Source organism: Ixodes scapularis, unplaced genomic scaffold, assembly GCF_016920785.2.
Source record: "Ixodes scapularis isolate PalLabHiFi unplaced genomic scaffold, ASM1692078v2 PGA_scaffold39__5_contigs__length_11793443, whole genome shotgun sequence".
Lineage (NCBI taxonomy): Eukaryota > Metazoa > Arthropoda > Arachnida > Ixodida > Ixodidae > Ixodes > Ixodes scapularis.
This window is the reverse complement of record NW_024609867.1, coordinates 2,391,447-2,463,535: the sequence shown is the minus strand read 5'-3', so window position 1 is coordinate 2,463,535 and position 72,089 is coordinate 2,391,447. Positions and strand designations below refer to the sequence as shown.

At 45.1% G+C, this 72,089-nt stretch overlaps 1 protein-coding gene across 1 annotated transcript; it reads left to right on the top strand.

The window, feature by feature from the left end:
• Positions 1 to 17,830: 17,830 nt before the first annotated feature.
• On the top strand, positions 17,831 to 71,546 carry LOC8042312 (juvenile hormone acid O-methyltransferase-like). The gene is made up of 5 exons (XM_040212166.1): positions 17,831 to 17,911; positions 18,363 to 18,534; positions 33,261 to 33,838; positions 38,623 to 38,779; positions 71,380 to 71,546. The coding sequence occupies exons 1-5, from the start codon at positions 17,831 to 17,833 to the stop codon at positions 71,544 to 71,546; spliced, it is 1,155 nt and encodes a 384-aa protein (XP_040068100.1).
• Positions 71,547 to 72,089: the final 543 nt, after the last annotated feature.

Sequence of the window (72,089 nt, the reverse complement as noted above, 5' to 3'; positions counted from 1 at the left end):
TATCCAGTTCGAAACGACCAGGGGCGGGCAGGAGGCTGAGGCTCAGAAACACCTTCAAGCGACCTAGCAAACTACTTCCCCACCCCTTGCCTGCTGGTAGTAATCCGATCGAACGCCGCCCGAGTGACGCTGGCATATAGTAAGTTGAGTTTGTAATTGTCCTGGAGGTTGTTTTTCCGGGACGGAGGAAACACTTCGCAAAAAGCAAGAAGCCGACACAACTCGAGGTCGAGGAGCGTTCTATACATGCAAGTGGCTTTGGAAGAAGAAAAACGGGGGGGGAGGGGGGGGGCGGCGGCTGCAGCCCCCCTTTCTCCCTTCCAGATACTTCGGAGTGTTACAGGAAAACAATTCGGGGAAAGAAAGAGATTGTGGTCGAGGTTATTTTAATGTGAAATTATTTATGCATATTTATTGCTACTGTCGCTCTTCACTGCATAAAAGGTCGCGTAGATGGTCATTGTCGGAAACTCGTCGTCAGAAGGCACTACTTGTCACATGCTTAGTGGTTCGGAAACTCAAAGCTATGTCCTTTCAACCTAAATGCCTGTGCAATTATTAAAAAAATGAATAAACATAACAATAAATGCGGGGATAAATTGCTAAATAAAAACATATCAAGAATTGGCTGGATGTGTTGTATTCTTGCATATTCAGAGGCTCAGAACCCCGAAACAAGTTTCCCCTACCAAAATGTGTACAGGCTATAAGTTCAGCACGTTTAATGACGTGCTGAACTGAACAATATTAGAAATCTTCTGTCATGAGTTTATTTATTCCTTAATGTGAAAAACAATAAATATATTATTTTGAATTCTACAGATGGAAATAATATGTACTGTCTCTGGTGTTAATTTAAATGCGACACCTCAAACAGCTTAGACGAAAAGAAATACCAAGTTCAGGGCATAATTGGCCGTAGATATATGTTTGGACATTTCTTCGGAACTCATTTTGAATAACAATAATCACATCGTAAGACGACACTCACCTAGGCTATACAAAGACCATTCTTAAAAAGTTTAACATCTCTACACTAATGAGCGTCGGCTATAGCGCGCTTCAAATATGGCACAAACGACAATCGTCAAAAAACCCCTTCCTCCCTCGCCCCTTCGGGAATTTATTTCTTTAAACCTAAGCATGGCAGAACGGTAAGGAACGGAGCGCCGCATGTAAAAATTTGAGAAAAAAATTTACAAATGTACCTCACTACTTGAATTCAAATGAAACCTTCCGCCGGTCTTTCGAAGTTCGACAAACGTCAAACTTTTACCCTAAAAGTTCGAAGTTCGTCGAACTTTTTACTTTTCAGGAATCGAAAGTTCGAACTTTTCGAATTTTCTTGAAACATAAGTCGGAAGTTCGAAAATTGTCGAATTCCTTAGCGTAGGAAGTTCGAAAGATCAAAAAGCTTTGAACTCTTTAGTGCAAGAAGATCGGAAGTTCGAAAACCATCGTCTTTTTTGGTTTATCAAGTTCAAAAGTTCGACAACCACCGAATTTTGCAGCGTAATAAGTTCGAAGGCTCGAAAAGGATCGAATTTTTTTGCGTAATAAGCTCGACGGTTCGAAAAGCGTTGAACGTTTTAGTTTAACAAGTTCGGAAATTCGACTTCGGTCGAATTTTGCGATATAGAAAATTTGAAAATTTTAAATCTTTCGAACCTTTCGAACCGCTTGATACGATCATCCAACTTCGGTTCAAAAAACGTTGGCGGTATCCCTACTGGAAATATATCACAGAAACGTCACGAGATCAATGAAACAACATTGTCGCTTACGAACAACTGCAACGTTAAGAAATAGTAGCTAACATCAAGACAATCCAAATTAACGCGCGCCTATAAACACTTCAACAAGCATGTTGCTGTACAGGCACATGAAGCATGCATACGCTTACACAAATTAACTCGTTTCACATGGTCAACAAGGGTTTCTCAAAATTCGCGTACTGTTGCATTGCAGCTGCTGCAGGTACGGTAAAAGAACGGTTCTAATGTCTACCGCATGTTCATCTCCAAATATACACACAGGAATCCGCGCTGATCAGCTGATTGAAAGTGATGTTTTGAAATTCATACGCCTTAGTCGCATGTCTCGGAAATGGCACGCACAAGCAAGGAAGCGAGGTTGTCACACACTTAAAAAGCAGATGAAAGGAATAACTCAGTTTTTACCGGTAGTAGGCCTTGACGTAGCCGAATACAAATACCGGGAAAAAAACGCAGAGATCCCTCAGTCTCCTGTGTCGCAGAGGTGGTCTACAAGATCCCCTAGGAGTGCGGATCGTGTTATGTTGGTCAGGCGGGGCGTTGTTTGAATGACCGACTTGCGGAGCATAAAAGGTGTGTAAAGAATTTGGCGCAGAATTCCGAATGGGTTAATCATGTTAGGTCTTGTAATTTTTGTTCCCCTCTTTGGGATGAAACTTCTGTTCTGTGTAACGAAAAAGAATTGTTTAGAAGACCAATTAAGGAGACTGCATTCGCGAGTGGGGGAATTGTGTGAGCCAGCCGTCCTTGGTTATCAGTCATCAGATGAAAGAGTTTTTGCTCGTATGAGGGGAGGTTTGTAAACCTTGAGAAGGGGGGGGGGGGGACCGGGGAAGCGTTTGCTTGGAGTAGGAAATGGGGATTAGGCTTCAGCGGTTTGGAGGTCACCATGTGTGGTGACCGTGGGGTTGTTGTTCGGGTGGTCGGCTCCCTTTTCCGAAAGTTGTTGGAGCCGGGGAGTGGCTCAGGTTGTCTGGGGTGAACGCGTTGCCCGCCTTGCCTTTTTTGCTTTTGAGTTATTTTCGCCCTTTCTCTTTTCCTTTTCTGTGAAAGTCTATTTATTGGTATGCTCATGTCAATAAAATTCAGCTGCGTTTGAGATTTTGTTGTGTTCGCCCGTTTTTTTTTATCGTTCCCCGTCTCAGGGTTTACAAGATGTCGTACAAAAACACCCAGATTCTTTCAAATTACGAAGACGTCTTCGAATTGTCATTCTTTCCTAATGCTGCACTCTAAGAAAAAAGTTGGCCTCAAGGGACTAACGGCAGCATTTGGTCCTCTGAACTCCCAGTTGCTCCCCGAAAGGACCATCTGGCTCAAGCTAGGTGCCGTGCGCAAAAGCTCGGGACTAACTGCGCTCGACTGGGACCAACCGATAGGCGTGCGCGAGCAAAAGCATCCTTTAGTCCCCCTTAAACAGGGTGCATCTGTATGGTTTAGTCCCCGAAGGGAAACGGAATGTTCGCAAGAAGGACGGATGCTATTTCGCTTGTCTTGGGGATCGGCGAGACTCAGCCCAGCACGGCTGAAAGTGTTGACAAAACTCGGACGAAACTGGCGAATTTGTTTAATGTGCCACGAACATCAAGACATTACATGGTAGAGCTTCACGTGTTTTGTGAATGCGAGTTAACGAATGTGTTGACTCGACTTCACCCAACTATCTCGTCAAAAATGATCTGTTGACATTTCACAAGTCCCATTCACGTAATTTGCGTTCGCGCAAAAAATGAGCATTTATCCGAAACGCAACACCTCCAAATGCTAACATTTTTTTTTGCTCCTAAATGAAACTTAACAGTTTGTAGAAGCCGCGCTTTCAAAACACCTGAGTCTCGCAGTCAGAATAAATGGTCACTTCAATCGCTAAAACTGAGTTACTGAGAACAGGTTGAGCCTCGTTTCTGCGTCTCCCCGTGACCAACCTTTCTGGGTAGTCCAATGTCGAACTCAAAATCCGCAACGACACACTTGATGAACAGCACGTTCCACTCAAAAGGCACATACAGGGGCAGTATCCAGACGCCTTCATGCCATCGTCATCGCTGTTTCAGATAACATTCCCGATGAACAACGAAGAACGAACCACGCCCGTAACGTCACCCATGGCAACACCCTACTAATACAAGACAAATGCGAACTAAAAAAAAAAACCACCCGAGAAGGCTGAAAATACTGAAGAGAGAGAGATAAAAAAAAACGTGTTTGCTGTACGTCACTCGACCGGCGTGTTGAAAATGGTGACCTTCTCCCGTCCTTGGAGCACTGCTGGCTGTGTCCCTATGTCGTGTGAAGTGGGAGGGAGAAAAGAGATTTACTTGTGCGCGCCCTTTCCCCCCTCCCAAACCCTACCCCGCATTCTCTCTTCTGCTTCTCGGTAACGCGGAGGGTTGGGCAGATAGGGTTCGTCGGGAAAATGGGAAGGGTTGTTGTTTGAAAAGAACCTGTTTTTAGTAAGTTGAAAGGTGACATACAGCCATCGTCGGAGGCTGGTCGCCATCTTTTCTCCTTGTGTCGTCTCCGAACATGGCGGGATCCGGTTTGGATTCGCGGTGCTGAAGCACTGCACTTGATCTGTTCTGAAGTCACAAGTCAAGGGAACTCGATTAAGGTATGTCGAAGTACTTCTGTTTACGGTGTATTCATTAACTGCGGCTTCAGAAAGTGTTTTCTTTTGAGCGCGTTCTTTAGCTTGCAAAGCGCGCGCCATGCTCTATTCCAGGGGTGGCCAAACCGCGGCTCGCGAGCCGGATGCGGCTCTTTGCTGGTCCAAGTGCGGCTCGCGGATCCTCGTGAGGGGACCCCCCCCCCCCCCCCTCCTTCGCCCCTTTCCGCGTCTTCCCAGGAAAAAAAAACAAAGAAAGGATTTCAGAATAAAGCATACTGCAGCTTGCAGTTTGACAGCCTTGTGCTCCCATACGTACAGCCGTACAGCCTTGTGCTCCCATACGTACAGCCGTACAGCCTTGTGCTCCCATACGTACAGTCAGACTCTGAAAAAAATTAAGTTCCCTCCCCCCCCCCCCCCCCCCCCCCCGCGGCTCTTAGAAGCTTCGTGGTTTTGTTTGCGGCTCTTCAGCCAGGTCAGCCTGGCCACCCCTGCTCTATTCTTTTCGGCACCATGGTTGCTGATTTTGTTATGCAGCACAGAGACCTCATATTCAGTCGTATCTAGCGAAACGCCTGTTCTGCTGATGGCTTATTTTTTTGTGTGTGTGTTTTGCAGACCCTGGCAGGATCGCTTGACCATAAAGGCCTGTCCACAAGCATAGCGCTGACTTTGCGCTAAGCGTGTGCTGACGGGAGCGGTCACCAGCTTTGTATCGCGCTGTCAAAACTTGCTCATGGCAGGCGAAAGTAGCTTACGACACGTGAGCAGCGCAACATCAGCGTTTCGCTGCGCGTGAGAACCGGCCTTAATTTAGACATTTATTCGATTGTACACTAGACTTCCGCGTTGATGGCGGGAGCTCGTGCCGTCACTTTCAAGCATAGTTTGAGCACGCACACGGTGGGTCTGTAGCACGGTGGTCTGTAGTTCGCAGCGAACGGTCTACTAAAAATCGAATATTGCGCTGGTCTGCTGCCAACAGATCGCATGTTGGATGTGAACCATTGTAGCACTTACGCAGCCAATTGGTTATTTTATTATGCGTGTGTTATATCTCATACCTTTGTCGAGCGATTGGGTGTTTCACGCTGCCCTGTTACTAATAATCCAAATTCCTTGCAAACAGGCAAGAAGCTGCCGGAGCCCCAATAAACGGCGTTTGGACCATGACTGGTTCGGACAGACGTCCCAGTATCCAAGCCATCGTCCACGCAAGTGCACTCTTTGGAATTTAGCCTTATCGTGGATTCTACAGCCCAGGAACTTCGACTTCAGTCATCCTTGAATGCGATGTGTATCTACGAGGCAATAAAGCTACGTTTAACCTGAACTGCCCAATTTCGTTTCGGAGATTTGTGGCTCGGGACCAAATGTAAAGGATAAACCTTTAGTCCCAGGTGTCTAAATCCAAGGGCGCAACGTTTGGACCCAGGGGTTCAAGTGCAAGGGCCTAGCACTTGGTCCCCGGGGTTCATTTGAAACGGTGTAACAGTTAGTCGCAGGGATCCAAGTGCAAGGGCCTAACAGTTTGTCCTCGGGGTTCAATTGAAACGGTGTAACAGTTGGTCCCAGGGGACCAAGTGCAAGGGCTTAACAGTTAGTCTCCAGGGGTCAATTGCAAAGGCGCAACATTTGATCCCATCGGAGGAACTGCGAGAGACTAATGGAGGGGTGCAAATGTTACTCCCCTTCCCGTTAGTCCCCAAGGGGACTAATGGTTGTGGCAACGCACTTGCTCCCCTCGGGGACTAAGTCGCGCTCCCCTTTTTCTTAGAGTGTGCTTTGGTATATATGCAGCAGTTTACGCTTGAACTTCTGACACAAACACAGAACACGAAAAGAGGAAAGTTTACGGTATTTTAGTCCGCACACGACGGAAAAACAACGGTCCATGTGAGGAAACCACGAGCAATAGACGCAGCCATTTCTCCGAGCTGCCTGCCTTCGGTGCCGAATGTCAGAAAACTGCCAAAAGTAAGAAGGCCGGGTGTGCGTTAATTTACCTCAAAAGTCCCAGGAAATGTTGTCTGAATCCGGGTATTATCACACTGGCAACAGGCCTTAGGAATACACTTTGTGAACCCACACAAAAACGATGTTTCACGGCGTATCCACATATACCGAGGCTAGTCAGACCGAACGGGTCGGGCGGGCTTGAACACGAGTGCCGCTACGCGGCAGTGAATGGCAGCGCGTCACTTTTTTCTCGGAGCTTGTCAACTTCTCCGATCCAGTAACGTTGCTCTGTATTGTATGTCACAAACAACTGCAGCGCTTACAAATGCTTCGCCGCGCGCACATGAACCCTTGAAGTGCTCTTTATGTGCGATATCTAGTACAAACAAAAAATATTAGGCAGATTTGAAACATTTACAGGGCAGGTCACAGGAGCGTGAGCCTTTGCCCTGCACTGTGAAATACACAATAGTTGTTTTTCTTTCACCTTAAGTGGGGGCGAAGTCGAAGCTACAAGTACGAGCATGTTGCATTGATCATTGCGTGAACTATACGAGCTTGCGTGCTTTCCTGTAGCCCGGAGCTCGCTCTTGTACCAATCTGCACCCGCACTCCGTTTTGTTTACTTTTTTGACGTGTCTTATTATTTATTTTTAGTGCTGAACGAACATTACCGGCGTGGGGTTAAAGCTTGAGCAAAATGTTCAAAATGCTTGGAAGGACCTACATTGGAAGCATCGTCCAAACGTCCAAGTTCGTTGCTTTCTGGGCACGGAACGGGCACCGTAGTATCAACAGTAAGGAACTACTAACCCCATACTTTTTTATTGACTGCTGTTATGGGCTCTTCCCACTACTGGAAACGACGTACATTGCTGATGTCGCAGTTATTGTTGACGTTGTAGTTGGCGTTGTAGCGGGTCCTTTGTCGATGATGCCAAATCTTTGAAGAAGATCGCCCGCTCCCGCAGGAATCGAACCCGGGGTCCGCGGCGTGTGAACAACACAGCTACGCGACAGCGTTAACAACCCGCTTTACACTTAGGATATTTGTGGTATCGGATTCCCACTGCACGCGTTCTCTAAAAAAAAAAAGAAATGCCCACCACGAAATGCCGTCGTAGCTGTGTAGATGGCGAATAACGCGCTTTCACGCCCTCCGAAAAAAAAAGAAAAGCAGGTCATTTTTTTAAAAATAGTTAGACGTCTATTTTGTTACGAACGCTTTTGTTCGTGCACTGCACGGTGCCTGAACACTACACACATGCCGAACGTATTCGCTCTGACGTGTCGCATCTATCGCTAGGTCTGTACTCCGAATTAACCAGAAGTGCTTAAAAGGCCCATGAAACGAATTTCTGGCTGGTATAAATCGCTTTAGATAGCGATTTTAATAATAGCACATCGTTCAGTGGGCCAAACGAAAAAAGGTAGAAAGTAAAGAGCCTGAGTTTCAGTGCGAAAATTTGAAAACACAGCGGACTATTTCACACCTCCTCGCCTTTGTAAGCTCTCTCTCTCCCTTTGCACTGAGGTACATCCGCGCTTCCCAAAGCGCGTCACCGGGTCCAAACAGTGTCGTCCCAATCTGGCTGAAGCCTCAATTCGGCCATTGCCTCACTTCGGCTAGAAGTTTCAATTCGGCTGGTCGTTCCAGTTCGGCTCCATCCTCACTTTGGCTGGAAGCTTCAATTCGGCTAGAAGTTTGAATTTGGCTGGGCGCTTCAGTTCGGCTAGAAGTTTCAATTCGGCTGGACGCTTCACTTTGGCTAAATCTTCAGTTCTGCTACAAGGTTCAATTCGGCTGCATACTTCAGTACGGCTAGATCCTTGTTTCAATTCGGATGGACATTCCAAGTAGATCAAGCTAGACATTGAAGCCTAAGGTGTCCCCAATCTTTTATTAGAGAGACTTTAACTATATCTGCATTTTGCCTTAACATTGCAACCTGCAATCTCAGATCAATTATTTCAAGTAGCTACGAAGGCTTTGGGCACAGAAACATTTGTGTTTGTGTTGTTTGTTCTCTGGAGCTGCTGTGCAAACACCAGGTCTCTGATTCAAAGTAATTTATTCACTTGCGCAAAGAATGGATTACAGCAGTCCAAAGATTGCTTCTTCCAGTGCTGGCCACTGTTCACGTGAAAGGGACAGGAAGCCTCGGCAGCTCTTATGTCAAACTGAGTTGAAGAAAAAAAGGATACCTGCATCAGTTATGAAACAAAACAATGTGGTAGGGGTTCAATCCAATGATTTCCATCTTCAGGAGGCTAAGGGGAATGTAACACTAGACCTGTAATTTGTTTCAAGGTCACGAATTTGTCTCCGAATTGGCGAAACACACCAGTAGCTATGACTGACCTCGTAACCAAAACCTTACTTCCGCAAAAAATTGTTTGGCGACATTTCATTTTCAAAATCGGTACTCATCGTATTTTCAAAGTGAAAGTTTCTACTGGCAGTATTAAAAATAATTTAAGATGGAGATTTGGGCGAGCTGGTGTTGCATACTCCTCCACAGCGCGAAATATTCGCTACTGACTTGCAACTCAGACTTGTATTTTTCCTTCTCTGCCTGCGCCTGTCTTTTTAAACAATAAGACTTTTTCTTTTTGTTATTTTTGGTTCCATCTGGATGCAAAATAATCTAATTCTTTTTTTCTAATAAATTTAGACAAGGTTTACTGACACAGTTTTCTTCTTACCTCGAAACCTTTTCAATAATTTCCCTAATTAGTTGATTATTATTTTTACCTATTACGGGGTAGTTTTTTTTTTTTAGTTCTGCTTGACATCTGCAATCTTGGCAATGTATGCCTAAGTGTCCAGAAGTGATTCTGTTTATGTTGTAGTTGTGTTCCCGTAGTCTAAGTGACATCAGTATATGTGATGTCGGAGGTGGGAAGGGGTTGGGTTTTGCCAGTAGAACTTGTTTCCAACTGATTAGAAGAATTTCGATGGCAACAAATGAAGCTTGCGGGACCCCAACGTTTCCTAGGCAGCACGAAAGAAATAAGTTCCATTCTGTTCTCTAATGTGGTTGTGCTAGCCATGCTCCAAACAAATAAGAGTTTAGAACGAACCATATGGGTTTCGTAACGTGAAGAGAGGTACAGTTTCTATCATGAAGGAAGCCATAAGCCCGCAGATTTTGCGGGACAAGCGAAGGCGGCGGAACTTTCTAGATTTCACTCTTCACCCCGCACAGCCATGCCGCGGAGCACATTCCCGTGGCACCTACGGCTGTGAGTAGCAAGTACGTCAGGGAGCCTTTAAAAAGGTGGGTAAAACAAAGTTTTTGAGTGACCGAATCGAGGAGACTGATATCTTAATGTACCGACACCCGGATAAGTAACCCTGGTTTGCAAGTTTTGTCGTGGGAGAGTTGGTATAACTAGGGGGCACTGCGAGTTGTAGAGCATCTAGATTCACACTGCCATATTCAGCTCAAGAAACCTCATCTAGGCACAGGCAAGTCCTTTTGTAATCATTGAGACTACAAATTAATTAATACACCTGTGTCTGGTTACTATTTCTGTTTCTTTAGACTTTCTGAGAAACGGGAAAATCAGCAAGCAAATTTAATATCTGAATTATTCTGAAAAACTGAGAATTTAATCAAATGTAGCCGGAGTGGAACGTCCAGCCGAATTGAAACTTCTTGCCGAATTGAGGCAATAGCCGAATTGAGCCTTCAGCCGGATTGGGACGTAACCGGTCCGGTTAACCCACGTCACACGATACCGGACCTCACTTAATCCCTTCATCCCTAAGCTGACATTGTGGTGGAAGCTACGCGCTTGCCCGACCAATCAGCCGCCTCCCTTTCATCAGCAGGTCTCATTCTCTGAGCATGGGTATGCGCGAGGGAGCGTGATCACGTGGCAAAAGTGTGGCTGGCCGAACGCGCACGTACCTTCCCCAGCACTGTCAGCTTCGGGGTGAACGGGGTGCGGAAAGCAACTTTTGTCTGAATTTTGAGTGACGGGATAGTCTTCTAGGGGAGAATGGCTGTGTCCGGGTGCACAGAGGAGAGTTCGATAAGGAGTGGCCTCCCCTCTTTTTGTCTTCTTGCACTGTTTGGTAGAATGCGCGATTGATGAGTTGAGGGGGAAAGGTAAACAGGAAAAACTTGGAAAAGTGTTTCATGACCCCTTTAATGTTTGTTTTTTTCACCAATAAGAAATTAGTTGCTTTGCGTCGCTTAGAAATTGAAGAATAGGCAGTATTAGGTACCGAGATTACTGCCTCTCGCAAAGATCACGGGCAATAAGTGGACGACTGAAAAGCGGAACTCACGTTTGTCGCCGAGTCGCTCAGGGTTGAACTAGGTCGATGCTGATATTGAAAATTATTCATTGAGTGGGACCAAGTGAACAGACTGCAGTCGACATCTGCTTCCATTTTATAATTTTACTTACCAAACAAAAATTCACGCTTCCGCGGTGGGGAGATCCCTCGGTGAATTTGAGATAAAAACGGGTTATTGACGCACGTTTTACCGAAATGGCGCAAAGGTTTTTCTGCACCAGTATTCTCTGGAACAAGTGACTTCTCAGTTAGAGTGATGAAAATTGGAAACCGCGTGATATTTTGTTAACTGCACGTCGCGAGATAAATCCAATTAAATATCAAAATTAGTTTACACAAACAGATTTACTTTTATTTATTTAAATCAAATTTATTTTTATTTATTTCAAATTTGCTTCAAATCTTATTTGTATTTTATTAACTTTTCTTCGAAATAGTATTTTTTTTTATTCTCGCTTTTTTTAAACATAGAAGATAGGTTGCTTAATGCTCCGAATTCTCGAAAACAGCGTGAGTAAAAGGAGTCATTCTAAATATAAATTTGCCGTAGAGATATAATCTAATTAGGGACTTTATATAATTAACGTGAGCGCTGTCATACTTCTAGTTGGAGCAGAACTAGATGGACTTTAACACGATTTCGTAAGACAACACGATTATAAGTAGCAGCCAATGTAAGATGAAGCTTACGTACGTATCTCTGGTTGTCTTAGTCTCTGTCTCTATCCGCGCCGGTCTGAATTCGCGTGAATATGGGGCAACACGAAATTTTGTGGCTTCCATTTCTTCCTTTTGAATTCCGCATTGCATGTCGGGAACACCAAGTGGCTGAGGAACAAAGCGGTAGGTAATAGTAATAGTAATAGTTTATTTTCGCTTCATTTTCCAAACATTTGAATCCGTCTCACGAGAGAATATTTGTGCTCGTGTGTGAGTACGGACAGCACACCAGAGTACACCTGACCAAAAAAAGAAACTACACCTACAGTAAAATGAAATACACAAAACGGGCAGCTGCGTCGTTGAAATTATGCAATCAATAATCATTGACACTGAACGGGGCAAACTGCCTCGGAACAAAACCATATACACATTTTTAGTTTGTTTTAACATCGCGAAATCAAAAAGAACGCGATGAAAGCACTGCGAGTTCAAGGTGTGACCAATCGAAAGTAAATCAGCAACACATACTTGGTATTTTTCTGCGCTCACATTGACACAATTTCATTATTTCTCTTTTTGCTATTTTAAACGACGGCAGGTTCTGCAGATTATCCGGTACTTCAATCAAAATACGTGGTATATAATATTTCCTTAGCCTCTTTCCATAATTTGTGTATATTCTCAGAACAATAAATTTTTCGTTTTTCCTGAGCTGCTTTTGTCTCGTTGCCTCTGGCTTAAAATCCGGTGTAAAGTAATATTTCGTCAGAATAACAAACCTCAAATTATTGTCTATTGGCAATAAATTTAGCTTGGAGAGCTGTTCTTTAAATGCAATATGCTCAAGCCGCGTTCCGTAGACAATTTTCTTTACCATCCTTTTTATCATACTATTATTATTTTTTTCTTTTTTTTTTGCTTTTTAAAATTGGAACAGAAAGTGTATGTGGTTATTCCGTCTCAATTTCGACTCCCCTGGACTTTGGTAGACTGACCTCCTCAGATTCGGATCCGCGTAATTTCGCAGCCTCTTCAGGTATTATGCGATGACCCTCAAGTAGCTCATTATGTGATCTATGTGCACATTCTAATTCAAATATTTGTCGAGATCTATGCCCAGGTTTTTGGTTGCCGTAGCGTGCAGTAATGGCGAGCAGTGACAATTCCTACATTCTGCTGTATGAAAAAAAATCGGTTCCCTAAGATTAATACGTTTTTGATGGGCCCTGAAGCACAGTAGAGTAGTTTTCTTTGTGTTTACGAAAATACAGCTCCTTAAAAACCAGGTCATAACTTTGTTGATATCCTGTTGTAGAGAGGACACAGCAATATTGTAGTTTTCACTTGCCAATGTTAGAGCCCCGTGTCATCAGCGTACTGATAAATGTTCCGAGTTCAAGTGCTGCAAAACAAGGTCGGCCACATGTATATTAAAGAGCATCCGGCCTAATACCGATCCCTGTAGAACACCGTAGTTAAAGTCTACGGCCTCACTGGCACTGTTTCCAATTTCTACTCTTTGAGTGCGGTCAATAAACTAGTTTTTAAAGAATCTAAAGCACGGTCCTCTGAATCCCAGATTTCGGAGCTTATCGAGTAATGTGGCATCGAATGTTTTTGTTAGGTTTAAGATTATTGGCAGTACTATTTGGATGTTATCTAGTTTCTTATTCATAAATTCCGTCACGTCTTCCAGCGAGAGCGTCGTATTTTTCTGCTGTCGCAAGCCACATTGACAGCTGTTTATCAACGAGAACCTGTCGCAAAACGGGGTCATAAGAGGTAAACGACGTAAAAAGACAGCTTAAACTCAGATTCCCTCAAATGAACGTCACTTTCTTATGTTCCGTCTGATTTCTATCTTGCCAGCTTGATAATTTTTCGAATTCATTAACTACTTCCATGTACATGGAAATCTTAAAAGATACACAGAGGGCCAACAAAAATATATAACTTTTTCTGTGAGGCTTTAATTTAAACCATCCATTAAAACTGAAAAGTTAAGCTTTAAATCACGATTTATATTATTTTTATATTTGTTCCTACCCTGAAGTGAAGCGTGTGCATGCTCGACGCGATTAGTTAATGGGGAGGTCTTCGGACCAGATCTGTAGGCGAGGAGGAGAGACGTAGGCGAGGAGGAGCTCGACCACCTGTGCTCACTGAGAGAGTGGATCTCGAGAGTATGGAAGGCTCTCGAAGATTGTCAAGTTTATCAGCCCGATTTTAGCGCTGGTATCGCTTCATTCTAGGAACGACTATCGAGTGTACACAAGGTACGCGTTAAACTATCTGATGGCGAGCTCCGTGAATCTGGCCCCTGAAACATCAGTGTCGCTATAGTTTCGTGGCCCTTATACGTTTCCTGTCTGCAACACAATTTCCTAGCAATGTGCCATACTTTGTTTTGTAAGTCCAAAAGCAGTAAAACCATATCCATTGAGAAATGAGCCAATTTGGATTTCGTCACGAGGGTTTTATATTTTGATTATGATGGTGTGTTGATGGGCGTGCAAGCCTAAATACTCACGCCTGTCATATAAAAATTCACAAAAATACCTAATTTTTGTAAAGCATTGCACAAGCAATATTCACTCTTCGTTTTGTTCAGGTTTAGCATAACATGGCACAAACACGTATTCATATTTTAGAGTATCCCACGTGATTCTGTGTACGTTGCCAATAAGAAATTTTTCCAAATATGATAAGCGCACTTTTATATCAAGTACTCCATTTCATGCCTTTTTCGACATTTCTTGATGATGTGTCGCTGGGTGGTATTCTACCTGCAGTGGCCTGAATGCGGTCCCGTGGGGTAGGGTTCCTTGCGACGGCTGTGAGGGCCCCGGTGACGGCGGTGACGCATAAGTAGTTTGCAGACTAATGTAACTTGACCTTGGCTAGAAAAGCACCGTCGCGGTTATTCATTGTTTTCTTCAACCGTGAACCCGACGGCGACCGATGGTCATACCCATACAAACATGTTCTATGGTCGTCTATGGAAAATTATACACTCTAAGAAAAAGTGAGCACCCCCCGTCGTCATCATGCGTTTTGACGGCTGTAACGACCCCACAGGCTTACTTAACGACCCACTGGGCTCGAGCCATCGAGCGTTACTACCCTGTTCGCAGGTGACAAGCACGGGGTTGTCCCGTTTTATAAACTCTTGAATTGAACATTCAAGTGCATGCAGTCGTTCAATAGTAAAAGTCACTTCAAAAATCTCAAAAAGTACTTGAAACTGGTTTTCTTTGTGCCGTTGGTCACCATTTATTCAATTTTGAACCGGCCGAAACAGGCGTGTGGCTCACTTCGCCTAAACTAGCAGAAAACAAACAAGTACAGGCAACCTTGGTAGGCACCTACTAAAACACGAGACAGATAAGAAGTTTCGCGGTTGTCCTTCTTGCTTCCGTCGCGGGTTTTACCCAACGCTTGTTTTGTCAGTGGTTTTACGGTTTTACCGTGTACGTACTACAACAGAAAACAGCTGGCGGCTGGCGTCGTGCTCAAGGAATTTAACCAGATATCTAGCAAAGCACGGGAAGCTACGCACGGGCGTGAGTTGACTTGAATGTTCGCCGGAACGAGGTAAGGATACCCTTGTCGTCTTTTGTTGAGCGGTTCAGTAAAGAGCGTCTTCTCATTAAACTTGTGCTCGGTCAGTTCTGCGTGCAGATAAGTTGCAAATGGCCTCCTCGGTTTTGCCGAACTTCCACGCCTGTCATACCCATTATTTTTGCCTTCAAGTGCAGTGAAGTGTGAAGCATTGAACACCACGACTGAGGCCGGGCAGGACGAACGTACACAAATATCTGGGATCATGTCCGTGTATCTCAGTATTTCTCTGTCTCCAGATATAGGATTCGCCTTCACTGGCTCATTTGGCACATTTCATCGAGCATATTTGGTATGTGCTCAGAGTTTTGGGACGGTTGCACGACAAACAACATCCCAGCGTGAATGTTCGTTCAACCGGTCGTACGTTCAACAGGTCGTACGAGAAACTCCCACATGTCTGCCCCGCACATTAATCGAATTTCTCGAGGAGGTTCTATTGAGAAGAGTGCCCTATGTCGTGCACCTCGACCGAAAAGGGTGAACCAAATGCTCACGCCATTTCGGTCACCCTTTTCGGACGACCCGTGTGTCACTGGGGAGCGTCTTAACCCGCCTGCGTTCACGCCGCTTCGCGGCGATAGTGTGCGGCTAGTAATTACAAAACTATTAACCCACTTGATCAGCAGATTGTACAGGCACTGTAGGCAAAGGGAGTTTCCCACCGCAGGTTAGCGCAATTATTTATACTGCAGTGCTCGTCTCATTTCAAATGTGGACAGCATACCTCGAAAGGAACCATTTACTTTGCCATGTAACACTAATACAATAAGCATATTTACAGGCTCTGAATGGGCACTGGCTGTTTAAAATAATATGTCATAACGAAGACACACGTGTCCACCATTGTACAGGTCCAAGTGCTGATGTGAGGCCTCCAGTTCAGGACCCAGGGCCGGCCTTAGGGATGGGCGACCTGGGCAGTCGCCCAGGGCGCCATCAAAAGGGGGGCGCCGCCGCCCCCCCCCCCCCTTTTTTTCGAACCCTTTTTTTCTGATTTATTTGAACATGGCGCCCGACAGGACGCTATATGCTCAGTCGTCGTTCGTTTTTCGGAATCGGTTCTCGTCTGACAAAACGCTCGTGTTGGCCATACCACGGTGGGCCATACTCGCATGTTTACAAACAGCGTGATGTCGATAGCTAGGGGTATATAAAGAGGGAGTTAGGGGGGGGGGGGGGCGCCACGGTCGCAGTTTGCCCAGGGCGCTTGATGATGTAGGGCCGGCACTGTCAGGACCACATTTCGAGAGTTGAAGCACCCCTGTTTTGGTCACCTCATAGGCACAGATGTGTTGGTGAAAACAGTTTGTAGCAAGTCTCTCAAGCAGTAGGAAAGCATCATTCTTTAAGACATAAATGTTCCGTACCTGTGCAAACTGGGGGACTTCTCCGGTACCTACCACCAGAATGTCTTCTACCCTGTAGCCTCCGGCGTCTAGAAACACGTTTTTTGCTTCCAAGAGATCTGCTTTGCACTCCAAGCTTTGGGCAGCAGCTGGCAAGCTAGCTTTGTCAACAGCTCGGACACACAGCATTCTCGGGCATAGAGGGAACTTGGGAGAGTTCATTTTGTAGCTCTGCAGGAGTTGGTGCCGAGTCGCAAAAGTTTTGCAAATGTTGATGAAATTTTTTACTTTTGAAGTCATGGACTTAAAGTACTGGTGCTTCGCCCCTTGGACCAGTACTGACGCAGTGGTCCAAGGGCCGCAGTCATTCTTCCATAGTGCACCATGTAGTGCATCTTTGGGAGGACTTTAGCCAAATCAGTGAACTCTCAGTTTGCCCTTTTTTATGTTTGTGTGTCTGCGCACTATTCATGTTCGACGAGGGTGGCATTGATGTGTCCGCATAAAGGATAAAATCGATTTCTTGGCAATAAAGTGAGAATCACCAGCACTGCGGATCTAGGTAAAAACATTTGGATGTTGCAAAGGCCCTGTACAAGCAAACAATCAGTACAATTATGAAGAACAAGGGAATCGAACAGAAGCATGTCTCTGGTGACATCTGCGGAAAACACTTGCGACTCTGTGAGGCTAGCTACCTGGCCGTGTGTTGCGATGGTCCCTTTGTTGTGACTGTGAGGCGCATTCGCGCTGAGCATTCCTGTAAATGGATTGCTCCTGAGAAAGCGTGCTGAAGAGCTTGCTGTGATTTTTGGCCTTGGCCTTGTCAATTTCAGGGAGGGCTGACTTGGTCTGTTTAAAATCCGACACAATGTTATCTAATGCAAATCTACGGAAGAGCTGTTATCGTTAACGAAGGCGTCGTCTCCGAGTAGCAGACAAAGTAGTTGCCTTAAATCCTGGCCAGATACGAATATAGAAACATAATCAGTGAGTACGAAGATGGATCGGTTACACAGCTAAACCAAGTAAAATGTACACTCCTGCATATAGTTAAGATCCAGTGAAAAGTTACTGCATGTTCACTCAGACAATCCCAGCAGCCTCTCATCACACTGTTCTTTCTGAAAGATTTGCAAATAAAGCTTCATGAGGTTGCGCTGTAAGAAATTATCCATTTCTGCTCCTCCCCGTTTTGGATACAGCATAGTTTGGATACAAGGGGGATGTTTTGCGCTAGGTCATGTTAGTCCGTTGTAATGGATTTTGTCTGTATGACCAACTACACTCCATTTCATACTTAAGCTACAATGTTGCCAAGGCTAGTAGCACGAGAGCTTGACTTTGTCTAGCGTCTCATTTGCATGTGGTCGCATGCGAATGAGGTACTAGACAAAGCCATGTGCTTGCACAACTAGCCATGGCAGCATTTTAGCTTAACTATGAAACGGAGTATAGCAGCAGTCATGTTCCACGTCTGTTGAGGTCTTCACTTCACAACCTGACGTGTTAGCTGCCACTAGCTGTAGCATTTTCTTGAACCATGACAAGTTATCACAATGCCCTTGCTGTACAGCTCAATGGCTGGTTGATTATGGAGGCTGTGAACATGATGACCTTCACAGTAATATACGGTTCAGATTGTTTTTAGGATTCTTACGCTATTTATACATTTAGGTAGAATGATCCAAAAATATTTCAGTGGGAGACATCGATTCCTAATCATTTTGTTTCACGTCTTATAAAAGGCTAGTATAGTCACAACTTGTCTACATATGCCAGTAACTCGGCAGTAATGTAAGTTTCGGCATCAAACAGAGAAATAGGATTAATGTTAATGTGCAGCTGAGGAAACTATTATGCAAAACTCCAAATATTGCAAGAAGTCAAAGCTAGATGGTTGAAATAATAGTACTAAAATATATCATTTAGGTAACGCATCTTGTATCTCCGAGAGCAAAAAAGCATGAATAGCCTTAATTTTCATGCTATGTTATTGGAAAAAAATCTTTATGAATGTTTTTGCTATGATTTTGACATATTTTGAATAAGTTGAGCAAAGTTTATTATTACAGATTCAGCAGGAGTTCCGAGGCCAGACAGGGAGAGATGCCCAGGAGGGTCTCACAGCCTTCCTTGAGAGAAGCACCAAGGCCCTCTATGAGCTTTTCCGTATGAAGTCATCATCAAAACAAAAGGAAAAACAAATATTGGAAGCCGCCGAGAACTGCCCAGAAGAGGGTAAAAGTAAGTAGCTGAAGAAAAAGTGCTATACCTCTGCATTAATTTTGTTTACAGGCAGAAATATTTTCTACCCTTCCTTATTTGCCTATGTGTGCCAACAGAACCAGCTGTTGTGATGCTGCTTACATTATAGCTAGGGCTCCGTGTTTTCGAATAAATCCGAAAACCTCCGAAAAACACCCACCGGTAAAATTTCGGTCAATTCGGATTTATCCGATAAACTCCAAATGTTTATGTGCCCATGCCACCTCCCCCCCCCCCCTCCGCAAAAAAAAAAAATGTAAAAAGAAGTGAGACATATTTTTTTTTTTACAATTTGATTAGCACGGAGGTAATGGTCCTGAGAAACTGGCACCATAATTATCTTCCAAATCTCGGACCGTTGTGAAAAGGGGTCTTGCCGCTTCTTTCGTCGAGATTGGTTCAGGGCAGCAGGTCATCGTACATTCGGGTCACGACAAAACCCAATCTTTTGGTTTCCATTTTGAGCCAAGCGATTTGTGACTTAGAGAAAGCAGAAGGTATGCTTTTCTAACAGTGAAAGCCATGCACCATAGAGATTCTATTAAATAGAGAAACGGAACAGTTGAAACTTTCTATTACCTCCTTAACCACTCCACCTCCCGCGGCCGCGGGCTAGATTGATGGAATAAGATGGGATGACTACGAGCTTCGTAATGACTGCCCCCGGGAGCTTATTGATTTTTGAGGTATCGACGTTTATCGAAGCAACACTTTTGTAGTGGGATAAATTAATATTGCCAATGGCAATGGCACGAACGTCAAATTCATCTGAAGCAATTTTAATCGGTACAAGCGCGTTTTATTGTTTATCTGGCATACGTTTACATCCGGTTATTATTTACATGTTTATGTTGAATAGGAAACACTGCGAAATTAAACTCCGAATTTCGGAGAATTGGGAATCAACCAAATATAAACTCCGATAAACTCAGAATCTTCGGCAAAAAATAAACTCCGAAAAACACCCTCCGAATTTGACGAAAAATAAACTCCGAAAACACGGAGCCCTAATTATAGCCTATGGCTCGAGCAGAACTTTTTTCAGCAATGGGGTGTATCTAAGCTCAGCTTGGGACCTATGCATTCTGGAAACAGTGCCATCTTTGTGTCCGCGAAACCAGACAACTGTGCTTGTACAGCCCCCCTGCCCAGTGACTCTTGCATGCAATACCACGCACAAGTGACAGCGACGGATGCTCTATGCAGTTGCGGTGGTGCGGTGCAGTGTATAGTCTAGACAATGTTACGATGCTGTCTACGGCACGGGTTTCTCCATTGCTGGGCCCCTATGATGGACAGTGGAAAAGAATGCACAGGCTATGAGGAGAAGGTGGAAATCTGCGGCGTGAATCCGTTCGCTCCACAGCCGCACGTCCAAGAGCTTAGCTATGGCCACTGGGGGAAATTACTGACATCTCGGATTCCCTCCTGAAGACAGATTTTGTCACACTCAACCGAGTATTTTAAGGGGTCCAGGAGCCGTTGATGAAAGCAGCGAGTGCAGAGAGAGCGATTGTCGTCTCACAAGTGTGGTAGACTTAAGATATTCGCGTAATTCTGGAGCACGTCTGCACCTTTGCTTGATTCACTTTTAGAAGGCTAATCATTCTCCTTAAGAACTGTACAGCACGCTGTAAAGTGATACTGTGAATTGTTGGCGCCATGCGAGCAACACGAGGTTCGAGTACGGGCTGTTGCTTGTCACTGGCAAGCAACGGCGCCCGAAAGCTTTGAGGTTGCTGCGACTCAAAAGACGAAAACATGCTCAAGAATGGTATAATTTCTTTCAAGGCCAATTTTCCGCCTCCTCCGGTAGGAAGCTTACGTTTGGGTCTTCTCTTGGGAGTCCTTTATAGCGGCTGAACTTGACCAGTACAATAGGCCTAGCCCTCTTGAGATGTCGACATGTCAAAAGAAATAATGTCTGCCAAAAACAAGAAGTGCCACAGACGTACTTGAAAACAAGTGCCACGAGTTCAGTCTACTTCGCCAGATCAAAGAATGATTAAACTTGTAAAAGTAAATATTCGTAGGTCTACTTTACCTGCGAGACGGCGATCGCGCTTTCCGCAATTACTGCTTTCATCGACAGTGCCTAAACCCATTAGCCTGTAGTTACCGGCATTTAAGACTTCCTTGCACATAACAAAACTTGTTGTTAACATCAAGTACAGTGCTACCCACTTAAGATACGACTAGGCTGGAAATGATCAGTTTCTCATCGTTTGAAGTGGGTTGCACTGAAGTCCTGGATGTCAGTCATTTCCACCCGCGTCTGCCACCTGTTGTCTTGGATGAGGCCATTCGGCGACAGACCGATGGGATCCACGCTGCAGATTTTCATCTTCTCGTAGTGTACATGTTCCTGTTGGCTGTCTGCCATAAGGGCCCAACGGTGGAGAACTACTTTCCGAAGGCAACATCATAATGTTGCCGCAACTGTCCACTGCACTGTAACAACACAACTGCGTAAAGCGTCCGTCGTTTGTGCATGGTGTTGGCAGAGAAATCGTTGGGCAGTGCAGGTGTGGCGGTGTGGTTGTCTGCTCTCGCGGACACAAAGGCGGCACTGTTCCCAAGACTCGCGTGAATACATACTATAGGTTGACATGCCAAAGCTAAAACGAAGTAATGTAGTGAACACCTGGTAAAGGTTCTAGATAGTATATTGTGATTGTATAACCATGGCAACATTTGATTGCAAAACATTATTTTCCAAGATGTTATTTTTCTTTTTTTTTCTCCAGCTCTCCTTGCCAACGGTGCCCTGATCTTGCTGCCATGCTTGCTGAAGGAAAGAAGCAACAACCTCGTGAAGAGCCTAGTATGAATTGCTCGGCATGCCTATTTCAATTAAAATAGATATTTATTATTAGAGAGAAAAGCCCATTAGGATATTAATGTCAAATAACTGGGAAAGTGGAAAGTGATAAAACTTGTTTATTAATTTCAAATAATAACAAAAGGGTTCACAGGTATATAATGCACAGAGCACGACAGTTTGTGAATGAGTGATGCGCCAGTATTTTCTTTTTTTTCTTACGGAACTGGAAAGCTGTAATCAGAACAATTACTGTGGTGAAAAGTGATAATGAATGCAAAATTTGTCGTCAGCTTAAATGAGAATAAGGTGCAAAACAGGGGTGCTGTTGTGCTTGCAGCAATAGATCTTTTCCACATACCAACGGCATCAGGCGGTGGCTGCACGAACTAAAAATCAAGGAAGTGAAGTACCTGCGCTACCAATCTATAATGGGAGCCACGCTACCAGTTTTTTTTGCTCTCTGAGCAGCGGCGCATGCCCAATGCAACTTTAAAGGGCATCCGTGGCGTCCACCCAAGTGTTGCGTTTATCTTTCTGTCCACTTTCTTTTTCTGTGTAACACAATTATAAATATGCTGCAATTACGTGCTCTACTCGCTGATCCACCGCCTCCTTCTGAATTTTCTCAATTTTTCGTGCAGTCTTTTGCTGCTTGGCATTGGGCGCTCGCACGTGCGCAGAATGCTTCTCGAAAAAGGTCCATTATGTCGCACCAGGCGCATATTTATTTTGGGGAGAAGAAATCCTACTTTCTCATACCAACAAAAAAGCTAATCTCTAACATTGTAAACCCTGATGTTTGGGGAGTATGGGATGAAAAACAAATGCAGAGCTCCTCCCGAGTGTTGTGATGTAAAACACTACAACAATTGAAGAAATAGTACTTTTTCGCATTTATAGGTACCCTCAGAAAAAGCTTCCAACCTGAAACAAGTGATATGCTTGAGTGAACTGGGTAGATCAGTTGTATAATTATGGTAGTTAATATTTAAAACGAACTGGGTTTTATTTACTGCGAAATGCGAGCATCTACCCATTCCACAATAAGTGTCTCGCAATTTTGTAACATTTCGAAAATATGCAAAGGCAAGTCCTTTGCATATTGAGGACCTCAGAAGCACCCATCCCCCAATTTTTCGTGATTATCCTCGAATTTTGAGTGGGCGCTTGCTCGGGACTACAATACACATTGCAAATATTTTTTTTTTTCCTTTCGAAACTTGAGGATTAATCCAGCAAGTTTATATGGATACATACAACCTTTTGTGCTTAATCATTTACTTCAAAATACACTGCAGTGTGGGACTGTTTCCAAAACTCTACTCTTGCGAAAAATATGTGACGACATAACATACTGAACAATTACCAGGTTGTCTGTAAAGACCTTGTGAGGAATTGTTTTAATGTCATTTGTCTTGCCGAAACAGCAAGTTTTGATTTGCATATTTTTCCCAAAATGTCTGGATAAACTTTAAAAGCACGTTAGCCCAACAGCATTACCAAATTGAAAGAAGTGTAAGTTTTACTTTTAATAAGAATGAAATGACTCGGGAAAGTTTTTAATTGTGCAGCGATTTGCATGTTGGTATTTTTATCGAAATGGCCTTTGTCCTTGTCACAAGAGCCGGGCGCCCAGTACATGAACCCAAGTATTCTGTACACTGGTGAGGACGTGCTCACATCTTCAGTGTATGCGGTCACAGTCGAAGGTTTGACCATTGATGCTGCAAGCCTTACACAAGCAGTGTCGTTGTTGATGTGCCTGTTCTGGGCTTTTAGCATCAAATACTCTGCTGAAATCAAAAATAAACTCACCCTTCTTGAGCATGCCATCGGGGTTTCGCACACAAAAATGGGCACACTTGCATTGCAAGTCTGGAGCTCCGTGTGATTCAAGACCTGCTTTCGTTAACTTATAGTAAAGGTTGTTCATAGTGTACCATGTGTGCAGTGCCTTACAAAGACTTGTTTTTCAGTTGAACATCGTTTTAAAACTAAATCACATTACTTGATGCTATTTGTTTTTAAACGAAAGCCGTGCGATTTAAATCTGTACTGTATATTTTGAAAATAAACACATTAAAAACGGTGGTGGTTTTTATTGGAACAGGCATCATCTTGTGTATTTTTTTAGAAATTTAGAAAGTTTGCTCATACATTTCCAAAAGCATTGATTAAGAAGCATGCTTCACGTTCTCACTTATGTCACACTGAGAGGTATGGGATCACAATAAAAAAAAGTTGCTCTCCTTATGTACAGCATAACTGAAAGCCCGGAAATGCCATCTTGTCACCGGGACCCAGGTGCTGTTCCACTATTAATATTGTTTCAATGAAAAGGTGGTTTGTATAGGAATGAAGATTGTTGCAGAAGGCTGGACTTCTGCTGCGCGAGTTAGTTGTCCTCCACCTCGTCTTCTCCTAAGGAGTATCTTCATCTTGTAATATTACATCCCTTCAAGGAAGCACGTCTCGTCGTGGAGCTACGAGGTCGATGGCTCGATGTTAAGGTTTGAGATAGCGTACGTGAATGGCATCTTTTTGTGTGCGACGTCTGTCACATTGTGGGTTCAGGGTTTCAATGGCATACACTGAGAACATATCAGATAAGATTCTGTTCAAACGGTAGGTAAAGGCGCATTGGGGGGGAGGCAGGCTTGCAGAATTTCAGACACGACTTTGACAGGAAGGCACATCCACAGTCACTCGGGAGTTCTCGAGATGTGCCATATTTCAATAGCTCATCAATGAAGCTGGGTTGGTCACGGCTGAAAGCTTGTGCAATGCTTGGAAGCACAATGTTGGGGTGGAAGAAGCGTTCCAACAAGGCAATGCCACTAGTGCTCACATCCAGCCCATCATCATCGGGCTGGATATACACTCCGTGCGACGCGACTGGCGCGCCGCCGCGCGGCCGTTACCGAAGGTAGGCAGTGAGAATTCCAGGAGCGGTGCGGTTGCGCTGGGTTCACAGCATGAAGTGCTGCCGGTGGTGCGTCGTTAAGTACCTTAATAGTTATGCGTCGTATCTCGTGGGGACAAAGTTTCACAGTTTTTCACCTCGCCGATGTTTTGTGGGACAGCGATAACGATGTACCCGTGCCGTACTACACGAGAAATTTAGTCTCCCGATCATGTCTGCTACTGTGTCGGCACGGCTGACATATTCTGCACTGCCGCTTTGCGCTCTGCGTTTGTTTTCGTACCAGTGACGCCTACATGTGTTAGCCCCGATGGGACGAACTGAAATGCCATCCCATACTCGCGGGTATGCAGTGCCAATTTTGTTGGAGGAATGCCCTCCAAAGAACTTTCGTCCCCATCGTACGTGTCGATGATATTTTCGGACAAGTATGGCACGCAATCTGTATTTTATGAAGAAAGATTCAAACGGTAAAAGAAAAGTGACAAATATGAATCTAAGGGAAACTACAATGAAACTCTGAATCACTGGAAAATCGACGATTGAGTATGGAAGTTTATGTGGTGTGCTTTCTTTTTTGATTTGCCTCCTTTTGGATGTGGAAACGCTGATACCCCGAGTTCTGTAGACAACATTTTTTTTCTCGGCTATAGAGCCACCTATCGCAAAGTTTTTCGAACTGGAAGTACCGTCCACTGGTCCCTTCCTACCTGTAAAGTGTGCACCTTTCACGATGTGTGGTATTATCTTGACAGCCTTTGACGGTCAAAACTGGTTCCCCATTTAGTTACACCGCCCAAACTAAATTTCAACTTGGTTTCGCTATGCCACCTCGTTTTGGTATAATAAATGTTGTGTTAAGTTACAGTCATGTCAAAGTACCTGAGCACCGAAAATCAGCACCTCGCGCAATAGGTTATTAAACAACAGCTGACCGCAAAAGGCTTTGACGGCCAAACCGTATGTTGGACAACTTTGTTTACTCGGCTTTAGAACCACCTTTCGTAAAGTTGTTTCAATTGGGAGTACAGTTCACTAGCTACTTCCTACCTGTAAAGTCTCCACCTCCCACGACGAGTGGTATTTTCTTGACAGCCCTTTCATATAGTCAAAACCGGTTACCATTGAGTTACGCCACCCAAACCAAATTTCCACCTGGTTTCCCTATGCCACCTTTTTTTTGGTGTAATAAGTGCTGTATCATGTTACTGTCAAGTCCAAGCACCTGCGTGCCCAAATCTGCACTTCGCACAGCCCGGTTTAACACAACATTTTGGGTCTAATATATAAAGCTTTATTTCTTTATTTGTTAGAAACATAACTTTCACACCTACTGTCTTAATGAAACTTGGCACACTTCGTACACAAACTTAGTGAACATTTCACTAGCCTCCAAATGCCATCGTTCCAGCAGTCCCGTTTACAGCGACGAGCGAAAGAAATTTCCCACTCAAAGCAATTATGGTGGCGGCCGTCTTGCTTTTCGGAAAATTGCTCTAACCCTTTTTCCGGCCGCAACTAGAGAAATTACCCCTAATAGCGGCTCAAACTTAATTAATAAGAAGTGGAGAATAGCTAGATGCCCTTCTTAGGTCTGCCCCAGCACTCATGCAACGTCACCCTCAACGTATGGGCTCAAAAAGCAAAAGTTTCGTCCGAGCGCGCTTCCGCCGCCACAGCCCCCCATGCGAAAAGGCGCCTCAGTCTGCTGAACGCGCCTCACTGTCGAACGCCAGCTCCTCCGCTAGCGGCGCTACGCGCGTTTTTCAAAGCGCCCCCTATGGTTCCCGCACGGAGTCTATAGATGACACCTCTGAGAGTGACACGTCTGGTGTGGAGCCTCTGGGTAAAACGTGATGTCTTTCGACTAAGCTTTAAAGAGATACTGAACCGAATTTTCGAACTCTCAAAACAAGGCTGGAGATAGGCGGGACGATGCAAAACCCCAAAACATCACTCATACAGCGATATCTCTAACGGATCGCCATATTTTTAGAAAAGAAGTGCCCGACTGAACCCGGTTGACGAGGCCGACAAGACAAGGCACGTCACGATTCGATTCCCCATTCCCTCTCCTCCTCACTACGTCCCGTGTCGAGCTGGTGAACCGAAGCAAGGCCGCTCCCCCTCATTCTCAAATTCTCCCGGAGGACGGTGATGTCAGAGGCATCGCTTGGTCACGCCCTTCTTTTCCAAAAGTGCGGCCATTCCTTCTGAGATATCGATGTACAAGTAATGTTTTGGAGTTCGTAGAGTCCTGTTCAACGCTTCTAGAGCCTTATTTTGCAAAATCCAAAATTCGGTTCAGTATCCCTTTAAAGAGGCAAGCACGTACCCTGTACGGCTTCAGTCTCTGGATCTTTGGACCCTACAGGCAACACCCCAGACCACAGAATGGTCCTTTTAAAGAGAGAAGATCAAGAACAACTCGTGGAAGCGCCGAAGAGAGCTCCGAACTCTGTTTTGAAGCATAAATAATTCTGAAAGCCATTCGCTTGACTGACAGGCACTTTGACAAGAAGAGAGCATAACCTGTGGTAGCACGTTCCGCCCACCCTCTGAGCCTAAGCACCCTCTGGCTACGTGCCTGTGTCCCCTCAGGTTTGGCGTGCCGCATTTTGCAGTATGTGAAGGTATCCGACCTAAATTTGTCCCGCGGAAACAAATGAAGTGCGGACAGCATCCTCTGGTGTGGAGGTGAAGGGAACATTAATGCAGATGACTGAATTTTATCAGGCCCGCAGAAAATGAGTCGCTGGCAGTCAGCTTCCGACTGAGTAATTGCAACCAGTCTTCGTCGTTTTTTCTTTCTTTTCCTAAGGTGATGCTACGGCTTGAATATATCTATTGCTTCAAATTTTGTTCAAACTTGGTGACACTCAGGTGGAAACAATTAGAAAGATTCAGCAGGCTTTCGGCGACAATGCCATGGACATTGCACAAATTAACAAGTGGTGATACCGGATCAAAGATGGCCGCACGTCTGTGGAAAGCGACGCAGGTTCCGGAAGGCCTTCAACTAGCCGAAATAACGAGGTGATTAACCAAGTGCGGACTCTTTTTGTGCAAAACCGTCACAGCACCGTTAAAAAAACCTACAGCTGAGGTGGGAGTATGTTCCAGTTCAGTGCATTCAATTTCGAAGGAGGATTTGGGTCTACGTAGAGTGTCTGTGAAATTCATGCCGACGCTGCTCACTATGGAGCAAAAGGAACTCTGTCTGGAGGTCTCGCAAGACATGTTGGACTCCATAAATGGTGACCCCAGCTTCCTGAACTCCGTCATCACTGGTGATGAGTCACGAGTTAACGCGTACGATCTGGAAACCAAGATGTAGTCATCACAATGGAGACATTCAACATCCCGGTGTGAAAACAAGCATGACAGGTGCATAGCAACATCAAAGTGATGTTGACCATTTTCTTTGACTCTCCTGGGGTAATGCATCCCGAGTATGCACTACAAGGTTAAAGCATTACCAAGGAGTACTACCTGAACGTATCTTCTGCTAGTACTCTTCACAATACCGTGCAGCACGAGACACCGGATCTGTGGGTAGCTGGAACACGACAGTGGCACCACGACTGCACCAGCTCGTTCTTTGCATCTGATTGAGTTTCTTGGCCAGACACAGCACGCATCAGGCTCTCTACTTTCCCGACGTCGCTCCTTGTGATTTCTAGCGCTTCCCCAAGATAAAAATGCCGCTGAAAGGGACACTATGTGGGTCACAAGAAGATATAATGCGGAATATGACGGCCCAGCTGAAGTCCATTTCCAAAATGGCGTTTAAAAAATGCCTCAAACAATGGCAGGGCCGCTAGGGCAAGTGTCGGTCATCCCAAATGGATGTGTGTGTCATCCCAAAAGGACTAGGATTTCAGTCCTTTCGGCGCGCGCTCCATTTATCTATATAAAAGATTCCAAGTGTATTTTCAAAAATAAGGCGTTGGCAAACATACAAGTGCTATTTGTTTTAGAGTTTTTGCTCTAGAAAAAGTACTGCTGCAGACGCCAGCAGGTGCGGCACAGAGAAATATGATTTCGGCGTGCTTTGATGCTTATAGTTTAGCATACGTATACTCTGTTTCATACTTAGCGTACAACGCTGTCAAAACTACTGGCGCGAGCGCGTGGCTTCAGCTCTGGTTTTGTTCGCGCGAGAACGCGTGCAAATGGTCAAAGAGATCAAGCCCCATGCTCGCGCCACTAGCTTTGACAGCGTTGCACTCCAACTATGAAACAGAGTATAGGTGAAGGCACGGGCCCGAAAGCGCAATTCTGCACTGTCCTCTTGGCGCGAGCGCTCGCGCATAGAACATACATTTGAAAGAAACGCGCTTGAGCAGAAACAATTGTAGTGAAAAGAAGAAAACAAACAATGCTTCGGGGGGACCGGTGGACGCGCTTCGCCAGAATCACTTCCGCGTGCTCAGTGTACTGAACGTTACTTTGCGCACTTTGCGTGTACTCAACCACCGCTGAAGTCATCCGGATATGTAAAAAGAGAAAAGAAAATGCGTCAGCATGTTCAGAAAGTTTGAATTGCAGAAATTAGTTTCGATAATTAATGCAACTCATTAAACAGGCTTCTGTATACTTGAAGCGTAGGCTAGCGAGAAAACGAAACCGACGAAAACGTGACGTGTAGCGACTATTCAAATTTATTTATAACCTGCAGTTCACTTTTGCAGTGGATTAGATTAGAGATAAGAGCGCTTTCCTATGGGCGGTAGGGGAAAATATTATATACGGGTAAATCTTGCACAGCCTTTTTGTATTTATGCAAAATATGACAGTGGTCACCAGCCTAATCGGTTACAAAAGATACAGCAGTATATAAGCTGGTGGTGACGACTTTCCGTGTGTATAGGAATGTGTATAGGTATGGAAAGTGTTAGTGTCTTGTGTTATACCTTATGCTGTTTGTACACGCGCTCATGTACACAATGCGTATGTTACCTCCATGTCGCGAATGTGTGAAGTGTGGTGTGAAATAGGTGTATGTCTGGCGGGCGCTCACAATGATTGCTAGCTAGTTTTTTTTCTTTTTTAATAGTTTGAGCGTTGTTCGTTAGGTGGCGCTTGTCGCCGCCCAATTCAAGGAGTCGCGCGTTTTTATGTCTATTTTTTAGGTCAAAAACATCCGTCAGGTGGCGCTTGTCGCCGCCCAATTCAAGGAGTCGTGCGTTTATATGTCTATTTATTTGGGTGAAAAACATGGAGGCATTCCATGGCTCCACGGAGCAGCCTGCGGAGGCTTGGGTTCGGCTCTCGGTTTCTCTCTCGTCCCAGTAGGATCAGTTTAACACCTGATCCGTCCCATAGCAAGTTGAACGGGTGTTCCGTGCGGTGTACAGCTCCAAGTGCGTGCACAGACGCGGTGAGGATTACCAGGGACTTGAAAGTAGATACCGAATGCGAACAGGTGAGCAGGAGCGTTGAACGATCGGAACCGACGCCGCTTGAATCGGTGATGCTTCACATCGGCGCTGCCAACCGAAAACGCCGAATCACTTACGGCCAGCACAGCAAGCAGATGCTTTGTTCAATAAAGACATCATTCCATTTGTCGCTGTACGATTCCTTCTTTGAATGTTTTCTGGCCGCGAAGCAAATGCAGCCGGCTGCGCGAAAGCAGTCTCGGACAAACCCGCGAATCCCCCACTAAGTGCGGTGCCGGTGCTTCGAGGCGCGTTTTGGAGTGCTTTAGTGCGCACGGAAGACAGCGAATGGGCGCACGCACTTGAGAATCGTATTTTAGAAAAAAAGCAGTCCAGCTCGCTAGGCCTTACTCGTATCGCTCCCCTGTCGCTTGCCAGCCGGCATGCTTCTTTTGGGGGTGCTCACTGTGATTACCTGTTGATTGCGTGCCGTGTGCCTGCCCTTGGGGTTGCTAGTATAACGAAGGGGGGGTAGCGATATCTGTGACGGCTTCTTACTACCCCAAAGGTCGTACCCTACGGCAATCCTTTTGTTGAGAGTGTATAACAGGCTATCACCCCCTATGGCCCTCTATGGTTGGCCATAGAAATCCATAAAGACAGCTACAGCAAGCTATAGAAGAATCTATGGCCCTGTGTCTAAAGACTGCGAACCAATAAATTTTCTTTACCCGCCTATAGAAAAGTCTATGGCCACAACCCTATAAATGTTCTGTACCGCATATAGAAAATACTTTGGACCCGAGTTTAAAAACTAGAAACCAATAAATTGTCTTTACCCCTCTATAGAAAAATTTATGACCTCGATTATAAAGAATTAGGACCAACAAATTTTCTTTCCACGCCTACAGAATATCACTACCGGTGCTCTCTTTTTTAGTAAAAACACTCCGCGTTAGAAAATTAAATCAATACTACATTTCTGTAATGCCGATGACAAACCATAACCCAAGATATGTTCTCTGCTGCTGCAACAGGTCGCGAAACCCAGTAATATTGTTTGTTTGAAAAATCCATTAAAATACTTGTGAAACAATTAAAATTAATGATTACCCCCAAAAGTGAAAATAAATTACACTGGCGCCGAACACTGCAATCAAGAAATAGCTTGATTGCAATCTTCAGCACCAGTGTACTGCATGCCATCACTGCATTGTCAACGTGATTCATCAAACTTATTAAAAAGTTAATTAATAATTCTTAGTTAATTAGCCTAATTATCTATATTTGCTTTGTTTCAGGGTGTTGAATTAAGAGATGGGGGATATTTCAAGAGACAATTCAAATGATGTATTAAGTACGAGTAATATGTACTCCGCCTCTCCCTGTTTTTGCGACAAATGATGGGTCACCGCCAAAGTCGGATTCAAAAATTAGGCTGCCATATGGCGAACACGGCATATCTTCGCATTAGCTGCATATATGGCAGTCTAACTTTCCGATGTCGCTGCGTTGATGTTGTTGTGTGGGGTAGTGTTCTGCCTGTGTTCTGTGTGTTCAAAGCTGTATGTATATCTACCATGTAGCGTTCACAAGTGGAGGAATTTGAAGCAAACTTTTTTTAGAGCTTGCTGGCTAAAGAGAGCCAAAGGGTAAGCCACAGAGAAGTCTTTATCCAACCATTAGACCAGCTAAAGAGCGCTATGGCTGGACAGTGATAGGGCCATAGACAAAGCTAAAAAGGCCCTAAATAGCGACTATAAAAAATGCCAAAAGCAGACATAGAAAATTCTTTAGCGAATTGGGCCAAATAGCTGAAGCCGACCATACAAAGAATTTTCTATAGTCGACCACAGGACATTTTTGTATGGGTAGAACGAATTCAATGCGAACCCTTATCTGCACCCTCACGAAGTTCCAAACGACAACATGTAGCGGCTTTGCCTGCTGACATGAACCAGTCTAATTACTTTGAAGTAAAAGAAAAGACGACCCAAGAATCTAGACTCAGCCACATAGGCCATTTGAGCTAACGAAACAAAACAAAACAAAAAAAAAAAAAAAACATTGTTTACAGGATGTTTTTTTTTATGAGAGAGAATTTTTTGGCACCGTGAGGTCGGCCGGAAATTGGAATACGGCTGCATTAGTTCATGCGTTAAGTGAGCAATTTATCCAGTGATGTGGAGTCCCCACACTTACAAACACGACCACACGCCGATGTATATTTATCTCTAGACTTAATGTCTCGAACTAGACCCGGTGTCTCAAACGTTCTCCCTAGACTGTTCGAGCATCCATTAGGGTAATAGCAGAGAAGGTAAAAAGAGCAAAAAAATACCCTCCCCCTCTCACGCGTATTTCGTCTGTTCCGCCGAGTGGGCAGTACCTAGCATCCGGCTGGCGTACAAACAGTTTAAAATCGTGTCATTTTGGAAATTTCAAGCGCAGATGCGCAGATTTTGGTATGCTAGTTATCGTGTAATACTATGCTAGATAAAATGACTAACAGAGTCCAATTGCGCTGCTACCTGCGTGCAAATAAATGAAAAAATAGGGGAAACTGTGTCAGATTGGAGGTCTTTCCGGCAAAAAGTAAATCCGGTTGCTGTACCTTTTTTACTATACAAAGTTCGTACTGGTGTAGGCCTTCAGCGACCATGAGTGGAAGTCTGAATTAATAAATAAAAATGTGCTCTCCTGCCGCAATACACGCAGTAGTTGAGGGTAAAACTGCCGGCTGACTCAACTGCTATTTAGGTAACGGAAAAAAGATATGCTAGTTGATCATTTACCGAAATAGAACAACAGAGAGCTAAAGGCTGATTTTGGAGTAGCCATACCTAATCTAAGAACGCGAACCACTTCACAACGGCAGCCACGAGCGAGATTTCGATGTTCCGTACAGCCCGCCAGTACAGCCCAAAGATGGAGAATGGCAACCTCCCGGTTTGTCGTCTGCTAGCGGAGTCGGGCGCGTGCCCTCTCTCTCGTTTTACCCCGCCGAACCCGCTGAATTTCCCGGGTGTATGGAGAGGGCGCTGCTGTCGAAAAAAATGGTGCCGCCCAGAGAGCGCAAGGTGGAATGGTCTATACTCGGGAGACTGACTCGGCAAGCTCACGTTGGCCTCCTTATCTATTACGATCGGTGTCTCGAGCAAACGCGAACCTTTTAGAAGTATGGAGTAACTTTCCGGCCATGCACGCTAAAATATTTTAGATGCACATTGTAATGAGCAATTCTCGAGGACACATAAATTTGTTGCAAAAATATTTTCATGCGGAATTGTTTGCTGCGCGCATGAATTATTCTCACGCGTGAATAATACATGCGCTTGCCGTTTTTCGTTTCCCTTTTCACCAAGTAGAACATGTCAAAGCTTGATTCACCTGAAGGTGTCTCACCTTTCGTACTTGTAAGAGTGATTGAATTGAGACGATTATTTTTATTGTTAAATAAATACATTTTACAACAGCTCTAGTTGCCATTTAGACTGACATATACGTCCGATTCGCACCAATCAGTTTGAATGTTTTATTAGATAAATAACTAAAACCTCTTCATTCTATGCAGTTCGTGAAATTTCGGTGGCAAAACGGGCCACTGTTTCATCCGCCGGTGACGCTGTCGGCAAGCAGCCTCTTGGAACCCCTATTGTTCCTGAGGCCTACATCAAAGCTCACAAATGGCAGAGAGACCTCAGCATCAAAAGTCTCGATTTACCGCAAATGGCCTTCGGCAGTGGACCGAACTGTAGTCAGCAGTTCATCGACCTGGGCTGCGGGACAGGCGACTTCACGCGCCAGGAGCTGCTGCCACGCTGCCAACCCTGCGGCGTGATAGTGGCCATTGACGTGTCCCCGAGAATGGTGAAGTATGCCAAGGAGAACTTCGCACACCCGCAGATCGCGTACGAGGTACACGACATTGAAAGCGACGTCTCGGGGCTCCTCAAGAAGTACGGCAAGTTTGAGCGCGTCTACTCTTTCTTCGCCCTGAACTGGGCGGAGGACCTCAGAGCTGCCCTAAGAAATGTGGCAGCATTGATGACCGACGATGGGGAGTGTTTGCTAGTTTTCCCGGCTCGTATCGCTTTCTTCGTGGTGTGGAGGAAAATTGTGGAGCTGGATCGATGGAAGCCGTACAAAGGAGTAAGATTTTTTCCTTCATTCAGTTTTTTTTTTGTATTTTGACATATTGTGTTACATAAACACCCTTTTTAAAAGTTCATCAAGCAACATCGGCGGTCGCCATTGCTTCGACACGATGCTCAAGATGGGATCCGAGTTGTCGCAGAGCGTTGACGCAACCTTCGTGTCTAATACATGCTCAGGGTGTGTGAGCAAGCCTTGACGGACAGCCGTGGCCACGGACTTGTGAAGAACGGTGTATTAATTAAACGATTCCCATGTACACATGTGCGCAGCTTCATAGCCTCTAATGGTAACCTGGATTTGATTGCAAAAAACAACCATTCTGCTAGCTGTACAAGAGAAATGAAACGTCTTTACCTACACAAAATTTTGACGTAGTAACGCAGAAATAAATGGGGCTCAAACAGTCTCTGAGGGCAATATTTTACTAAAGTTGAGGCTTGGGCCGAGTTGGTACATACTTCGGAATTAAAAACAGCGCGAAAAAACGAGGACCGGACAAAGGAGTGACACGGACGTAGCGCTGAACTCATGAGGTCGACCTTTGCGACTTAGGAGGGTAACATCTATTTGCAACGGCAAGGGGTGTGTATTGGTTCTTGCATTGCCCCCGTGCTTAGCGACTTGTTTTTAGCGAACCTTGACCGCATCATCTTTGAACGGCTTGGGGGAACCAAAGTTGCAAAGGTCTTCCGGTATCTAGATGATTTTCTGATTTTGTTTCGTGCCGATGCCTTATCCTTTCTTTCGTTAATGACTCAAGTTTTAGCATTTTTAGTGATTGCCTTTCGCCACTTGTTCTGACTCATGAAGGGCCTGAGGCGCAATGAATCCGTTTTTTGGATTTGAATTTAACTATTTGTTTAGGTCATGTTTGTTGGAGCTCTGAACCCCGTGCTGGGGGGAGGGGGGGGGGGGGGGAAGCCACTGTTGCCCATTTGAGTCCGCTCACTCAAAAACTGTCAAGCGGGCGATTGCGAGGACTTGCTATACACATGCGCTGCGTAGGTCTTGTTATCAAACATATCTTTGACAGGCAAACTGAACGCCTCGCTGATGCTGGATTTCCCTCCCACGTGTTAACAACGGTCGCCGAGTCTTTGCTGAAAGATATCAAGAGCAGCCCTATGACAAGTGAAGAAGAGGCCCACAACAGAAAGGGAAGGGAAAGAAGAAAGTTGTGGTCATTCCCTACATACACGGCTTGTCCCACAACCTAAAACGCATTCCTGGCAGGTGTGACGTCGACGTTTTATTCTCTGCCCCGGACAAGTTGTCCAGGTTGTGCAGAGCAGTTAACCCTTCTTCGAGGTGGCCACAGCTTGCAGTACGAGGCATCGAGATCGCTTCGTCTCGTACTCTGAGAGGGTTGTTTATTCCCTCCCTCTGACGTGTGGCAGGCGCTACGTTGGCCAGACGGGCAGCTGTCTCAACGACAGGTTAAGAGAGCACGCTTACAGTGTCTCCACAACCGTGTCTGGTCATCTGGGCATTCATTGCCACGACTGTGGTTGCCTACCCGACTTCCAACGGTGTGAGGTTGTTAAGCGTCGTAGGGACCAGCTCACTCGGGAAATTCTAGAGGCTCTTGAGATAGCGAGGTTGGGTGCAGCATGTGTAAGCAGTCCTTCTGTGGCCCTATCAGGCAAAGAGATGAATTTTCTGGTTCCCTGACTTGCTCGTTTTTCAGCACGTACTCTGTACGGCTGTGTCATGGCGCATTTTTATTTACATATATATATATTTTTATCTTTGGTTTATTTTATTGGTGATGCATCACATGGGCTGAATTCTTTCTTCTCTATTGTTCCTGACACCGCAAATATATATTGCGATTTGTCGTTCAATAAACTCAGTTGTAACAGCGCTACGTCCGTGTCACTTTGTCTGGTCTTCGTCTTTCCGCGCTGTTTTAATTCCGCAATATTTCAGTTAGTTGACTAGTAGTTGAATACATGTGTGAAGACGTCCTATTTAGTTTTGCAGTTATCTAGAAATGGAAAAGATTGTAGGTAATAAATGTAAAATCAATACGTAATAAAAACTACGAGACAAACAACGAAATATGGAGTGCACGGAGAATCACGCTGTAGTTTCAGACGCAACTACCATTGAATATCGCTAGGGCCAAATGACAATTTAAGCAGCAAATCGGTCTTGCAAATTGTGATAGACTTTCTGCGTAAATATTGTGCCGAGATTTCGGCCAGATGAGAAAAGTCAGGCGATTAACTTGTCCGGCGAGAGCGAAGCTTATATGGCTCTCACCACTGTGTCAGTTGAGCGGAGAGTGAAGCATAGGACCAGGAGAGACCGTTTCTGCAGACCGCAGGCACTCCCTGGACACCCCGAAGATAACGATACCGTAGTGCTGAATTGCAAACGTTTACTACTGAAAAAGAGCATGGGAGATAGGCTGTACACGAGCGCTGCGTCAATGTTGACCTGTAACCAGTGCAGTCATAACTCGCGCACCTGAATCGCGGCGCAGGAGTTTGGCAACTGCCTAACTGGGCCAACTCTTGTAGCTTCTACTCTGCTAGGTCTCAACGTACAACGGACACCTGGTAAAATTTTAGTGGGCTTTAGCTAAAAAATTTATACAAGGTTGATCATGCTGACGAGAACTGGTAAGCACAAAATGGGTGATGCCAGCGGTCCTGAGGCTCTAAACTGGACACTTGGCGAAAACGTCTGCGAGGAATTCCGCTACCGTGATTGACCGGAGTCGCGCCTGAAGTTGACGCCGGCCAGTCATGGCGGTCAAATTTCTCAGCAAATTTTTCGCCAAGTGTAATGAGATTAGAGCCACTGGATGGCTCAGTCGGCAAAGCAACTGGCTTACATTCTCCAAGTGGTTAGTTCAGATCTTTCCGAAAACTGACGTCTCCCTATACATTTCCTATAAGCGTAACGCTTTTCGGTGCCAGTTTTTCTTTGCAGGTGTCATTTACAGCCGGCTGCTGCTGCCAAACGTTAAAGAACTCAAAAATATCGGTTCATAAGAACATTATTTTTAATTAAATCGACCGATCTCACTAAGTGTTTAAATCTCCCAAGCTTCCAGAGGGTCGTTCTAAAACAGTCACGCAAAGATCACCATAAAGCATCATCGTACAGGAAGCATTCCTCGACAATAAAGGCGTCCATGGCAATGTGTACGCAATCAACTTATCAATCATGCCCATTTCCAAGGATCTCTTATAATTTTATTGTTCTTGAGTATTTCAAAATAGTGAAGTTATTTTTTAGTGCATTCAAGCACCGACAAGCATGGGGGGGGGGGGGGGGGGGGGGGGGTGTACGAAGATGGAAGCTTGTTTTGCCGGTGTCTGAATAACAAAATCGCGGTGTACAAAAAACGTCTCCATAAAGCTATCCATAATCAGCGAATTTCGATCGGCTCACCAGGAACGAAGGGTTCAAGAAGAAACCGCTCATTTCATGGACAGAGATGGGGAGCTTGACGCTACGTTCCCAGAACCAAGTGACGTTAGCCTTGCGCGCCCTGGACACGAGCACTTAGCTCTGCCCAGTGCTTTGCTCACACGAGGAGCGACCTTCGAATTGTGATCTTTGATTTCTATGATCTAAAACAAACAAGAAACTTTGGCATGTGGTCCGCACAGCTGTAACACACCGCTAGGTGCGTGACCGTTTGACCTCCTCCTTCAAAACTGCAGTTCATTGGCGGTACGTGCTAGACCACGAGACAACTCATGCAGTTTCGTGCTCTGCTCGGGCAGACCCTCAGCAGGGTTGTGGCTTGCGCAGAAAGACTACAGTTCCCCCAATGTATGGCGTCAGCGGACGGAATAATAAAACTGGCAGTGATATCCTAATATCGAAAATTAAATCGGCCAGTGTACACCCCTTCAGCTCTCAGCCGGAACAGCTGGAACTGGTGGTCACGGGATCGGGTGCCAATTATAATATGTCGTAAATGCTGAGCGTAGCAACGCGTGGGGGTTCGCATAGCACAGGACCTGGGCTGAGCTCCAGGTTTTCGTAGAGTTTGGTTATGTCCGTTAGAGCAGAAGCGGCATGCGAGAGACTATCTGAACGTTCGCCGAAGCTTTTATTTTCACGAGTATCATGCCGAGTGATCACGCAGTGCTCGTGTCAAATCCATGGACTTTATTTCATTATCGTCAGGGGTGATCTCCGGGACTGCGTCAACACTACGTGATCCAATATTGCGAGGGAGATGCTGAAATACATAGTTTACTTTTACACTAAAACTCACACCCCAAAAAGTTAGAGTCAGTAGCACCGAATTCGGGTATATTTTCGTTAAGGTGCAGCCACAAAGTTTATGTATAGTAAAAAAAAAGCTTTAAATTTATTACGCTAGCACGGTCCATTTAAAATCAGTTCCTTGGGTTTTCAAAATACCCGGTGCCGTTTTTATTGGAATCCCTTAGAAAAAAAGCAGCCCTCACAAAATACTACTTGGCATTACAAGAGAACATTACCGAATACATTCAATGCCAGCTATTGCAAATTCAATTCACGAAAATGTAATATTTAATATTGTTCACATGACTGGAAAACAAATTAAGGTGTAAGACAGCCGTTACACTTTTAAACGCTGTACCTTATGCAAGGTGTTTGTATATCAATAACATAAATATCCGATAGCTCACTCCATGTCCCCCAAAAGAATTACAAATAATACGTCTATAATAATTAATAAAATCGACAGCGTCACAATCATAAACTTCTTTTTCTGCAGAAATGTTAATCACGCAGAAGGATAATGCAATCATATCTTCTTTCAGGTTATTGAGCGCTATATTCCCCCAAGCCATGACATCGAAGACAGGTCGGCCCTTGCTCCATACATGCTTGACATCCTTGAAAGTGCCAACCTCAAGCCACGCACATGCGAGGTGATGACCCAAGACATAATTCACAGGGGTGTGGACGAATTCATCCGTAAGTCTTCCTTCATAGTCCTGGCAAGGATCCTCATTTCTACTACCTTCCCAAGCAGCACCAAAAAGTCACTTTCGATCGGCCGACGGCCGGCCAGTGTCTGGACAGCTTGGCCACTTTAAAGGGGCACTGACACATCAAAATCATACTTTTTTTAGCATCCGAAACGATTGAAAGCGATGGCGGGACATTGCCCTTAAATTTCAAAACTTGGGAATTCAGTATTTCTTAATTAAAAAAACAATTTGCAAATGCCGAATTTGAAGTTCCCGCGTTATCTGCGCCAGTGCAGTGAGTCAAATTTTGCGGTCTCCTGCGACTCGACTTTCTTTGGGACCTCCGCCGTTGCCACAGCGACCCGAGGCGAGGAGGAGGTGAGCAGGCGGGATAGAAGCCGGCGCGGGAAAAAACCGGTTTCTTCCCCGTCCAGAGCCGTACTGCCCCCGTCTCGCCGTTAGCGCCGCCAAGTTTTCCGAGGGAGGATACAAATCCAGGAAGCGACATCACACCGAAATCTGATTTTTGGTATTTCAAAAAGAGGGGCCGTAGTGCGTTCGCAATTGCGTTAAAAAACATGTTTTACGATTGCTGTTATTAAATGTTATAGAATTGTCGTCTACGAAGCTTCTAAATTTCCTGATTTTTGACGTCACCCATCAAAAGAAGCAAGGAGGTTAGCGCGGGAATTATAAAAGCCAAAAATAAAAAGGCGCGCGTGCGCTCAAAAACTTTTTTTTCGCGATGCGTATTTTTTTTTTTGCGTGTATATGACTACAACTTGCATTGTTTTAGACAATAAAAAATAATACGACCTTTGAGGTATCAGTGCCCCTTTAAGTTCTTGGCCATCGGAGACATAAACAAGGCCGGCACGAGTCCGGCCAAAAACTAGCTGCTTATAGCTTGGCCGCGGGAGACAAAAGGACTTCCGGAAGGCGCCTGGCCAGTAGTGTTGATTTTCAGATTGGCCGCCGACGACATAAACACGGCCGGAAGGGTTTGGCCAAAAATGCTGATTTTCATCTTGGCCGCCCTGGACATAAACACGGCCGGCAAGGGTTCGGCCAGAAGTGCTTATTTTCAGCTTGGCCGCCGAAGACATAAACGCGACCGGCAAGTGTCTGGCCAGAAATGGTGATTCTCAGTTTCGCCGCAGGGACACCCATAATCTGAACTTTCATCGCGTTGGCGAAACTTTGGCATGACGACGGGCAGCGAGAGGAGCATCGAGAGCGAGTAGTTGGCAGGATTGTAGTGCGGCGCACCACGCGAACACAGTTAGCGCAAGCATATGATCACCGTTTGATTCAGATTTTTTTCGTTAGACTCGAAAGGCTGTTGTCCTAACTAGCACTGTCATGTGATATGTTCATTTGGAACATTACCAGAAGTGGGAAAATATTGTGCACGTCGTTGTTCTTTGAAAATAAGATACGAAATCAGCGCCGATGTCATCTTCGCGCTAACAATATCGCTCTGTCGCTGCGCGGCACTCTTAGCGCGAATACCATATCCGCGATTTTCTGGTTAGTTCTTCGCATATTTACTTCCCAACTGCACTCTAAGAAAAAAAAAGTGTTCGTCGGGTGCATCGGGTGCACATGTTCCCCTTCCTGGAAGACGCACCCACTGTTACCCAGCCAGTGTCCTTGTACACCGACCCTGCGCCCCCTCCTCGTCCTTAAAATCCTATGGGTTTAAAGGTGCATCAATGCACCCAGCTTAGTAAACCGCCACGCTAGCCACGCGCCCCGATCAGCTTATGCTTGGATCGGATAAGATTGGATCGTTTGGGCTTTGTGTTTTGCAGGAAACTAAGCATGACGCCTCACATACATGGATTAAACTTAAGCTAGTCTCAGTAATCCTTTAAATAGGTGCTAGTATATTCATTTTCTCAGCCAACGAAAGCTAATAGCTTCGGTTAGAACCACAATGGAAACGATCAAAATTGAACCACACGTAAAAGAAAAAGAAAATTAACATGGCGACCTAGATGGGCAGAACGCTCGTTTTGTCGTTAGCAACGTGGTTGTTGTAGGGTGGCGGGCTTCGCCGTGACGCTATTAACGCTATCGTGGTGATTGACGCCAGTGATGATCGGTGTACGTAAGCAAAATGCTCGCATTCAAGTCGCTATGATGAACTGCCTGCTCTCGTGGACTGGTAAAGGTGTATCCACACGACGGACCGGGCCGCGGACCGATTGATCACGTGATGCGAGGCCCGCGGGCCGCCCGGCTGCAATGAGCATCCACACGGCGGACCAAAAGAGCAGACGACAGGGTGAACAGGCCGGTCTAACCCTCGACCTCACAGCTCCGCCAAACGCATGCAGCGAGCTGCTTTGAGGCTATTTCTAAGGAGCCAAGATGGAGGTTGAACGAAAGAGACGTTTGGCCGCGGTGGCCGTGGCGTTGACTATTGAGGACGAGGAGGACTTAAGTGAACCGAAAAGGTCATGGGGACATCTTTCGTTGATTATTTGAGTAGTCGTCGCGACTATTGTCCCACAGAGCGGGGGAAAGGCTCCATGAGCGCGAAGAAGTAAAAAGTTGCATCGTCGCACAACAAAAGGTTCGTCTTCTTCGTCTTCCACAGTTGGCGCCAAAAGAAAACGACTTTGGATTTGGATTCCAATCCAAACAACAAAATTCAGCTTGTTGCCAGACTTAGCGCTTCAATTATACTAAAAACACCGCGGTCCGCCGCCAAGGTCCGGGCGAGAAAAGTCACTTGGCCTTTCTCACAAGCGCGGGCCGCGGACCGCCGGCACACCTCAAAAACCGGTGACGTAAGATCACATGATGCGCGGCCCGCGGACCAAAAAAAGCAATTTGGTCCGTCGTGTGGATACACCTTAACAGGCGCTAAAAACTTCCGATGCTGCGTGGGCCGTTGCTGACAGGCGCTGCTGTGTAGAGCATACGCCTGGCACGAGAGCGTTTTCACGTTCGCACGGCAAATGATTCTCAACGATAAAGCAGCGTTCTGCATCAACAGCAAGCTAACGCTGCTCAACAGTCGCACGCTAAAATTTGAGCAGAGCGAGTGCGTTCAGTCAACGTAGTCGCGGTTAATTCTTCATTTTATTTTATAATATGGGTTATACGGCGTAAAACATAGGATCTTCAAGCTTCCCCTTTTGGAAGCCATTTTTTTGGCTCGGGAGTGCTTTTGGAAGTACGGAGCTGTCCTGTTCACTCGGTATTGACAGCAGAGTAGACGCTATGCTTGTTTTAGGCTAATCGTGTCTCCGGGTAGGATCATGTGACTACAGTCCAAGGGAAAGAGATAAGAAAGAGCACGGCACCACCCGAAGGCAAAGGCCACGGATAACATCCACTGCACTATCAACTTTGGGTCAATCTTTCAAGAACATATAAGTCACAAATCCTCTCATTGTGTTCATTGTTGGGATACCCCTGAAGATAAGCCTTTGTAAACGCAACCCCCTTTTGATCTTGAAGGAGCTGTTACTTTCCTACTCCTTCTCTTATTTCCCCTCTCTTCCTAAGCTGAAAGCGTGGAAGAATGTGCGAACTCGCCAGACCAATCGACCGGAGGCTTTTTTATCACTTGACTCCGCTCTCTGGGGACGGGTGACATCAGGAGCGTGATCACGTTGTAAAGGTTTCCCCGGATGACACAGTAGCTTTTTCCAATCTCGGAATGTCTGCTTCCTGGCCTAGTTTCTTGTGTGCTATGCTGCGACCTGCGGGGCTGTCATAGATTTCGTCCGCGACAACGTATCCAAGACTACCAGTATTTGAAATGTCCTACGCGTATATCGGCAACAAGCGATTTTTTTCAAAAAGGCCTTAGAAAGTCTTGTGATGCGTTTAGTGTTCTTTAGGCAAGTGACAAAAAGAAAGGGGTCCGTTAAGACTCAACGCGATGTGACAGACATCGTCTTCTCGTTTATGTGCGGTTGTTCTGCAGTGCCCGTATCGACATATATCTCGGAATACACCTTTCAAGTCCGCTAAGTTTATTGCAAGTGCACTGAACCCGACTTGTTAAAAAAAAGGGATCGCTGTTTTACGGGTACTTTTCAAGATTATTTATAGAATCAGCACTGTCTATTCTCCCGTCAGACGGAACAATACTTTCTCCGAAATTTTACCCGCAGTCGCCTCCCAACAGCTGGTTGAAATCATGCGACAACTACCGGAGAATACTGACTTTCTTGTTTTCCCGGCATTTCGTGGAAACATGTTTTTATCGGCAACTTTCCGTGAATACAGGTTTCATGGTCACGTTTAGTCGACACTAACATATCACCGACAGCCGTTACGTGAATTGTACGCTGCAGCGACATTCCTTCGCGGGTGTGTCGATCACTGGCCGGCAGTCCCGCCCACGCAGCTTCGCGGCGACATTATGCGACGGCTCCTTACAGAAAAGTTAACCCACGTTGCCCACCCTACAAAAACTTTGCAGCGACAATCTGGGTGACTTCTTACCAAAAAAACAAAAAGACTAATCATAGCTGTTTGTAAAACAATCTTTCGATGAAACATCCTTCGATGAACTGACTGCCACTGCCAATGACAGGCGTCTGGAGGTAGAATTTCGGGGAAATTATTTTTATAGCTGCCGGGAGAACAGGCAATGTACCTAACACTTACCCCTGTTCTTGTTTGCTTTTCAATCTTCTTAGCTGTATAAAAGCTGAGAAGTACCTTTCTATACTTCGCAGAGCGCTTGTATGGTTGTACTTCTCTACGGAACATGCTCTGCTCAATAAACTTATAGGAGATGTGAAAACAAACTTTTTTGTCTGTCTTCCTGACCGTTTACAAACACCTGTGCGAATAAATCTTTTTACGGGTTCCCTTCGTGTTTTAAGTAGGTTAATTCTGTTCGGGACGTCTTTGATAAGTTTGAGATATCCAACCTTCCAGGGCCCGTTTTCTCGAACGCGAACCGTGGGTTAAAGTTAACTATTGTCCCTAGAAGAGGGAATTCTAGGTAACATGACTGGGAGAGCAGGGGCGCCGAGGGAGGAGCAGTGCCTACAAGCAAAATGGCCGCGACATCGCTTAATGAGGGTTAATAGTTCTGCTTGGTTCTGCTTAACATTCATTTCGATCCGGATGTTATATTAATGACGCACCGTCAGCCTATTAGCACGTCAAGCAAAGCGGTACTTCAGAGGGACTACTAAACTAACTGACGGCAGCATTCCGCGAACGCATCACTCTTCAGCAGTCCGGGATCCAAGACATATGACGGCACATTAGCCTTGCAAGTGTTTTTTTTTTTGGTGAGTAAAATAATGTTTTGCGAACGAGTGTTGGTATATATTTGTACTAACACGTTTAATTTGTTATCCTCGATAAAGTCTTCGTTCCGGGTGAGCAGCTGTGACATTGTACTGTTTTTTTGTTCGCAGTGCGCCCACAGTATGCCGGCAGCATCGAGGTTTCTACATATCCCCGGTGGCCAGCAATTCAACGGTGACGAGAAGCTTAGCTTCTCATCACCGGTGGATCGGTTGGGCAAACGGAAGAGGGGGCAAACATTTGAGATCAGCAGGAATCGCAGAAACGTGCGTCGCAAGGAACAAAAACGAGACTACGTACAGCACCGGCGTTGCCGGACTGAAAGGCACACGGGAAAGTTATGCGTTGTTTATGGCGAAACATATTGAAGGAAATCTTTCTTACATTTTCGAATATTTGTCGACAAACTCTAGCATAGTAGCTAAAACTTCTTCGTACCATCTAAAGGAAATAAATTGGTCTTCAAGTACAGCATTACTATATTTTGACTTAAAATACCATACTAGATCGATAACAACCAGCGGAAGAAAAGAATAAACAAAATGACTGGCTTGTTTCACCGATAGATGGCGCAGCTTACTGCCCAATCAAAAATAATTATTGTTGTTCTATATTATTGTTGTTCGATACCCGGACCAGGCGGATTTTTTCGGTCGCTCACCAGTCACCTAGCTGTGTTTGGAGATTTATGTTTGTCCTTCGTCCCTCTTGTTCCCCTTCTCCAGGGATTACCTTCATCATTCTTGTCCAGCTCGCTTGCACCTTTGCATTTAATTGCATTATAATTATAACTTTAAATTGCAAGCTTCACCCTTGTTGGTGTTCGACTGGTGGCAGCTGATAAAACCCGTTTGCTCTACTGACGTCTAACCCCTGGTTAGCTCAGTTGGTTGAGCGCTCCACTTGTAATGGAGAGGTCCCGGGTTCGATACCCGGACCAGGCGGATTTTTTCGGTCGCTCACCAGTCACATAGCTGTGTTTGGAGATTTATGTTTGTCCTTCGTCCCTCTTGTTCCCCTTCTCCAGGGATTACTTTCATCATTCTTGTCCAGCTCGCTTGCACCTTTGCATTTAATTGCATTATAATCTATATCCAGTCGTTTATTACAGTACCTAGGTACTTTTCCCTCCCTAGGCACCGTGGTTTACCAAAATGGGTTTACCATTGCTCGGGAAAACCGGCCCAGATGGTGCCCATTTAGGGTTAACGAATAATTCGACTGGGTGCCAGATGTATAGCTTGAGAGCGATTCATTTTAAAAAGCATTGGTCAGCGAAGGGAATGCCGCGGTCATGCTTGTCCTAGAGCAAGTGAGCCAGCACTGCCTTTCGTGGCCTGATCGCGTCTTTTCATTTGCTTGCGTGCGATATATTCAGTTGCATAGTTCAGAAAGACCTGATGGTGGCCTGTTATTCTTGACGTCACGACAACTTGGTTGAGGTTGCGGAAAATCGTCTAGTCCATTGTGAGCCAAGCTCTTCCGAACATCGCGATACTACAGAAACAAATGAACTTACGTGGAGCCTTGGACGTCGTTAACTTATGCGGATGAAAACTGGAGTCGTCGATAGAGTTGCATTAGAAACAATGCTCGAGAAAGAGTGGTATGCTGTGTGCATGCGGGCACATCTTTTTCAAATTACAACCCGGAGGCGGATATTTTTGCATAGGTAAACGAGACCTTGGGTAAGTGATCTTGAAGTACCGCCAATTATTTGAGCAATTGCGTTCATTTTTGCTTTCCTTAAAGGGGTATGGAAACAAAAATTGAAACATTCAAATTTCGGTTGGAAATGAGTCAATCATGACGGATAATAACCGTAAATGGTAATCGCACGTTTGTATTTTGAACGACTCGCTATATTTTTTGTTCCAAACGGTGCCCTCGAGCAAGCGCTCGAAGAGAAGCGAACGGAGAGCGCGATGCGTCATGGGATATCCGGCGCAAACATAAACAGAAAGAAAAGATTCCCCGTATTCGAGACGTAACAAGGCTGGAGCGGGCGTTATGAGCTTTGCCCTTGATTGCTTTGTCAGCGTTGTGGTGGTGTCAATAGGGAGTTTTCGTGGACCGTTTTCGCCGTTCCGCAAGGCCCTCCGCAAGCCGCTACGATAGCGGGAACTCCACAGTCAAGGCTATCGGCGCGCAAGCGCAGTAGCAACTTCTTCGTTGCGGAAGGCTTAGCGGAGGGGGCAACGCGGTCTACGAAAACTCCCTAATAGCGTCAACGCGTTACAACCGAGCCCTTCGAAGTACCCGTGGGGTGACGAGCGTGTGGCTGGCCCAAGGAGCACGTAGCTTCCACAACACTGTCAACTTAGGGCTGAACGGGGTGGGGAAAGCAACATTTGTTTGAGTTTTGAGCGACGGGCTAATCTTCTAGGGGAAGAATGGCTGTTTCCGGTTGCACGAACGAGGGTCTGAGAAAAAGGGGAGTCCTTCTTTGGCGTGTCCTTCGACCCTTTGTTACAATGCGCGATTTGTGAATTGAGCTGGGAGGAAAGCTAAAAGGAAAATGTTGAAATTCCAGAGGGCGGCGCTACTCCAAAGGAATCTGCTACGTCACGACTACGTGGCAAGTTCCCCAACGTTGCTAGATTACCTCCCAAAGAGGCTCCGCATGCATCCGCCAAGTGCTCATTCACAGATCGTTTATGTAGCTTTAAAGTTAGTTTTTTTGTGCCTTCCAACCGAAGACTTGTGTTTTTGAGGTTAGGGTGCAACATGCAACACATTCAAGCTAGAAAATGAGCGCTGGAATTTTGTTTCCCTACCCCTTTAAACTTTATTCGATAAAGAGAAAGCAGACGTTCATTCCAACAATAGTTTAAATTCCTAATGCGCTAGGGGCTCCAATAATAGGGAGTTTTAGCAGGTCGTTTCCACACGAACGGTTTGTCCTCGAACGCATCCGCGACGCCACTGCGCATGCGCGCGCGAGTCGTTAGGGCGTCGGGAGGCTCTTCTCGTCCGTTTCGCCCATTCCGGCCGCTGGAGTCGTCACCGCAACGCAGACAGCACCGTTCATGACTCGGGTAAAAAAAAAGATGGCGGTCGTTTCGGCGACCGCCTTCGCCGACCCGGTGGACCCGGCCGAGCGTTAGGCTTAGACAGCGGGAGGCGATTTGCCGTCCTTGTAGTCTGCCCCATTTGAGAGGTCGAACCAAATCATTTCGAGGACTGCTCACAATGGTAAGCCATCGTGAACGCTGTAAACTGCGCATGCCAGTAAATTTTTGCGACAGCGAGCAGACAAAATGATCTGCTTCGACGGCACACAGCATGAACGATCGTTCAAGTTCAAGATGACGGAGACACACCTTCACGGTAGTTCAGACGCTTTTTACTCTCTCTAGCTTCGCATGCACACTCTAAGGAAAAAGGGAGCGTGACTGGCTCCCTCAGGGGAGCAAATGCGCTGACACAACCATTGGTCTCCTTGGAAAGCAATGGTGACGGGAGCAACCCTTGCGCCCCTACCGTTAGTCCCTCAAATTTGAACCCCCAGAAGTAACTTTTGCACCCTTGCATTTAGGCCCCTGGGACTAAATGTTGCGCCCTTACCTTATTTTGCAGCATATTGCGCCCTTACACACCCAGGTGGCGCTAGTCAACGTAAAATTCAAAGTTGGAAAAAATATGGTATCGCAGGGGTAGATCTTTTCCGCGCTCATTACATTCACATACGAACAACGCTTATTTCACATTTGCGCACCTTATACACATTCAACATAGACAACGAATTAGAACACAGATGACACACACAACACACTCCCAACACACACGTGACGACACGCTATTCCAATCGCCACCCCTAAGCCTACCCATGCTTCTTTTACACTGATCATATGAGAGGAGTCGTTTTGTCAGTGACGATCTCAACCGTGAATGACCTTACAAATATGGTGCTGCTTTCGCACCAGTTTTGTTCTCCAATATTATTGCTAAACTTCCCAAGGAGTGTATCTCTTACTAAGAAGTCACGGTACACACCGTAATTATTTGAGACAGTCTATAAAACAGCGTCACTATAGGCTCCCGGCAGCTATGTTCTCGATTCCCCGCATAGACTGCCCTACTTTGCGCATGCGCGTCTCCGTGGCAATTGCATCGTCTCTTGCGAAAAAAAATAAGATTGAGAAGAATACAACAAGAAACAAAACCAGAATTTATTGTTTTTGTCTTTGGAAACGTTTTTACCACGTGCTAAGTGGTAAAAACATTTTTCTACGTTCCAATTAAACCAAAAAGAAAATATAAACGCTTTCAAAGTACGTTCAAAAGTATGCAAAGAGAAGGACGCCAGGACAATGGTCAAAAGCCGCATGGCCAGTGCATCAACAATGGCTGCGCTTGAGTCAGCGGCAGCTTCCACGACATGCTGGTACGGAGGCTGCGATCGTTATAAAGTCAGCTTCAACCCTTAAAAATGCTCCCTCTTGCAATTTTTTATGCTACGATTGTCTGTGGATACCCACGCCTGCGTTCCGAAACAGTAAGTGCGTCGCTAACGCTGGCCATCGGCGGTGAGTCAGACGCCGCCATCTTGTCCGCGCGTCTTTTTTGCTCCCGCGCTCTTGCTCCCCCGCGCCTTTCGCTACTTTTGCTCCTGGGCTTTTGCACCCGCAGCTGCTTTTGCTCCCGCACGCCTTTTGGTTAGTCCCGGTCTAGTACAGTAAGTCCCCAGCATTTGCGCACGGCACCTAGCTCGAACCAGATGGTCTCTCTGGGGAGCAAATGGGAGTTTAGAGGCCAAATGCTGCCGTTAGTCTTCTGAGACCATCTTTTTTTCTTAGAGTGCAGTTCTTGAAATTCAGACCGGCAAATGTTACTTCGGCCGTCTTGTTTACATCAGTCGCACGCCGTAAACACGAGCCGCCACCACCACTGTCGACACTACGGTGTCCGCCACCGTCGCAGGTTGCAGAATGTTTCACATCCTTACTAGAAGATGGCGCCACCGTTAAGCACGATCATCGTCATCGTTTACACGGTCGCGCCACTTTCACGATTCGCTAAAATATGTCTAATTCGACGTACTGTTTCACGGAACGGACCGGCTGTACCATTCGTGATTTCGGAACCGTGTGCTTGAAAAATGGCCCGCTAAAACTCCCTAAAGACCTTTTCCTGTAATAGCTTGTATTGCCCTGTACCAGTTCATCTAGCTGCAAGCTGTACAACTTGTGTTACAATCATAAAAAAATATCAACAGTATCAGCAAAAAAAAAATTAAGCTGCTTTGATTTTGTTAAGCATGACGTGAACCCTTCCTTTACAGAAGTTGTTCTCTTGTTTTATTTTGGAATAGTACATGGAAGTCAATGCACATGTGCTCTTTTCATTATCCGAAGGGAGCACATGCAGTGCTTGCAAGCTGCTCAAATTGACAAGCATCGAATGAAAATATTGAGGTTGAAAATTTGTCGCAATTCTTCTATTTGGTTTTATTTTAACGCGTGCGCTTCCACTACATTCCGAAAGTATCAGACTCCGCACCGGGGGTACGAAGTACAGGCTTTTACACATTTAAGGGTGTCCAAGGGGTGTTGTAGCAACTTAGACTTTTGGCTACACCCTTTTATCACCCTAATATCTAGTAATACACCCTCATAATTTTACGGAAAGGGGTGCTGTTTCGTGTTACATTCTCGATTTAGTGAATGGTGTAAGAAGGGTGTAGAAGAGTGTGCTAAATAAATAATACGAAAAGTTAAAGTGTTTGGAAAGCTTTTATATGGCCCTCTTTATAATGTACAGGTTAGATTTCTGCTTGAACAGCAACGGTTGTCAGAAGCCTTGTTTTCTATAATGTTAGTTGTAATTCATGCAAGTAGCTGAAAATAAAGTGCCTCCTTTGCATACCATTTTTTGTTTGCAAACAAAGTTTTATACATAAGTTCATATTTATTTTTTTTTCATACTAATTTTTTTTTTTTGCAAATTATTGATCGTAGTTGTGACCTAGTTGCACGGAGCGTCCGCCTCGGCTACGGGAGGTGGTCGGTTCGAAGCCCCCCGTCGGACACCCACCGGATAAATGGGTAAAAACGTTCCCCGACCCCGGCGCTCGAGTTCCCATTCAGGGGATGACGTTTGGGAGTGGTTCCGCAAACCCCGCAAAACCTAGCTGCGAACACTTAACCGCAACCGCTGGTCGGTTGCGGCGGTATGCCGCCTTTCGTGGCGTTGTTGCACTCGATCAGATCCTCGCCCTTGGGGCGCCAGGTGAAAAGTTGAACGCGCGCGCAAAAATTACTGCGTACTCAGAAATTGGAGATCAGGGGAAATTCTCAATACTAGCATTTTTTAACAAATATTTATTGATGCAAGTGTACAGTAAGAAGATCAAATAGTCTGGAGTTTATATCTGACAACACAACATGAAATCAGAAGAAAGTAAATATGTGTGAAAAATATTCATGACATGCTGCTAGAACCTGTCACGTGACCATGTCAACCTAGGTAAAATATACATCTGAGAATATGATGACATGCACAGAAATTCACACACATAAATAGGCAGAACCCATAATAAGCCAGTCCGAGACATCCCATGAAAAATTGTCTATAATCGTCTATGGAAAATCAAATGGCAGGCTATCACTTCCTATAGCCCTATATGGTCGGCCTTAGAAATCCATAAATACAGCTACAGCCAGGTATAGAAAAGTATGGGGCCCTGTGTCCAAAGTCAGGGAATCAATGAATTTTCTTTACCCGCCTATAGAAAATTCGATGGGCCTGAGTCTAAAAACACAGGACCGTGCTTCAATAACAATAATAATAATAATAATAATATTAATAATAATAATAATAATAATAATAATAAATAAGTTTCTGTTTTTAACAGTGCCCAGGGACATCGGATTAGTCTTATTGCTGGCGCAGTTCAATTACAGTGTACTAGAATACTTGGGTAGTGTTGGGACCGAAGGGGCTCGCCTGAAGCGCGCGGTATTGATCGCGACAGGTGTCGCGTCCGGCGCCTTATCCGGAAGGTGTGCGCATGCGCGGCTGCACGCGCGAAAATATGAATCTTTGGTGCCGCTTTGGTGGAGTGCACATAGGATTTCCGGTACAGCTACGACCTGCCAGCGGTCGTACCGCGGCATCAATTACGCTGCGGCACGATCGTTAGCAACATGATGCTTCAATGTATTGGACGGTACAAGCTACATTACCCTTCCTTTACATAAAAACAATTGCGACTTTAAAGAAGCGGTTTCGGTTTGTCGGATGGTGAGCATTTTAAATGAAATGCCCATTTCCTTGGTCGCAAATGCCGAACAATAGATATTTGAAAGGGATATCTAAAACTCGGAAGCAGTTTTTTTTTCCTATCTTATTTTATAACGGAACGGAACGGCGCATACTAAAGTTCGAGATTGTTTTAGTATGTTTCTAATACCCCAGGTTAACTTCTCTGTCTTCTTTTCTGCCCGTCTTCTTTTTCTTGACCTTAATCAGCTCGCTTCACTTGTCACTCATTCTTGTGTCCATTTATGGGACGAACCACCCAAGCGACGGTCGCAAAAGGGTGAGAATCTTCTATTTCTTCGTGGCTGCCACGACACTCCGAGAATCACCCGACGTTCTCTTGTAAGAAAGAGCTTATAAGCCGTGACAATTTTTATCACGCGTTTTAACATTTAACTTAAGTCCAAAAACTGAGACAATGTGGGCTGAACAAGTAATGCTTTATAAGATTCAAAGAAAACAAGAAACTATTTCACATCATTTTAAGCAGAAAACATGAGCACTCGTAGATCAGGCAAGGAAAAAGTTGTAATAGTTTACAGCACGGCATTGAAATAATGGCTACAATGTGCAGCGCATACATGGTTACAATATGCAGCGCATTATCCTCTTGAGGGTAAACCATCTGAAACCTACACGCTCACAACAATACATTTAACCGACAGCTGATTTCTGACAACCAGGTAAGTCTCGCCTGAGCTGGGTATTCGAAGGGAAACACCCATGGTTCCACAGGGGGCGTATCTGTTTCACGCAGACATTCAGGGTGTTTTTGTTTTATTCTTTACAGAACTTTACATATCTTACAAAAAAAGGATGTGGCAGATATGTGGATGCCGTCTTTCGTTATATCTGTAGGGCTCGGTGGACAATGAATGGGTGAATAACCGTTGCAATGTTTAATAGTGAACCAAGATCTGTTAGTTAACTTATTTATTAACGGCTTAATTGGCCATGGTGCAATTGCAGTTTTAAAAGGAGTCATTATTAAAGGCAAACACAATTTCGAGAATTCGCGAAAAGGCAACGAGGTTCGCAAAATTAATCGTAAAAGCTTGCCTTTCTTCGCTTGATTCAGAAACCGCGTTATGAAAGTAATACGTAGAATAGTAACTTAGTCGTCTTGATGTGTGGCGCCGGCGAGTCCACCGAAGAAACGCTGTCGAGTTAGTGAAGAGGGGGCAGAAACAACTGCGTCATTCTCCTACGCATCAATATCAGCACAACCTCATTCGCGCTTTCAGCGCACAGTTTCTTTAATTAAGCGAAGAAAGGCAAAACTTTAGCGATGAATATCTCAGGACAGAACGAGCGGGTTGGTAGAGATAATTAAGCTTGAGGAAGAAACGAAAATGGACGGACAAACACAGCAAAAACGAACGCCTTGTTACTTTGGCTCAGAGCTCGTTGCTTGTTCGCGAACTTTTTAAATTAGGTTGGCCTTTAATGATGGCTCCCTTTAAAGCTGCAATTGCAACATGGCCCATCAAACATTTCGTTAACCCTCTGCCTACCGCAAAAATTAAAAAAAGAAAAGATTTGAAAATACCGATTTTTTTTTTACGTGCCCTATACTCTGTTTCACGTTGTGTTGTACCGCAGGAAAGGCTACAAGCGCGAGCTGCTTGCTCTAAAGCACATCTCGGCGGCACGAGCTCCCGTGCACCAAGGGCAGCTGCCAACGCTATGAGCTCGCGCTCCTAGCTTTCGCTACATGCACCGCTCTCAGAGAAAAAAAAGAAAAAAAAAAGGCGGGCTGCGCGAGCCGGATAACTCGACTACAGCGCCGCCACGAACTGTCAATACACGCGCACTCACGAGCTCCCGTTGCCGAGTCGCTCCGGTCCCAACACTACCCAAGTATTCTAGTACACTGTAGTTCAATGGAACGCAGAAAGAGACGCTTGCGCGCGCTCACGCACACACACACACGCGCGCACGCACTTACACACGCATGCACACGCACAAAGGCATAGCCGCGCGCAGACGCATACACATGCACAAGCACAGACACACACACTTATGCACGCGGGCGGATTCGCACGCGCGCGCACACACACGCACGCAAACAAATACAGCGAAGGAGACGTTGCATGAGTTAGTTTCGGTTTTACACAAAAAAGGAATAACCTAAAGTTTAAATAAAACCTAAGATTTACTACATTTTTGTTCATTTCTTACCTTATTATTGTAGTCAAGTTCTTGTTGTTCCAAATATAATAATGATTTGCAACGTTTTGTTCTAAAAAAAGAAAAAAAAGACTATTGAAGACTGCGCAAGACCATCGTTATTGAATGGCCGTTGGAGTTACAGTGGCTTCAGAAATCTCCTTTCTTTTTACGTTTTAGCCGTTTTAGCGGATATTTTAGATGTCTTCCTTACGAATACCGTGGTCAAGAATAGCAAGCGATGACAGAGCTGGGAGACGTTGTGTCTTGCCTACGCCTGTAAGTTCAGAACCGCCCATGCACGACTCGTGAAACACCGGTGAGCAAGTTTATTTTGTTTCTGCGAAGTAGGCTGCTGTTTCAAACTTTGTCGTGTACCGTATGCTTGCTAAGCTGTGCTTGATTCTAACTATGCTTCTGCCCTGTGTTATTTCATTATTTGAAACGAGCGTATCTTCTTCAAAACCTGTGGCTCGCTCCGCAGTGCCTAAGCTAATGCCTGTGCCGTAGAGACGCGCGTTCTATTCGCGTTTGCCGAACCGGTACGATTTCCAACTTTACTTCCAACTGTAAAAAAAAGTGGAAGCCATTTACAACTCCCTGTAACACCGAATTAGAGCGCAGCTCTTGAGGAGGAGGAGGGAAGGGTACTGGGGGGGGGGGGGGGTGAAGTGACCTGGAAGGGTCACGTGACCTTCGGGGGTCACTGACGATGCCGATGATGTCATCATTGACATTCATATTATAAATAGCGCAAAAGAGAAGGGACAAAAAGAAGAAGCACACAGGACAAACGCTTGTCCGGCACTTCCACGACTGGGACCTTTCGCTCCTGTTCTGTGACAAAGAAGGAAGCTTCACAGTACTCCCAAACAATTTATTTGGTGAGAAAGGTATGCTGGCCATCAACAAGAACTTCAAATTAGCGTTTGTCCTATGTGCTTCTTCGTCTTTTTGTCCCATCTCTTTAGCGCTATTTTTAATATGAATGTCCACTACCAACTTGCCCAGCAGACCAAGCTTTTACAATTCATCAGTAACGTCACTGATGACGTCATCAGTGACGATGCGGACTCCGATGGCGTCATCAGCAATGATGACGATGACGATGCGGATGTCGGTGACGTCACTGATGACGTCATTCGTGATGATGACGATGCGGATGCCAATGAAGTCATTAGTGACGTCACTGATGACGTCATCAGTGATGATGACGATGACGATGCGGATGCCGGTGACGTCATCAGTGACGATGACGTCATCGGGGAGGTTACGTGACCTCAGCGGGGGTCACATGACCCTGGAGGTGTCACGTGACCTCGGGGGTGTCACGTGACTCTGGCTGTCACGTGACCTTGGGGATCACGTGACCCTGGGATGATCTTGGAGGGCCGCGTGACCTTGGGGTGACATTGGTTACGCCGACGCCGACGGCGACGCCGACGCCGCTCAAGCCGGGAACGGGCCTTTAAGAGCTGCGCTCTAAAAAGAGTTTAGATGTCACGTTTTTTAGTGGTGGCAAAATTCCTTACAAAAAGCAGAGTAGCTATAAAAACCAAAAAACATAAAAAAGGTACAAACAAAAATAAACCCGAGAGCCCAATGTCCCACCTGAATATCCCATGGATTTTAAAGACTACCACCGTACCAACTCGCCCGTTATTCTTTCTGTCGAAGAATAATAGCCACGAGTAAGAAATAAATAAATGCGAACTGTTAATTAGTTACCAATTTGTAATTGATGCAGTGCAGCCCTACCCTACCCTACTGTACTCTTTTTATGATATTAGGTAATGCGTAAATGTATAGGGCAGTTCAGAGCAACCATTTATTTCCGACCCATTATATTGAATCGTTTCTCTAAAAGCTCGAAGTTATATAAAATTGTTCTTCATAAATTAAGCCGCAGCACTGAATGTACAATAGCTTGTAACGTTTATGTATGTCCTCAGCAAAAGAAAAGGATGCATTAATAAAAGGCCAATCATTTTGTTTCCCCTCTGTGAACGCTTCTTTCAGGTACACACAAAATATGGGTGTCTACGTCTAAACGACTGGAATTGACTTTTCCTGGAGGGCTGGAAGGCCTGACTCAGTTTGGCTAGCAGCTCTAAACCTATGGGAACATGAGGAACTGCACCCCGAGAGTGAAAATGTTACTCGCCTTGCACTTCCTCAACGATGGCACCATGAGGAAGGGGGAGCTACCCTAAAGTGAATGCAATGGCAGGTGGGTCGTTCCAGTGGGCCCCTATACAGATGATACCAAGTAGAAAATTATTTAAAAAAATGTATTATTAAAAACATGGAGTGTGAATGTCACGGAAAAGAAGGAGGAAATCAACACAGCGCTGTGTTGTGTTCGTATCCTCTGTTCCCATATTCTTCATGATTTTTTTTAATGATTGGCTACCAACTGGTTCAATCAAGAGGACTATAGTGCTGATGATTGAACCAGTTGGTAGGCAATAGCAGCATACTTTGATTGACTATAGTCGAAAAGTCGACTGCTATTTATTAGTATGCATTAACGCTATGCTTAAAGTTGAATGCTAGAGCCATTTATTATTGAATAAAAATAAAAACGAGAGTGCAAGCTAGCTATACAGGCTAAACACGAATACTTTATTGAAGACGGGCTCTCTGGAAGATGACACAAACGCAGAGAAGTGTCAAACACAAATGAGTTTTAATGAACGAACAATGAATAGGTGACCCAAAAGAGGAAACTTAGGGGAAGACATCAAGTCACTCTTTACAATTTCTCTTCTGCTTACCACCACTTTACAAAGGGAATTCCTTCCTGGACCTTATAGCGTTATATACTGTTCACAGCCCCTAATATACCCAAGGACATTAAACGCAGAGAAGCAACCTACTAACATCTGGGTAAATGTTATTTAACAAACAGGGAATGGCTCTTGAGCTTTTAATCTAGGAAATAAAAAAGTGAAAGCCGTTTACAACTCCCTGTAACGCCAAATTGGAGCGCAGCTCTTGAGGAGGAGGAGGGAAGGGTACCGAGGGGAGGGTAGGCCCCTCCTCCTTCTCCTCCTCCCCTCATTCTTTAATATGCTCCGGGGGGGGGTCACGTGACCTCGGGGGGAGGGGTGGGGGTCACGTGACCCCCCCTCCCCCCCGAGGTCACGTGACCTTGGGGTGTGTCACATGGCCTGGGGGTCACGTGACCTTGTGGTGATCTTGGGGGTCACTCGGGGTCACGTGACTTTTATGGTGACCTTGGGAAGGGCCACGTGACCTCGGGGTGACCTTGGGAGGGGTCACGTGACCTCAGGGGGTCATGTGACCTTGGGGGTCACATGACCTGGGGGTCACGTGACCTTGGGGTGACCTTCAGGGGTCACGTGACCTTGGGGTGACCTTGGTTACGCCGACGCCGACGCCGCTCAAGCCGGAAACGGGCGCCTAAGAGCTGCGCTCTAAAATCTCATGCACAACATCAAGATTTAAAGAAACATCCCACCTGTTTCTAATGAAAAATATAGGCCAAGAAATTTCTTCCACTCGATGGCAAAACACAAGGAAGGCATTCAGCAGATTTCTAGGCTCCATCATTGTTATTGGTTCTTTCACTATATACTTGGAGTCACTCTCTTTAGTAAAAATTATTTCAGTAGTGTTCTATAAGGCCACAGAAGTATTACATTAGATCACATGTTTTGACACAGCTGAATACGGATCCTAATTTTTCTGTAACATTTTTACTAAGTTCAATCGGTTCTTAATGCAGGGTTTCGTCGCATGAAGTGTTATACTAGTCGGGCGAGAATTTGTAGTGGTTCTTGGGACATGTCATGCTGTAGGCTTATATATCACTGGCTTTTCTTTGTTATTTTGTGGTATACGGGAACTGTATTAAATGTATTGCAGGTCTCAGCTGCACCAAGCGGTAGACTCACCGTCAAAAACCGCTAGCCACTCTCTTCAAGCCGCGCGGAGTGTTCTATGAGGTGAGCATTCATTACAGGCGGTCTTTGGTGCATGTCGTGCTGGGGGTTTATGTAAAACTGGCCTTGTCCAGTTTGATCCAGTGTTACTTAAGGAAAACGCGGACCTCTATAGTTAAATGGTGCACGGCTGCATGCACATGCACCCGGAATTTATATATATTTTTATATGCATATTTACAAAACTTTATATTTTAAGTGAAACAAAATTTTAAAAAAAGTAAACAAAAAAAATGGCGTGACTATTAGTTGGATGCCGCCTTCACTGTGTGTTCGTGGGGCTGGGAGGACATTACATAAGGGGAAAACCCCTCGAAGTATGTTATTCAAAACTAATTAACAAACATATTAATAATATTTTTAATAATGGTTTTATGGGATATGTTTCTATTTTAGTTTCAAAGGCAGTGAATATTAAAGAATAACCCGATCGACACGATTTGCGAATGGCAACCATTTCGAGCTATTAAATGCTAAAAATCTGCGTTTTCGTCGCCCAATTCCAAAACCTTGCGCTCAGAAGGCCTCAAGATGTCGTGCGGACGTGGTTGCTTCGGACGAAGCTTCACTATCCTGGAAATATGACACCGATGTATCCACCAAGGACACACTGTCGAGGTAGTGACGACGTGCCTGGTAGGACTGTCACTCTTCTACCCTTCATTAACGGCACGTAGTCATGAGCTCAAGCTGAGCGCGGGTTTTGCATCCAACATCACGAACGCAAAAGTTGGACAATGAATACTTCGAAGACGGTTGGCTTTTCGTGAATGGTTTAAATCGGGATAGCCTTTAATATTGACTGGATTTTAACACTGCAGTTGCAAAATGGTCCGTAAAGCCATTAATTACAAAGCTAACAAAGTTTGGTCAATTAGTCAACATACTGTGAAAATTATTCCCTTTGCTAATGTCCGCCGAGTCCTACGAACACGCAGTCAAGGAGGCATCGACGTAACTCTCGCGGCCTTTTTTTAAACATTCTTTTAGCTTTCAAATAGAATGCTGTGTATACATGTAAAATGACTTGAAGACTGTAATCATGCACATAATTGTTACAAAGCTTTGCTTTTCACCCAATTAAGTATTGCATTTTTTATCGCAACCTTCCGAACATAAGCAAACCATCCAGTTTGGCACTGAAAATGTATTTTCTTTGGCAATAAATCGCCTTTGGCTTCATATTTAATATAATAGGCATGTGGGAATCATAGATTTTGGGCTTAAAGTGGATAATGATTTGACCTTACTAACCTTTCAGTTGAATATCAAAGAGTTTCTGCACCTCTGTCCAAGCCCGCGAATTCTGGGTCCGTTTATATCAAGTCATCCAGCAGCCGCAGGTTACCTTTTGGGCCACCGAGATTGCTCTTCTCTTGGTGCAGAGAGCTCATTTTATACACCAACTCATGTTTACAAACAAAGCGGAGCGCCCCGAGTGGACGCCGCCGGCGCCACGCATGCGCGATGGGGGTGTGGGCAAGAAGCTCGCCGTCGCCCGTAAACAATTCATCGAATGCGATGTTGTCGGCGACGGTATGAGTCCTTCTGCCCTTTTTGGGTTCGAATTGTTGGTTCTACGTCTTCCTGGCAATGTCTGACTACTTGAGCGGCCTCAACGAAGTTACCAAGGTTCGTTACACCGCAAAATTTCGCCTGAATAATGTGACATGTGGCGGTTCATTCCGCGTGGACGCCGCGGAATGTACGCTAAAGCCTGATTCGCACGATGAGATTTCGCTCGCAATTTCAGTCGCGACGGCGCTCGGGCTGCAAAAGTGTGAACCGTTACTGAGATTATTGACGTGGATACTAAAAATCGCAAGCAGAATCGAACCAAGTGAATCAGGCATAACAAGTCGGTGATCGCCAGTTTTAACAATGATCAACATGTTGTATATACTGTTTGCATCGAGCCTGCCTACCAACCTTCAGACTTAAGTCTTTGGAGGCCTGCACTTACTTCTTATCGCAAGTACCGGGCCAACAATTTGGCCTACGGGCCGGTGTCGTTTAAAACAGATGTCGACAAGCAGAAACGTTTGGAAGAGTAGACGACAGTTCAAACGATCAGGCGGGAGTTCGAACTTGAAGACGCACTGAACGTAGTCCGCAGGTGGTCCGTACAACTTGAAGGTTTTCCGGAGTTCATGTTGGAAAAAAAGAAATAAATCTGTTGACCACAAGTATCTGTGAATTCAAGCCAAAGTACTTCCCGCCCAAGCAATCGTGGTCCGACGGCGTCTGAAAATCCCTTTTCACGACACATATCCACGTTCTCGGACGAACCGAGTACTTAAATACTGACCTTCAAACATTATTCGACTTTTTTGGTACAGTCCCAGTCGCTGCTTTTGACGAGAAGGCCAATTTTTGTCTGGTTCCTTTCAAAACAGCGCAGGAATACAGGTCTCACATGGGGACTTCTGCCCACAACCCCAGACCGGAAGTGCGCCCGACGCGCCACCACCGCGCCGTGACGTAACAGAGATGAGTTCGTGTATATTTTGTCAGGACGCTTTTGTCTGTCAAGGAATTCGAGGGGTGCAGCGAGGTGCAAACTCAACAATGTCTCATAGATATATCTGTATAAATATATTATCACGAGCACCTATTTATGTGCAGTTCCCTCCCCCCTCCCCCCCCCCCCTCCCCCTCCACCGTTTAAAACCACAACCGTCAACCTCGCAACGCTCGACGAGCTGCGTGGATTTTCGCTGCTCCGGTTGGTGCTCGGACGGGGAAGCTCATATGGCCAGCGACTGGACATAAAATGTAGCTCGTGAAAGTTAATTTCTACAGCTATATGCGAGACATTGTTTGCTGTTTTCTGTAACCTTCATTTTCGTTTTTTTTTTTTATTGTAGAGGAGGAAGCAAAAAATTTAAAATTGGCCGAGGGACAAATAATAGCATCTACGGTTATGGTCAGTCGTCAGCCCTATACGGTTCATAATGCAGGGTGGCGAGGTGAGAAGGGTGCGTACGTGGCAGACATAAATTGTAGCACCGGTCGGTGTTTGTCCCTTTCTTTCTTTTCGAGATTTGCTTTCCCTTGGCTCTTTCTCTGATACCGTTAAGAACCCATTATCGCACCCAAAGAAAAGCTGGCGACCGATGACGCCGCCTGACAAAGCGTGTCTGTCCAAACGTCCCTGCTTTTTGCCTTCTCTTTTGGACATATTGTTTCTCATCTGTGCTATTGTTGGTGTCCTCTTACCCAAACAATAACCTCAAATGTTCACAGAAAGGCTCCTTTCTGCAGAAAGAAACCCGGGCGCTGTAAAAGCGAAATGTGAGAGCGAAGTATAAAATCTCTCTCATTGCGAAAATGAACCAGTGATGCGTAGGATTTTTGCCGTGGCTTGTATATATTTTTTTTTTTACCTTCAAACCTGTCAGCTCATTTCCAACAATAAATGTAACAAGATTCATAAGTCTAGCAGCGTATCATAATACATCGCAAAAGTATTTCTCTACTGAAACACAAATCGATTTCGCGAATGCATCTTGGTACAGAAATAGAGATACTCGAAAGTGTCTCCAAGACTATATAACAATACTTCCATGTCGTGATGTTTCCCCAATTGTAATTCTTCATTCGTTTTACATTGCTGCAGACGCCGGCTGCTTGTTTAACCATAAGCACGGTATGCCTGTCTGGAGGCTGATGCTCATGGAATTAATTGCAGCGACTTATAGCAGTTGACGAGAGTAAACATGTTTTGGCCTTCTACATTAAAAAAATGTTGTGCTTTATCCTCTTACCTAACGCAGAACGAGAAACTCCCTCCGACACCATTTGACCTCTACACCAGTGGTTCTCAAACGGCGGTCCGCGGACCCTTTGGTGTCCGCGAAGGCATTCTAGGGGTCCGCGAAGCCCTACCTCATTAGTCAAGCCCGGCAATAAAAGTTGTCTTTTTTTCAAGCCGAAAAGAACTGTTTTCGCTTTTGGGCGACTTTTCTCATGTGTATGTCAATAAGAGAGGTCTGCTTCACACTAGCACTTAGTTATTTCCATTTATTAAATCATTATTATATTTAACCTATACCTTTCCCCTCCTCTCACCACGAAAGGGATCCTCCATCAGCTCCGCCGATTCACGAGGGATCCGCGAAACATCGATGGTTGAGAGCCACTGCTCTACACCAATCAAGAGCTGGACGATGCAGTCTTTCTTCACCTTGTTGTGGATCGTGAGCGCTTGTTCTCCGTTTTTAATGCAGTTTAGGGGCTGTGCATGTTCTTGGCAGCATATTGGCTGTTCAGCGTCCAGTACGAATACAAGGCCTCCAACACGCTGGTTGCTCTGGAGAGGCTTTTCCTTGGCTTTAGCGACACAACTCCAAGGAAAGTCGCAAATAAATTTTTGAACATGGTTTGCAGACAGGTGTGTGGCTGAAGAGGTGTTTTATGAGCCGTTTTAAAAGTTCATAATGCAATTTTCTCGCCAGTGTTATCAGGTTCAATTTTATTTTGCTTCCAGAACAAATAATAGAAGGTTTATGGAGGCATGTTTTCTTTTCCTTTCTTTAAATGTTGGGCACTTTCTGTGATAACTTATGCTGACCTCCTGAAGGCGAGGTGCTTAGAATTTAGCTGTACGACTTCCTTATTCATTGCTGTCTTCCAGAACATATTAAATTTTCTTGTACGTGAACAAGAGTGCAAGTTCCTTCTGTGATATTTTTCATTACATATTTGCACAGAGCATTCTTTATGTCATGGAATGTCATACATTGTATTTTTCATTTGTCTCTTAGGGTTCAATAAATTTTCAACTTAACACATTTTGATTAATGTTGTAATGAGCTTCACTTACTGAAATACTGCTGTGGTTCAGTCAAGGGCTAGACCAGCCCTCTACCCTGCTTCCAATTAGTAATCAAATGCGCATAAGGAGACAAGTGATAAGCGAAGCGTGTTGACTGCAATCCTCTGAGACAAACAAAGCATGTTACTTCATCTGCAAACAGTAAAGCTCCACATGCCTCGTTTGTGGCAGCACATGATGCTTACAATGGTTCAGCCGTGCAGTATGATGCTTGGGGCCACTGCTTGCTCACTTACAGTTCGACAAAGGGGGGCACCGTAGCACTTCCCGATTGCCCACGGGGTTATGATGTGGCTTGCAAGGAGCTTTTTTGTATTACTTCTTCGTGAGTTTCGTTCAGTGTGACTCATTATTTCTTTATCACGTGCCTCGTATGTGGTGATGTGGCAATCCCTCTAAGTGAAAAAAGTGGAAGTTTGTTCAGTAAACATGATAAGCTGCAAATAATAATACAAGAATAGGCAATACCGTATGATTTTTGTACAATTTACAAGCTCTTTTTATATGTGTATTGGACACATTCCTATAAACTTTTTACTGGGGCATATACTTTATTTTACCCTTCGTCCGTGCGCGGCGGACGCTATTAGCCATTCCAGCCAATCCAGCGTCGAGGGAGCGTCACGTGACCTTTGACTCCATATAACGATAGCGTCGTATGATACTCTCCCGGCGCCAGATTGGCTGGGGTGGCCCAGCATCCACTGAACCACCCAAGCGGGCACCCATTCCATGCCAACCACCCTCTTCCAAGGGTGTTAACAAGCACCCATTATGAAGGGTTCTTGACTGAACACCATGAGGGTGTTAGCACTGGGACAAACTGATTTACACCCTTAAGTGTGTTAAACAAATTTACTGTGCACTCAAGGCTTGTCTTTCCCATTAGTGCCAGTAAGCTTGTGTAAGGTGAAAAATATTGTAATTGAACATCGTTGTACTTTCCCTTCACCTAAAGTTACTTTTTGTAGTGTACTACCGGGGGATCTTAAAGGTGGGACCACGGACTACTGGAGTGGTGGTCGCAACCAGCGTCGTAAGACGTAGCACTTAAAAAGTCCAATACATGTTGAGCAACCTTGGAGCAGCTTCGCTTGTCATTAATATGTAAACGTTTCTGGAGATGAGCTCTTAAACATGAGCTCCCGAAATTCTTAACAGTCTTCTGAGGAACACCAAAAGTTTCTGGCAGTCTGTGATAAATTGTGAAGTGTATAGACCTCTTCCGCTTACTCTCGCCCCCGGCCGCCAAGAAGGCATATCCGGTATGAGCGACGAAAAAATATTAAAACGTTTCAACTTGCAAATGGTAAAAAAATAGAGTGGAGACAAAACGAGAATGGGTGACGGTTACGCTTATCTCCTAAATGCATTCTATTGGCGTGGCGACGGCAAAACAATGTTTTCGCCCATACTGGAAGTGACGATATTTCAAAATGGCGGTGCCCTTGTGAGAAAGGTCTATAACGACAGCCACTTTCGGCCAGTGAATGGCCGAAAGTATATGGCCAGTGGCTGGCCAAACTGGAATGCCCAGGGGCTGGTCAAACGTGAATGGCCCGAAGTAAATGGTCAGCCACAGGCCTAATGTGAATGGCTAGTGACTGGCCTAAAGTGAATGACCAGCGACTGGCTTAAAGTGAATGGCAAGTCACCAGACGAGGATCAAAACGCTGCTGTTGCCGAGCACTTTGGCCAAGCTTGGGCCATCGAAAATCTAGTTGCCCATAGTACACTTGCCAGCGATGGCCCATTCGCAACGTGCTGCTTGGGTTACATTTACTAACAGCGTGGTCCCAGATCTTGGATTTTTTTCACTCGTTCACGTAAGACGCAGTCGAACAGCAGACTCATGTTAAAAGGGACAGCCTGCAGACGACCTCCGCGTCTTGGTCTTTTCTTGAAAAACGTCACATTGTTCGTAAACACACAGTCTCTAGAGATGTTCGAAGCATACGTATGTCTGCAGCAAACTACCTTCTAACACGCTTGACCAACACTTGACGCGTTTCGGCGGAAAATTATGTCCTCCTGCTTTCAGCGCTCATAGTGTCCTCTGTATGATGTATGCGTGTAGCGATTGCGGCTATGGATTGCTTATGCTCTACAGTGTAGCTGCATCTGAAGATATCGCTGTTTTTCAGCTGGCATCGAATATAGGGGCACGGCCTCCGAGAATTTCCCCGCGCCCTGCTCCGCCCTTTCCAAACGCTCGGCTGACCAGCAGAAAAAGTGAGCCGAGTCAGATATCTAGGTTTCCGCATGGGTTTTTACCATCGTTAGAGAGCCAGCCGGACCAATTGCACTCACCATGTCTTCGAACGACATGGTGGTCACGATGCTCGGTTACAAGAGCGAGCGCAAGCTGGAAGACTTTAGAACCCGCTTTCGCGAAGACCGGAGCCCAGGAAACACCAGCACCAACTCCTGGAGCCCCACCACGGGGGTGCTGGATTCTCTGCGCCGCCGGAAATTCTGGAGGCTGGTCGGCAAGCGGTGGACGCAAGGAGCCTTTACCTGGGGCTCGAGACCAGCGTGCTAGAATTTAGCAGCTCAAAGCGGCCCCGCGAAGGCCACCGTCGCGATGACCGCAACACGCGAAATGCTCATGTGCTCCACCCTCTTCAACCGCAACATCAACCCCTCGCCCTCGTCCACAAACTCCATTTAAACCATCATCAGCGCGTCTTTTGAAAATTCATCTCTGCAATACCATGTCATCATCATTGTATGAGGCACCGTGGTCTTTCACGATATGGGCGACTTGCCTTCCTTCTGCGGCTCGGCCTCTCATGAGCCGAAATAAATCCATATCACGATCACTCTTTAGTACGAATCTATGTTTTGACTCGCCTTCTTGATTTTAATTGGTTCAAAGTTTTGTTTTTCACTGAAATGATTAGAAGCACAGTTTGTTTGAAAACAAAATCGCGGGCTTTTCTTTTACACCGTGCTGTCTTCGAAAAAAATGAGCCTTCGAGTTTCGATCAGCTTCTTCCTTGCCAAATGTTTGTGCGCTGGGGCTAGAGACGAGCAACACATTTTGCACTGCTCCTAAGTGATATAGACCAATAATAATAGTGATTAGGACAATTCGCGGCTATTTGTTTGTGTTGTTTGGTTGTAAGCGCCACGAAGCGCCCGTCAGTAACAGTTTTCACCGCGCGAATGCAATTGCCCGAGGAGCGCAGCCAGCGCGCGAAAAATCTTGGAGGCCATGAGAGGGCTATTAAATAACGGCCGTAGCTGAACGCGTAGCGGCTCAGCATGTGCTGACGACGAGCTTTCATCGAGCTTTTGCAACGTATATTTCGCACGATCAAGCTAGGTATAACCTCGTTCCGAGCATGCCCGGTGTACAGTGCACTGAAAAAGTGGGTCAAATGAATATCCCTACCGCATTTTGTGTAATATGGTGTTTGTTTTTATTTCTTGTAAGACACCGCCTACAGTATAATGCGCATTTTTCCTTGATGCGTCCTAAAATAATAGGGATTCCACACGCTGAAGTCGAGCGGCAATCTTCGCGTACAACCATAGCTTATACCGTATTTACTCGAGTAATAGCCGCACTATTTATGAACAAGGCTCTTGCGTCTACTTTCACACAGAATACATTTATAACCAATCATTGTGTTGCGCATAAATAACATAGCGGATAACCAGATCGAGAACACGATTCTCCATACAAATTCAATCTTCGAAGATGGAATCTTGGCAGGAAGACGTTATCTCTTTCCTGTAAACAGCTGGAATGATGATGCCGAAAGCGCTGTTTGGAAAAGTTAACCCTCATGCTTTCTTCACGAACAGTGCTGCTTTTACTGGAGTAAATACGGTACTCACAAAGCCTAACCGTTCGACAACGGAGCATAGAGTGCCCGGTCGCAGATTTGGAGCGTGAGAATATGGTAGCACTAAGCGTTTCTCCGTAAACCTGTACTCTAAGGAAAAAAAACACAAAAAAACGGTGTACTCGGGTGCATCGGGTGCACATGCACCCCGTTCCTGGAATATGCACCCTCATTTACTTAGCCATTGTACTTGTACACCGACCATGAGCATCCTCCTCCCTCTAGAAAACTTCTTGGTGTATAAGTGCATACTTAGTACACCGCCACGCTAGCCACGCGCCCCGATCAGCTTGTGCTTGGATCGGATAAGGTTGGGTCTTTCAGCTTTGTGTATTGGAGGAGCCTAAACATGACGGCTCTTATATATTCACTAAAATTAAGCTTGTCTCAGTAATGTTTTAAACATATGCTAGGATAACTATTTCTGCTCCATCGAAAGGCAAATGCTTCGGTTAAAACCGAAACTGAAAAGTACAATATCGAACCTCACGTATAAGAAAAAGAAAATTAACATACTGACGGAAATATGCAGAGTGCTGGTGGCGGGCAGCGCCGTGACGCTATTGACGCTGAATCCCGGAGAAAACCTTACCGGAGAAAAGCTCACCGGAGAAAAGCTCACCGGAGATAAGCTCTCCGGAGAAAAGCTCTCCGGAGAAAAGCTCACCGCGAAACCGGCAGATGCGGAGAAAAACTCACCGGCCTTTCAGCGGATGCGGAGAAAAGCTCACCGATTTTTTTCTTCTCTTTATATGGAGGCTGTTGGATCCTGCGTAACATATATCAATTTATTATCATTAAAGTTCGCCAGCTTTGCCAAAAAAGGAAATGTAGTTTTTTGTATTATTTGCTAAGCTTATTAAGTATATTTCTCCCAAATTAATAATGGCGGGCTAGTGTTTTATGTGGCTTACTCTCTAGGGAACTAAAGCCTAACTGAAAACTTTATGAACTTGAATAACATGAAAATGCTCGAAAACTTATGTCTCTCTAAAACCTAAAACGCAAAACTGTGAATGCCGAAAATTCGAAAGTACATGCGCAACAACGCGGTGCCTGAAATTCTCTTTGAAGCTTTTATTAACCTTTGAAAACCGGATAAAACAGTCAGTAGAATATCGAGGCTTCCTTCTACCACGGACATGCCCGTTTTCTAGCCGTTCGTGTTGGTGTTTCCGCACGTTGCCTTTGTGTGATAGTGCCCTTCCACGGCGAGCTACTAATGACCTTCAGAGCTGCACACTGGCACCGTTGTTACTCGTGACCTATATAAGAAGTAGTCTTCTGTAAAATAGCGAATAGGGCGAGTTGGTAAACGTTATACATGATGAAAACCGCTAAAACGACGACGACGGAGTGAAGACCACAAACACGACAGGACGAAGCTGTTCTCGGAAATAAAGTTTTGTTAGCGGAATTAACAGAAAGTAAACGGCGTAGCCGACACTGATTACCTCAACAAACACTTACTTATCTATTAGGCACTACACAATATTTGGAGCTGAAACTGTTCACACATCGCTACTCATACTAGCTCGCAACGAACAAACCTCTTTATTTGACAGAGCTACCGACGGCGCACCCTCAGTTGTCAATAAATTGTCTTTTTTACCGGTGGATGATGTTCTGATATTCTTCTTCATCAATATACAGGCATCAATAATATACAGAAGGGGTGATTACTAATTTCTGAGGAAATAATAAATACGCCCAATGACCTTCAAGAATATTACAAAAAAGAGGACTTTTTTTTTTAATGAAGTGGCGAATGCGAATTGTTTTAAATTGCCACGTTTGACGCAGAATCTGCTAAGTTCCGTGTGGTTCCGTTTGACGCAGAAAACCCCGAAGTTCCGTGTGGAGCTTTGGGTTTTTTTTTTTGTTGTGAATTGTTTGCCTATGTGCCAAACCTTGATATTTATATTTCTTTTTTTTTTAAGCAAATATATTGTTTATTGTTCAAACTCCATGTGTCCGCCTGAGCTCATTCTGTTCTTCCCCGACTTGAGCACACGCGCCAACAGCGCAGGCTGACCGGCCTCAACAAAAATAAATGTTGTCCACAGTCGTTGTAGAGGGCCGCCGGGCGCACCGTTAAGGGGGAATCGCGCCTCTAACCTCCAGGCGTGGGCAATGGGTCAATAACTGGCGTCCGCGACAGAACCGGTCGGCCAAGTGCCCAGTTTGGGTGGACGAACTGAGCTCTTAATGTTGGAGTAGAGTAGGGTGCTACGGTTATTTTGTTTTTAGAGTGATGGTGGATTCAGAGGTTGAGAAGCTGACTGAACAGGGAAAGCAGTTTGGTTTAGAGAAAAAGGAATTGTTTGCATGGCTTGAGAAGGAGAGAGCCCAACGCAGAGCGCGTTTGGCGCAAGGAGGAGGCTGTGCCGCAGCTACATAGAAGGGAAGAGGAAACAAGGCTAAGATTTCTGGAAATGGAAAGTTAGAAGGAATTGCTTTTGTTACAACGAGAGGTCAGATTGACACAAGTACAGCTCGATGAAGAGGCCATACGACCCAAGCGGGCGTAGTTGCGCCCCATAAATTGATGCCGCCGTTCAATGAGCAGAAGGATGACTTAGACGCTTATTCGCTGCGGTTTGAGCGCGTTGCTGAGGGTCAGAAGAGGCCGCGAGAACAGTGGGCTACGGCCCGTCGATCCTTGCGTCGTCACATCGCGGTACTCCAAAAGGTCTCGTGGATACTCGAAAGAAGTCTTCGACGCAGTGCAATTTATGTATGCTTGTTTTTTGTTAGACTATCTGTGTGTTGTGATCCAGAAGACGCTTACACCTGATATGGTCATTAGTTTGTCCCTAACACCACTTTATAGAGGTGTCATCTGTCGCGGTGGCCAGGGTACGCTTAAAGAGATACTGAACCGAAGCTTAGATTTCACAAAATAAGGCCGCAGAAGTGTTGAACAGGATGCTACGAACTCCAAAACGTAAGTCATACATGGATATCTCAAACGGATGGCCGTACATTTGGAAAAGGAGGGCGCGATCAAGCGAGATCTTTGACGTCATTGTCCCCTGCAAAATTTGAGAATAAGGGGAAGCGGGCTTGCCTCTCTCCTCCTCGCTTCAGTTTACCAGCGCGACGGGGCATAGCGAGGAGGATAGGGAATGAGAATTGCGATGTTACTTGGCTCGTCGGCCTCGTCGGCCGTGCCAAGCGCGCTTTTCCAAAAATAGGGCGGTACTTTAAAGATATCGCTGTATGAGTTATGTTTTGATGTTTCGCAACGTACGGCCTATCCGTCCAGCCTTGTTTTGTGAGGTCGAAATTTCGGTTCAGTATCCCTTTAACCAGGTTAACGGAATGTGTGTCCTTCTTTCCGATGTAACCTTTCTTTTTAAGTTGCACACCAACACTTAGCCCGTTAAGGTGTGGTTCAGTGAAAGAGAAAATTATGCGCCATGGTTGGTTGACTATCTGCTATGTGAGAAACCGGAAACTACCGAACACGTTGTATATTTTGCTGCGATGCAATGTATATTTATATATATATTTTTTTTTGGGGGGGGGGGACGTTTTTCAGCGTAAATTAAAGAAACAGCTTTTATTAGCCCAACCGGCATTCACTTATTGAATGTAACGAATAAAAAAGGCGTTCCTTTTGATTTGATTGCGCTTCGTAGATTGTGGAACATATGGAGGTCGCGCATGGCGGTCCTCTATGTCAATTCCAATGCTAAAGAGGTGAGATATTACTTTGTCAATCTATGAGGCGAGTGCAAAGTGTTATTTCAAATTGTCAGTCGAAGCTCGGCTGGCTAGGACGTTCTGAACCTTTTCTATATGTTAAAAGTTTTTTATCTGCTCAACAAAAAGTGTTGTAGATCGTTTTTAAAACAATAGATCTGCTTGTCGTCGACACCGACACCGACGTCGACGTCGACGCCGACTTTCTGGAACACAATATCCTTAAATCTATCACTTAAAAAAAATTACAGCTGTATTTATAGCTATCGCACAAACCACAATATGCAGAATCGCGTTTTATGAGGAACACAGCAGACGACAGCTTCAAGGTCAGCCTTCCAGACACGTGACGCCGAGTCAGCGTCACCAAGTTTACCTCTTGTGTCTATTACTTCTTTTGATTGTTGTTTTCCAGGCGTTCGCAGCTGGCGAAATCTTCTTAAAGCGTCTCGGCGTCCCCAACCCTAAATTCCCTCGATACTTCTTTTTGCACCGTAACGACAACCAATACAATTAACAAAGTACATTCCGCTTACACAAAACGGCGTCAATCAGTTCAGTCATCTGTTGCGCGCCGCCATTCGTTCCTATTATCTGCTCCGTCACGCAGTCGGCGCTTCAAAGAATATCGCTACTTGTAAGAAGTTCTTATATAGAAACTTTACCCGACCCCTTCTGTTTTTTTTTTTCTTTTCTTGTTGTACTTTCTTCTTGTTTTTTTGTTTTTGTTTTTTTTTTGCTTCTTTTTTATCGTGAAGATGTGTCACGTGGCAGGCGGAACTCTCAGCGCAGTTGTTTGGCATCCGGCTAACTCTCTTCCACCAAGGCATGTTTCACTTTTTAATGCTAAATTAGGGGTAGCCTCAGTGAGAACAAAATTATGCATTAATAAAGCCTGTATTTCGACACTGAGCTCGGGTGTTCTCAGGCTCACGCCATGCACAGAAAATGCCGCTACCCAGACTTTATTTTTAGGTCTCAACACATTTTTGCTGTCGTTTATTCTCGAGTTTTGCACGCGGACCCAATGATAACCGGTGCACAGCAGTCAAGGAAGTGCATTTTTAAGACGAAAGATAGTTAGAATATTTCTATCGTATCTTACGGTAAACAAATGCCGTTTTTTTCGAACAAAATATTTTTTGATGCGTCTTAGAAAACGATGCAACTTAAATCAGTGGAAATTCGTCACGAAACTTTTCTAATTCGCTTCATTGCCAAGAAAATTGAAACATGATCTCGCTTTCGCGTATTTTGTTTATCATAACACATGTCTTTGAGCATTTATTTGCAGTTATGCATTGCAGTCCGTAGAAATATACAGGGGAAACTTATAGAAATGTGCTACTTATATGCCAACCGTTCTTATGAAAATAACCAAAATAACCGATTACTATGTATAGAAAGCTGCGAAGTATAGACCAAAAAATATGGTATTTTGTTTCACGTGTCTACTTGTTTTAGCTAAAATCAGAAAAAAATATGTCGTTTTTTCCCGCCCCTTTCTTTACAGAAACTCAACTCGGTGCAGATCCCATTGCACCATTCCTGTCCAAAGAATCGAAGACGCTGTATGAGACTGACCTGGCGGAGATTATCCGGAAGATGTGGAGTGAAAAACCGGCCGGGGATCCATATTATCGCCAGGACATTTTCTTAGTTCAGGCAAGCAAATATTAAAATTAGCTTTAAAAATTTTTATGGGGGATTGCTTCATTCAAGCTCTGCTCAGGATAAGTTGTTCAGGTTCATAGAGCATGGAAAAAGTACCATTATAAACAAGGTGTCCCCATGAAGATTAAAAAAAAAAAAAAGTATTGCATGGTTTGTTTCACCGCAAATATGAACTACGCACCTGCCGAACTCACATTTTTCGCCCAAATATAGTGCTGGTGATCTGAACCAGATACCAAAGTTTCGAACTGACTCTTATTTCTTTCTAATGTTATACGTTTTTTTTTTTTTGTTTTTTTTTTAAATATTCGATGAGAAAACGACGGCCGACGGCGCTCTGGAATCGCGACAACGATCGTTTGCATCTCACAAATGTCATTGAGCTCAACTAAGTTGTCCACGGTGTTTGCACGGTACATAGGCCAAACAACCAGAGTTGAGATGCGCCTGAAGTGACCCAGTTGAAACCGAGACAAAACCAAAACTGAAGACAGATTATCCTATTTTAAAAGTGATGCAAATGAATGATATTCACACTTTTTATTTACC

Coding starts and splice junctions, on each gene's coding strand:
- LOC8042312 (XM_040212166.1), top strand. CDS start 17,831: ATGACAAGTTATCACAATGCCCTTGCTGTACAGCTCAATGGCTGGTTG. Junction 18,535..33,260: donor CTGCCCAGAAGAGGGTAAAA/GTAAGTAGCTGA, acceptor CATTCTATGCAG/TTCGTGAAATTTCGGTGGCA. Junction 38,780..71,379: donor GGGTGTGGACGAATTCATCC/GTAAGTCTTCCT, acceptor CTTTCTTTACAG/AAACTCAACTCGGTGCAGAT.